The sequence below is a fragment of the Hyaena hyaena genome, unplaced genomic scaffold (genome assembly GCF_003009895.1).
Source record: "Hyaena hyaena isolate Hyena2069 unplaced genomic scaffold, ASM300989v1 scaffold_127, whole genome shotgun sequence".
Lineage (NCBI taxonomy): Eukaryota > Metazoa > Chordata > Mammalia > Carnivora > Hyaenidae > Hyaena > Hyaena hyaena.
This window is the reverse complement of record NW_024080758.1, coordinates 1,176,893-1,248,588: the sequence shown is the minus strand read 5'-3', so window position 1 is coordinate 1,248,588 and position 71,696 is coordinate 1,176,893. Positions and strand designations below refer to the sequence as shown.

General features: G+C 46.1%; 1 protein-coding gene and 1 long non-coding RNA gene across 3 annotated transcripts; both read right to left on the bottom strand.

Annotated features, from left to right (window-relative positions):
- Window positions 1-6,695: 6,695 nt before the first annotated feature.
- On the bottom strand, window positions 6,696-12,500 carry LOC120235262. 2 transcript variants are annotated; one of them, XR_005529354.1, is made up of 3 exons: window positions 12,440-12,500; window positions 8,305-8,473; window positions 6,696-6,852 (listed from the first exon to the last, which is right to left on the bottom strand). It is a non-coding gene; the product is annotated as an uncharacterized LOC120235262 (long non-coding RNA). The 2 variants fall into 2 exon arrangements; XR_005529355.1 differs by having other exon boundaries at window positions 8,346-8,473.
- A 34,743-nt stretch (window positions 12,501-47,243) lies between these two features.
- ZBTB18 (zinc finger and BTB domain containing 18) lies at window positions 47,244-56,105 on the bottom strand. Its single transcript, XM_039237486.1, has 2 exons — window positions 56,038-56,105; window positions 47,244-51,045 (listed from the first exon to the last, which is right to left on the bottom strand). The coding sequence occupies exon 2, from the start codon at window positions 51,029-51,031 to the stop codon at window positions 49,463-49,465; it is 1,569 nt and encodes a 522-aa protein (XP_039093417.1). The 5' UTR covers window positions 51,032-51,045; window positions 56,038-56,105; the 3' UTR covers window positions 47,244-49,462.
- Window positions 56,106-71,696: the final 15,591 nt, after the last annotated feature.

The window sequence follows — 71,696 nt, the reverse complement described above, 5'->3', positions numbered from 1 at the left end:
CTAGAAGGACACTTGTTAACTTTTTCTCCTCACCACCTGACCACAAAACAATGCAATGATGGGAAGGACTACATTCTTTGGACCAAGTTCACGTTACTCCGAGAGCAAGACCCCAGCGATACAATAAAAGGTTGTGCTTGAGTCTCTTCCTAAAGGCCTTCAGTCCTTGTCTCTGAATGAAGACTGGTCAGGTCGCACTCAGACACAGCCTGCTGGGTGCTGCCTGCTACCCAAGGAGAGCTCGGCAAAGGCAGGCACCTGCATGTTCCTCCAGTTTCCAGATTGTTCCAGGCAAGGGCCTTGAGTATGACTTTGCAACGAAAGACCAGCGCCTAGTTCCGTCCACATTTTCAGCTAGGACTTCCTCAAAAGAGAGCATCTGAAAAAACAAAGCCATTTCTACTCATAGGAAAATACATTCAACAGAAAAAAATAATTGTACTCTCCATCCACATAAGTATTCAATCTCCATCATGCACTCAACAAACTCTCAAGGCCACAGTGGCCTGTTGAGGACTCCTCAGCCATCTGCGTCTCATACTGCACATGAGCCCTTAGATTTATAATGTGACCACACCCTCCCACCGTGAGATTTTTAGAAAGGTGCAATGGAGACATTATATTCCGTCCAAAAGAAATACAATTCCAGGAAAAGATTTTTCTTTGTGACTTAAAACTCTCTTCTGATGAATCTTCCTTTTTACTTTTATTTCTAATAAGTAGTTCTGAGAAGAAAACTCGTAATGTTCTAATGTAGCCTTTTAAGCAATCCTAAGAGTTCTTGTGACGTTGTTGTAATTCTCATTATTATCATATACACATCCAAGGAACTGTGTTTCCTTGTTATTTACCTCTAGTAGCTTACAGTAGGTCATCTTTAAAACCACTGCTAGGTTTTGTGATCCCTCTGAATCAAAGTGCTTAGGATTTGGTCTCAACAAGCAGCAAATGACCTTTTTAAATACACCTAATTTACTGAGTCCATTAGGTTTATGATAATAAATAAAACCTCTGCAATGCTTCATAATAACAATAATGCCTTTCAAAGGATTCTGCACTTAATGGCCAATTTCAGAGCATTAAATGCTGTTAACAATCAATTTCCTGGATATTATTGTGCTTCAGTTTATAAATATCGAGTTATATAGGTCATAGCGTTACCTCTGTAGACCAGCTGCAGGATTTACATGGATATTCTGTAGAATAATTGCCGAACATTGTATCACGAGGATTTTTTTTTTTTAAAGTCTGATTCTCCGGCAGGTTCCTAGGGTTTTGCACTGACACTTTTCTTTAACTTTTTTTTCCCCCTCAGGATCAGGTAATTAAAAGGGTATTGATGCAAAGGGAAAGCGAGCACCACATGGCTTGGCAAAGTGTTTCCATAAAGTCCTGTTCTGTAGCTGTGGGTACAAACTCAAGCTGGTCATGTGCAGACCTCCAGCATGTTGAGCCCACTACCCCTCGGCACAGCCAAATGTTTCAGCAGCTGCCCTTTTGTCCTGTGTCTTAAATAAACAAAGAACAGATACAAATTAATGACCTAGATTTATGGCAAAACACACTGCCTTCCCAGAGCAAATAGCCTTAAAAGAACAGATGCTAAAATCACATTTCTTACTCACAGACCTCCAGAGAAGATACTTCTGTGAGCACGTTAGTTTATATTCTAGAGAAATTAATAATCGGCAGAAGCGTAATCGTGTGGTGCAATGTCACGCTCACCCCCGATCTCGCGAGCTCCCAGGCGTGGGCAGAGTGCACCCACAGTTTATTCTGTGGTCCTCTGCCCCATTTTGTTCTGGGATCTTAATAGCTTTATTTCACTTGTGCCTGTTATTTGACTTTTTGCTCAAACGTCATTTCCTTATGATTTTAGATAAAGATTGGGTTTGGCTCACATCATCGCTACTGCAGTTCCCGAAGAGTATCAGCAATGTCCGAAAAATCTCCTCCTTTGTTTTCCTCGGAACCCCAGGATGGAACTGGAGGAAAACGGGGTTGTTTCTGTCAAACTTGGTTCAAATTTTGCTTTCTGCTTTTTTTTTTTTTTTCCAACGTGGCTCTCATTTTAGCCAATGCCAGCAACACGTAACAAAACCCGATCGAAACAATGAAAATCTTGCTGCCGATTTTTCACCCAGAGTTCGTGATTCATGGCAAATGGGAATGAAGCTAAGTCACCTCCAGACAGGCATTAAAATGAAAAGGTACAGGATGTCATTGGCCACACGTTGCGCATTCTCTTCATCCCACGCTGTACAATATTTCCAATCTTATTCAATAATTTAATATACATTTTCTTGTCAAGCTTCTTGGCAGCCGGCTTCTCCAGCTTGCAAGATGGACCGAGAATATGCCACAGGTGGGCTGATTAGCGGGTGGCATTTCTGAATCCTAACAAGCTGTTAGCATTATGTCTGTTTGCTTAGGTACAGATGTGAAATGATTTGACAGTAGATTTCAAAAGTGTGTGAGTACATTTTTGTATGTCAGACTATGGAAATATGTGGATTTCTTTTTTAAATTTCGCACATGGATGGTATGTATTGTACTTATTAATTTCAGAAAGTATATGCCACTGACACGGCACAAAAATTAAAAAGCAGTCTCCACACTGTATGAAGCGAACAGATTGAACAAACATCCCACCCCCAGTTAATCAGAAAGTCTTATCTCGCGCTTCAGAAAAAGTCAGAGGTTGGAAGAGCTCAGCCAGGAAGTAACAGTCTTTGAAAAGTTTGTTTTAATTGGTTTTACAGTGTGATGGTGATTTTTAAAAGGAGAAAAAAATAAAAAAAAAAAAAAAGCAAAAAGGAAAACAACGACCGCACGCAACAAATGGCGTGTGGAAGAGTTGCCAGTCACATTAAGTGACATCTGCCCTTGTCTAAAATTTCAAAGGTGATCTCAGGATTTATAAAGGGAAGTCGGCTTGGCATATGAAAAGGAAATTTAAAATAAATCTTAGAAATTTACATTTCGGTATATGCTTAAGGCTACGACACAGACTGGCAACCAGAAAGATGCCCCAAAGTTAGGGAGAGAACTGGATGGCATGAAGAGGTGATTCCAGGGAAAGCTGGGTGGGGTACAGAGGAGACGTTCCTCCCAAGAATGGGTCAGTCAGGGCACAGGAGGGCTTCTGGGGGGACCTCACCTTCTGGCATGTGGGGACAATTTTGTTTCCAGGTAAGGGAGAAGGATGGCCCCACTCTTCCCCAGAGCCGGCCACCTGTCCCAGTGCTCAGAGGATCCTGTGTCCCTGAAAATAGCCACGCCTGTGCCTCAGGACGACTCCCCAGGGCTCGCAGAGGGAAGGTGTCTGCTGGGCCCCAAAAGCGCCTCCATCCCCCGCTCCAGCGCCCAGGGAGGACCTCAGAATCCACATAGCAGGTGCGCAGGGCAGTCCCACCGCCCACCGGGGGCTCCGTCGGGAGGGACACCACGGATCATAAGAGGTGGGAAGCCCCCAGAATCTGGGGCCGGATTTCCCCAGGGCTCCGAGGTGCAGGTGGAGGCTGCGGGTTGGAAGTGCGGCCCCCGCGTCCACACGGGCGTGAGGGGCCAGCAGCAAGCGCCCAGCAGCATCAAGGAGGCAGGATTCTGTTTCCATCATCATCACCTAAGAGCTCGCAAGGCTCCGGGTGCCTGGGACCCTGCGCGCGTTGACGCGTGGACTCTTGACTGCGGCCCAGGTCATGAGCTCACTGTCTGTGGGCTGGAGCCCCACGTTGGGATCCGCGCCGACAATGCAGAGCCTCCTTGGGGTCTCTCTCCCTCTCGCTCTCTGCCCTTCCCCCTCTCAAAATAAATCCATAAACTTAAAAAAAGAGCTCTCAAGGATCCTAACCAGCAGCTCATAGGACGCTCTGATGTTAAGATGGAGCACCATGGCGGAGGGGGGGTCTTGTCATGCCCTTACAAGCGGTGCTGCGAGGGGGGCGGAAACGCAGGGCCCCCAGGTGAGGAGCCGCGCGTGAAGCTGGGCGCGGCCACGCAGGCGCAGGGCTCGCAGAACCGCCGGGCACGACCCCGAGCCGGGCACCTGTCCGAGGAGGCACTGGCCGGGGCTCCGGAGAAACCTGGAGCCCCCAGGTGACTCCGAACGTGCTGGGCGGCGCCCTGGAGGAGGCGAGCCACGCAGACCGCAGACCCGGGGACCCCCCTTCCCGGACCAAGTGCAGAGGGGGCAGCGGTGGCCGCGAGACCCCGAACATCGAGGGCTCGGTGCAGCCGGGTCAGCATGAAGGGGCCCTGGAAAGGCAGCAATGCGGAGAGCAGTGCGGGGCTCCCCAAAAGAGGCCGGCTGGGGAGGGCTCTTGACGCCATTGCAGAGACGGAAAGTATGTTCCAGGGCTGTCGTGGGACCACCGCTATGTTGTCCTTATATTCCTGTGGGAGAGCCTTCAAAATTCCACAGGACGGTCTTCTGGGGGGACTTTTGGAGCGCGGCTCACTTAAAACCTGGGGCCTGCGGGGGAATAGGAAACCGGCCAGAAACGTGGGTTCAAGCACTTTGAGCACAAAGTGGCTCTTTTGGCTTTCGCTGCGGTTGCCCCCAGTGCATACGCCTCCTCCCCTGCCACTAGGAGTGTGCTCCCTACTTCCTTCCATTTCAACATCAACAGGTTTAAAACCTGACGGTCATCCCAGCTCCTAAGCCTTGGAGATGACGCTTCCTTGTCCTTTTTTGTATTATCTTTGGCTAGTAACCTAATGTCTTGCCATCTTCTTCCACCTCAACTAGACCCAGTGCTGAAAAATAATGAGTAAAAGGGTATAAGAAGGAGGCCCTTGAGAACCCACCCAAGCGAGGATCTGTGTTGTTACCCCTTGCCCCCCGATGCCTGGGGCTTTTAAGTACTTCGTAAAGATCTGTTGAATATTAAAAGGGATTTTCACACTATATGTTAACTAACTTGGATTGAAATTTTAAACAAATAATAAAATAAATGTTAAGAGACAAGATTTTCGAAAGACACCTTCATCAGAAAAAGAAAGCGAATAACAAAGGGGAAAAAATGTTTTCAGTTTGCCCTTCGGGATACAATAACGCCAGTTATTGCCTCCTCCGTCTTGCAACCTATTCCCAAAATAGCACGTGCAGGAAGAATGTGACCCCATCCTCCAAGGGCAGGGAGCCCACAGAAGACCTGTCTGTTCTGGGTCAGCATCTTGGGAGGGGGGTCAGACACAGAAACCCCACCGAGTGTTATTCCTGGGGGATGGGCTTTGATGCCCCCCACCATCCAGGGACTCGGAGGGAGAAGTCAGTGTCCACAAACATGGCCTGACCTCCTGCGTTTGTCCAGCTGCTGCGGGCCGTTTCGGCCTCCCCGTCGGAGCCCAGCTGCTTCATGCCGCCCGGGCGGGCCTGACATCACCCACCCTCACGGTCAGCCTCTGAGACCCGGCAAGCTTTCTGAGGGGCCTGAAACTCACTGCTCCCCACCCCCAGTCTCACTGGACACAGTGCCTTTAAAGAGCCCAAGTCATGAAGTCGACACCAGTCTGCATTTATTTTCCGCACAAGGGGGAAAAATCTCACACACCACTGGTGTGTCTTGCCGAAGACCGACATTCATTGGAGTGATGCGTTCGGGAAGATGATGGATTTGCTCTGATCCATCTCTGCTCTCAGCTTGCCTGGTCCCCCCTGTGACCAATGGCAGGCGTTTGTGAGACAGCTGGCGGGGTGAGGGGTGCAGGCTGGGACTGTGCTAGCGCTCGCTGGCCTCTGCACGGATCAAAGACTCATTAGCATCCCGCTCTCACCAAATCAACTTATTGGCTCAGACAATCTGTATTGCTTTAAACCTTTGGACAGCTATAAAATTTATTTGTCAACCGGGCAGGGTCAGGATTCGATTTTTGACAAGTCCCATCCAAAGACCAAGCCGTACATCTAGCATATGCCGTCGTTTTAGCGTGTTCGGTTTTTGGGGGGAGGGCAAATGCAAATTAATCATTATTTCCCAAAGTACAAAAATAATAACTTCGGGTTATAAAATATGACAAATAGGCCACAAGAAAATGCAGGAAATATCTCACCTGGAAGACTTGGTGACAAACCACTCAAAATACGACTCCATGGTTTATGACGTTTTGAGAATTTCCTGAAAGATTTATAAGATTGTAGAATTTACACTGAGGCGGTGCGTGTTTCCCTGGCTACTGAATATCATTGTTTGGGTGGCTCCATGAGCAAAATGAAAGTTGAGAACTCAGAACATGTTGAGTTCTAATTTTTTTTTAATTTCTTAATATTTATTTATTTTTGAGAGACAGACAGCGAGCGAGTGTGCGAGCAGGGGAGGGGTGGAGAGAGAGGGAGACACAGAAGCCGAAGCAGGTTCCAAGCTCCAAGCTGTCAGCACAGAGCCCGACGCGGGGCTCAAGCCCATGAACCGCAAGGTCATGACCTGAGCTGAAGTTGGACGCTCAACTGACTGAGCCCCCCAGGCCCCCAAGTTCTAATTTAGGTTTTGCCACTGACTTACTGTGTGTCTGATAGGAGTCATGTTAGTCTTCTGTCTCCTACCCTTGCTAGAAATAAGATGGGAATTGCAAGTGTCCCTTATTCATCCTTTGGGTAAACTGTGGAAAGAGTAATAAAAAAGATGAAAGAGCCTCTTTATGAATATAAACATCAAGCTACAAGGTAATGGGAATTGCTTTTATTTAGAAGGGAAGCCTCACTGTTGGTGTGGAAAATTTTACATTTGGTCTCTGTAAGTGCGCCCGCCCTGACGGCTCTCTGTGTGGGCTGTCCGGTCTGCTGGATTTAGCAGAGGCACCAACCTTTCTGCTGTTCGTTTTCCTTTTAAGAATCCTTCATTATGTTATTGCCTGGAGGGAAGAGAAGACAGCAGCCCGTTTTCCAGTCGGAGCCTGGTGCTACCCGTGTGGTTCTCAGGTACTCAGCACAGGGAACCACGCAGGCTTTGTGGCTCCCACCCTGCACTGAGTCCCCAGTGGTCACCATGTCGCCGTGGCTCCAGGGGAAGCAAAATAGGACTGCTGTCCCTGGGCTCAGGTCTATCTGTCCTGCTCTTGGAGATGTCAAACCTGTGGTGACCAGACTCTTGGTTCTGTGGTGTCATACATAGTAACTGGGGAGGAGGGAAGAATAATCTCAGTTAGATCCCAAAAGGAAATCAAGGAAGCTATAGAGACAAAGAAAGAAAGAAAGAAAGAAAGAAAGAAAGAAAGAAAGAAAGAAAGAAAGAAAGAAAGAAGGAAGGAAGGAAGGAGGGAGGGAAGGAGGGAAGGAGGGAAGGAAGGGAGAGAAAGAAAAAGAAAGAAAGAGGGAGCGAGGAAAAGAGAAAGAAAGACAGACTGTAAAGAGCCTCCCGTTGCACGGAGCACGAGCAGGAAACAGCTGTTGAGGGGAAGGATAATGGATGGCTGGTCCAGTGAGCAGCGCAGAGGAGGTGGCTCTGCGGTCCTGGGCAGGGGCGAGGATGCTCCTGCCAGAGAGAAGGGAGTGCATTAGGGCAATCAATCAAGTCAGGAATTCCAACCATTGGGTGTGCAGTGAGGATTTGCTTCTCAGTGGGCTGCATTTTCTCACTCATAATTCTCTTCAGTGGAAAAGAGAGAAAAGAGAAACTTTAGGGCCATTTATATTATGAGCCAATTGGGGGTCACATGGAATTAAACACTGCCCATTTTGAAGCCGACCTCTAATGAAGGACCTTCTGCCTTTTCCTCTTTGCTAAGCATGCAATTAGGCCCTGAGATTCCTGGCCGTACTGTATACGCCAGGTAGGGGGAAATAGTTGTTTATGGACTTAAAATGGACTTTAAGATGAGAGGTGTTCACTCTATGGTCCTTAGGTATTTTCTGAGCCTACATCCTTCAGAGCCTACATCCTACCATTTTGTACAGCAACTCCCTGCTTCTCCTTTTATGCAAATTAAATAGTATATCTACAGGCAGATTAGGATTTTTAATAGTTTAGAATCTTTTGTTTGAGTATATATAGAGTTTTCAGATGTCTTTCCATGTATTTGTACTTATTTACATGAGGTTAAGTGCCTTGGAGACTAATAAGCCAGCCCATTTCTTAAAAACAAAATATGTAGAAGGCTTTTGAGTGAATAGTGTGCTTTCCCTTCCAGATTGAGCATGTTGTTAGTGTTGGGTTACGCTCCCCCCCCCATCCTATACATTTTCCTAAAAATAGTGTACCAAGAGCAAAGATGGCTTTCCATCATCTGCCAGGAATCAGTTACAGTAGTGTTAGGATTTGAAACTAGAGTCAGCAGAAGAGAAATCCCAAGGAAAAGGGAAATCACCTTAGGGATGCAGGAAAGCATCCCCTAACTGGTGTCTCTACCTTCATCTCCTGCGCTGGGTATTTCACAGTTAATGGAGAAGGGGAAGGACCTGGAGACGACGCGGTGCTCTAGGAGGTGGGATGGAAGGCTTTGCTGGGCGCCACCGGATGACGGCATCTTCTTGATGCTGATAGAGAGAGAAGGGTCATAGTCGTGCCAGGACAGTAGCAGCGGGGGGAGCTGCCACCCACACTGGCACATGCCATTTGACTCGGTGCCTAAAGAAAACAAAACAGAGCCATAGGAAAACAGAAGAATTCCATTAGCCGGAGCACACATCCTCTGGGAGAGGTGAGCAGGCTTCCACCTGCCAAAGTTCGTGAGTAATGAACGCAGTCCCAGAAAATTCATGGCTTCCACAGTTTTCAACCACCCTACAAGGTTTTTTCTATGCCTATCAGCAATTTTAAATGTATGCCTCTCTGTTGCAGACTCCGCTGCCATGCTGAATTGGCAGCTTGGAAAGCCGAATCGCCTCTTTCCTGGAGGGGCTGCTTTCCTCCGAGAGAAGAGCTGCATTGAACATTTAGTACTGAAAAGGAGAGGAAAGAGGAAAAGGCATAGAGTAAATAAGGGCTGCGGAGATGCAAAGAGATCAAAATTAAAATGCTGAAGTTGGTCTAGTGCAGAGCAAAGGAGTAGCTAACAGGCGGTAAGAATCCTACCTGCCTTTTTCAGGAGAGTTTCTTGGCTTTTTTTTTTTTTTTTTTAATGTGGGAAAGAGAAGGCAAGACATATAAAGAAAAAATTGGGGTACCTGGGTGGCTCAGTCGGTTAAGCATCCGACTTCGGCTTAGGTCATGATCTCCCGGTTCATGGGTTCGAGCCCTGCGTAAGGCTCTGTGCTGACAGCCAGCTCGGGGCCTGGAGCCTGCTTCAGATTCTGTGTCTCCCTCTCTCTCTGTCCTCCCCTGCTCATGCTGCCTCCCTCTCTCTCAAAAATAAATAAAACATTAAAAATTTTTTAAAAATCTCCAAGCACAGAAGAGAGTGACCATGGCACTAAGAAAAAATGAGAAGTACATGGCAGTCAGAGATTTAAGTACAAGAAACATCATGAGAAGGGTAATCTAGATACCCAAATGCAGAAACATGAGGGTCAAGCAACAAAAGGAATTTAAATCTCAATGAATCGAAATCATTTGACTGATGGGGTCATCTTCCAGTTACCTGAACTTGTGGATTATTCAAGGTTAACCTGAAACCCCTCACATGTCCCCGGAAGCACAGTTGAGGGAGCACAGTTTCCTATTTCCTTAAAGACTGAAGAATTCTTGTTAACATCAAGTCTCCGGGAACTTTAGCTCTTAGGTCTGGCTACAAACCCCTTCTCTTTAGTGGAGTGTGGTGTTTAAGAGCACGGCGTTGGGAGTCACAACAACTTGGTTCAGAAGCTAGCCCTGCTCCTTACCAGATGTAGAACTAGTTATAGAACCGGTTATAGTTTGGGCAAGCTGCTTCAAACTCATCTGCATAATGGGGATAATAACGGTACCTTGGATTGCCGTGGGGATTACATGAGATAATCCATGTAAATCACTTAGCACAGTGTCTGGGACGCAATAAGCACTCAATAAATCTCAGTTGTTCCGTTGCTGTTGCTGTTATGATCTCTATTGTGCACAAGGAGACACAGAAGATCTACCCATTAACCCACAGGTGTTTCCCACATCCTTTACTGCTATGATAAACTTGTTTTCTTGGAAGGCTCTGTTGTGTCTGTCTTTCAAATGGAATATATTGGGAGGCCAAGAAGAGAGTGAGGATTTGATTGGTTGAGGACCACAGAGAAGTAAGCTTTGTTGATATTTCCGACATGATGAATTCTAGTGGTTTTAAGCCCAAAACTCCACTTGTAAGCTTTCTGCCATTGTCTTCATCATAACATGGGAAATCCACTATCACTTTCTCTTTCATGTGTCCTGGTCCTGAGGTTCTAGTTTTAGAGATAACTCTCCTTGCCAATCATCTCAAGCAGAGCATGAAATTCTCAGATTAATTTTATTTCTTTTTATTTTTTTTAAATTTTTAATGTTTTCTTTCTTTCAGAGACAGAGAGAGAGAGAGAGACAGTGTGAGCAGGGGAAAGTCAGAGAGAGAGGGAGACACAGAATCTGAGGCAGGCTCCAGGCTCTGAGCTGTCAGCACAGAGCCCCATGCAGGGCTTGAACCCACAAACCGTGAGATCATGACCTGAGCCAGTCAGACATGTAACCGACTGAGCCAGCCAGGCGCCCCTCAGATTAATTTTAAAACACTGCTTAGCCTCAGTTGCTTTCTTGAAATAATACGAGGTAAATCAATAAACACACTCTAAAACACACTGTTTAGGGGCACCGGGGTGGCTTAATCGGTGGGGCGTCCGACTTCAGCTCAGGTCCTGATCTCATAGTTCGTGAGTTCGAGCCCCACGTCGGGCTCTGTGCTGACAGCTCTCTCTCTGCCCCTCCCCTGCTCACACTCTGTCTCTGTCTCTCTCTCCCTCTCTTTCAAAAATAAACATTAAAAAGAATTAAAACACACAGCTTAAGTTTTGCAGACCACCAACTTGGGGGCAGCTGCAAGGAAGCTGATTTGCCCGGGACCCTAGACTCCCCTCTGGTCACCGAGCAGAGGCACCTGGGAACAGGGGTTTGCACGTGGGGAATCCACAGGGCCAAAAAACCCAGACAGTGACCACGAAGTTTACTGATAGAATCAGAGACTTGGGTAAACTCCGTGTCAGCATTCGCGGGTTAGGAAACGGACTTCGCAGCCAAAACAGAAGCTGGGGGAAATCTGCTGGATGAGTCTTGGAAAATACCGATGTTTGCAGACTCCATAGTATGTTTCTTTTAGAAAATGGTATTTAACAGCCCAGAGACTTCTCACGTGACGTGGGGATCATGCACCATCTGAGCCTTTTAGGTGCATCTTCCTTCCCCAGGACCAACGATGCTTAGCAGCAAGGAATTGACAAAAATCACAGCCCAAGATGGCGTGACAGCAGCTTGATTAATAATGATTATCACAACAGATGGAAATCTGTAGACAAAACTTTCCATAGAATGAGTCTACCACAAAATCTCATGGTGAGAAAGAAGGATGCTTAGCTGCCACAGAATTATTCCTTACTTAACAGAATAAAGTTGCTGAATTTCTACCCACCCCTTTTGAGAATTTTCACAAATTTCCAGTGACTTCCATTTGAGATTCAGACCCCTCGGTGACATACGAAGCAGGCCGCTTCCTCTGAGGTGGTGCGATACTGCACAGGGCAGCAGAGGGTGTGTTCCTCCCTAAATGCACGGGGCGCATGTGTCCCCAAGCAAAAGGGACCGCACAGGTGTGTCCTCCTGAGCAGCTCACCTTTACGAGGGAGCGCACACGCCAGGCCCTCTGTGGCAGAGAGGAAGCGAGTTTTACACCCGCCACCAGAATGTATTTTTTGATCATTTGGGTTGGTTTGCTTCCTCCCTGCTTTTTGTTGTTTAATCTCGTTTACAGTGCAAATAGCCTCAGCAGACGCGAGCCGTTAATTCTGGAAAGCAAAGCCACTGTCTCTTTTTATTCCCTCCCTCTCCTCACAGCCCGGCTGGGCATGGAGTAGAAAGAGCCTGCCCCTCCTCCTTTTATCACCCCTGGAAGGAGAAGGGGCCCCCTGTCCCCTCACGTGTGCTGGAGGACACAGGGCCCCGGAGGCCCGCGAGGGCGGAAGGGCCTCTGCACACTGGCTGCAAGACAGCGAGTGGCAGGAGCCAAGACCGCAAAGAGGCAAGGGAAGGCTCATCTCTCAGATCCAAAGAGCCTTCCAGTGCTGGGCAGAGATGCCAGCCGGTGCCCGAGTCTTCAAACACTGCTCTGCTCTCCCTCTCCCCTACCAAGAGGAGCCCCCCTCGAGCAATTTTCTTAATTACCCTGCTCTTCTGAGCAGCTAGAAAGCCCCCTCGGCCCAACAGTCCACAGATTGACCAGATTCCTGTGGCGTCCACTCTTCAGAGGAGTAATCATACTACCGAACGCTCGGGGTCTCAGGTGGAGACGGAGGGGCTGGATCCGCTTTCCCGTGCCCACCTCTGTGCCCGGCCAGCGCGCCCTTGGACGAGTCACTCACCCTTGCTCACGGGTTTCCAGACTGTAAACCGTGAGCGAGGAATTCGCAAGTCTGTTGTGAGAAGGCACGAGATAACAAAAGTGAAAGCACTTTGTAAACTCTAAGGGCTGTGCAAACACAAGGCCTTTGTCTACGCCGAGAATGCATGGCCGAGTTTCCTTGGCAGGGACCAATGGGATTGAGGAGCGAGCGAGGAGTGGAGGCGCCCCTCCGGCTCGGGCCGTCCCCTCTGTGACCCGTGTCTGCATCCCTGGCCCATCGGCTGTGAGACTGTCAAAGCCAACCCTGTGAAAACAGGGCGCTGTGTATTTCCCATTGTCTAGGCGACGACGGTATGGTCACGATTGTGTGTCGTTTGGGATCAGGCCCTTCCTCTGCCCCTGGCTGGGCCTCACTGGGCAAGGCATCCAGCCTCACCAAGCCTCCCTTCCCTCAACCGGAAATGGGGTGATGAGTGGCTTGTCCTTCACAAGGCTCTAGGGATGTTAAATGACAGAATGCATGTTAAGCATTCGCCCCAGTGCCCGGCACACAGTCAAGGTCAATATGTGCTCCTGCCATGTTGGGGTCCAGAGCACACTCCCCAGCTGTTCTCTTTGTGAACACGGTAGGTGTTGGTAGCATTCAGCCATTCATTTGAGCCACTTTTTCAAGCTTCCCAAGATCTAGTTTGAATGCTACCCCCAAGGAAACCTTTCCACAGAGCCCCTGGGTGGCTCAGTGGGTTAAGCGTCTGACTTCAGCTCAGGTCACGATCTCGTGGTTTGGGAGTTCGAGCCCCGCATCAGGCTCTGTGCTGGCAGCTCAGAGCCTGGAGCTGCTTCAGATTCTGCGTCTCCCTCTCTCTCTCTGCCCTTCCCCTGCTCACACTCTGTCCCTGTCTCTCAAAAAAACAAAAAACCTTTCCTAACACCGTCCCAACCCCGCTCCCCAGGTTAAACTAATCCAAGGGTCAGGGTCAGCACCAGCTCTGTGGACACAGGACATGTGCAGTCAAAAGGGCCCCGTGCTCACAGAGGCCCTCACCTGGTTTGATGCTCTGTGGCTGCTCTAGTAGAACAAGGGACTCTGCATTTTCATTTTGCCCTGCACCTTGTCAGTTATGTAGCTGGTTCTGGGTCTAATGCTTTGCCTCAATTCTGCCTTGTAAATTTTATAGTTTGTTGTTAACATGCTTTTTGGAATACACGGTCAGTCCTCATTATTCACGGATTCCGTATTGTGCTTTTTCTTGCTGACCTTACTGTTACAATGGTCACAGGCAGGGTGCTTGAGGTGCTGTACAGGGTTCCCAAGTGCAAGAAGGGGGTGGCGTGCTTCACAGAGAGAGTACGCATCAGACAGGCTTGGTGTGGGATGAGTTACAGCACGGCTGGCAGTGAGTGCAATGTTAACGAATCAATAATATATACTAAGTAAGGTGCCCTGAGAGAGAAACACACATAAAACAAGGTTATGTATTGATTGATGAATGAAAATCCTGTGACCAGAGACTCACAGGAACCTCACAGTGTAGGTTTCCAGGAGGAACAGCTCAGTACTCACCACGTTCAGTGTTTGTGCCCTAGTGATGGTGCGTAACCACTGCTGAGAACAAAGTTGCCTGTAATGCCCTTAAGGGCAACGTTTTGTTGTTTTTTATTTTTTAAGTTTATTCATTTTGAGAGGGACAGAGAGAGTGAGTAGGGGAGGGGCAGAGAGAGAGAGAGAAAGAGAGAGAGGGAGAATCCCAAGCAGGCTCTGCGCTGTGAGTGCAAAGCCCAACGAGGGACTTGAACTCACAAGATGCAAGATCATGACCTGAGCTGAAACCAAGGGTTGGACACTTAACCGACTGAGCCATCCAGGTGCCCCAGTGTCCATGTTTTATATGTGTTTTTGCATGTTCCTCAATGTCATGTCTGCCCCTCCACCCAGTCCCTAGGAAAGTGCCACAGACATGCTGGTACGCCAAAAAATTAACTACATGAAGTTATGATTCTGACTTTGAAGAAGCATTAACACCTGACTGTTGCTTCTCAGATTATACTGCTTGTTCCCTATAGAATCCAAGTCCCCTTGTGATATTGTTTATATGAAAAACTGTTCCACATAGAAAAAGTTGTAGATTACTGTCAATTTTTTCCAAGGTGAAATGAAAAGCAGAAAACAAAGTAATGAATGGTTGTGGACCCATATACCTAAATTCTTCATGATCCTCAGGCAAAGTGCTGAAGACCTAGATGTGACTTTTTAAAAGTTTATTTATTTATTTTGAGAGAGAGAGACAGAGCACATGAGCATGAGGGGCAGGGGAGAGAATCCCAAGCAGCCTTTGCACTGTCAGCACAGAGCCCAAGGTGGGGCTCAATCTCACAAACCATAAGATCATGACCTAAGCTGAAATCAAGAGTGATGCTTAGCCAACTGAGACGTGACATTTGTTAAGAAGAAAGATGTCACAGGGGCGCCTGGGTGGCTCAGTCGGTTAACCATCCAACTTTGGCTCTGGTCATGATCTCACGGTTTGTGGGTTCGAGCCCCGCCTTGGGCTTTGTGCTGACAGCCAGCTCAGAGCCTGGAGCCTGTTTCGGATTCTGTGTCTCCCTCTCTCTCTGACCCTCTCCTGCTCATGCTGTCTCTCTCTCTCTCTCTCTCAAAAATAAATAAAACATTAAAAGAAATTTTTTTAAAAAAGAAGAAAGAAGTCACAGAGTTCTAAAGGGATGTGTAGCAAACTGAGGGGTCTGTGTTTTGGGGAAAATTATTTTAGATACAGGAGAGATTTCTACGTTAAGTCCCTAATAACTGACCCATATATAAGAAGTAAGCTAGAATGCAGAGGCTGACACGAAGTGTCACCCATTCCTTGAGACAGGAAAGATTTCTAGAATCAGTGATTTACTCATCACCTGTTTAAAGCAGGCAGGGTACTGGATCCCAGGCTAGAAGTGCCCTAGAGTCTGCAAAATGCAAGAGTGGATGAAATAATTTGCCCAGTTATCAATAGGATGATGGTGATGTCCATTCTATCATAGATGAACCTGTCCCCAAACTGAAGAACATGCATTTTCTATTGGCTAAATCCAAAATCTTCTGTTGAGATCATGATCCTCCTGGGGAGGAAAAGAATTTGACTTAGTCACTTTATGCCTGGCATTTGAGGAATGGTGTGTACCAGAAGGGGTCAAAAGGAGTGAGCACCAGGCCCCAGGATGCAATCACCAGTTCTACTCCTTCCCATCATTCACTTCCATGCTTTCGGCTCTTGGCCCCTGGCTGCCTGCTCCACTCTTTGTCTTCCCTCTGCCTTTCCTTCCACAGAGGCGTGTCCCTAGCTAGATGGGGTGCTTCAAAGTGACTTCCTTCAAAAGTAATTGGTACAGACCACTAAGTAAACCAGTAAGCCTGGGGCAGTCCTGTCCACAAGAAAGGGGTGGTTCAGATTTGATGGGCAACCCATTAATGAAATAAGGGTAAAAGCATCTTGGGTAATGAAGAAACTATTGAGATGTCCTCACAGCCGGTGAGTAGACACTGTTAGACATTATGTCTTTCAAGAAGAAAAATTAAAAGATCTTCACCACCCTGGATGACCTGTTTCTTTGGCTTTGGCTCATAAATGGCAATAAGGTTACATGGATTTAAAGGCAAGTGAGAAAGAGGAGGGTCCAGCTGAAGAGCAGAGTGGTCCAAAAGGCTCAGAAGGAAGCCGTGGAAACACAAACAGCACCCTTGGGTCGGGGTATAGAGGGTGAGGTTGAACATGAGAGAAGAGGGAATGAAGCCTGAAGCTTTCAATCGAGTCACCTGATTAAAGCCCGTGAATTCAAGGAGAAGGAGTATGTGCCCAAGCAGGTAGTGGCGTCCACCTCGTTTCTTCCCGCAGGGCAATGATGTGCTTAGAACTGCAACTAGAAAATTCATGGCTCCTGGGTGGCTCAATCCATTAGGCGTCCAGCTCTTGCTTTTGGCTCAGATCATGATCTAGTGGTTTCATGAGTTCAAGCCCTGCATCAGGCTCGGCACTGGCCGTGTGGAGCCTGCTTTGGCTTCTCTGTCTCCTCTCTCTCTGAACCTTCTTGCACTGTCTCTGTCTCTCTCAAAATAAGTAAACTTTAAAAAAATAATAAAAAGAAAATGCATGAAGAGTGGTACATAGATGGTTGTAGGGAAGCAGGGAGCAGGCTTTGGTGACAGCAGACGTCAGGGAAAGAAGGACCTGGAGTGTAGTTCCAGTGTGAGTGGCTTGGAGAAGACAGGCTGTGGCCCTGGAAAGTGATTTGGGGGGGTGGGGCAGGGGGTGCACAGGGAGAATGGGGATTCAGAGATGGGGATCTTGAGCCCCAGTGACTAGGAAGCAGAAGTGTTTGGTGAGTGAGGTGGATAGAAAGTTTTGGCACTTGGTGTTTAAGATGCTGGAAGCAATTGAAAATTGGCAGAACCTACTATGACTTCACCCGAATTACATTTCAGATATTAATGCACCAACTGTTCCAACGTTGTTTCTTTGTTACCTACCAATACTTCTCCCAGGAAAGTGTGTCCGGACTTGATTTCTCAGACATGGGGCAGTCTAAGCAGACAGTTACACTGGGATGCTCCCCCCAAAAGACTCTGAGTGGAGGCTGTAACATCTTTAGACTTCAAGTTACCTGTGGAATTAGTAAAATCTGTATCTTATCCTTTTTGCCTCTCTCTTCCTCCCCCAGTCTCATCCCTTCAATTACACACACACACACACACACACACACACACACGCACACAGTATTGAGCTTCTAGCAGTCAACTGTTAGCATCTGTGAAAGATAGATGCAGAGGTGAATAAGATACAGTGTTATCTTAATTTTTTAATGTTCATTTATTTTTGAGAGGGAGAGCATGAGCAGGATAGGGGCAGAGAGAGAGGGAGACAGAGGATCTCAGTCAGCTTTGTGCTGACAGCTGCGAAGCCAATGTGGGGCTCAAATTCACAGATCCAGGTGTCTGACACTCTGCTATCTTCAAAGGAGGGTACAATCTGGTGACAGCGCTAATGGTTGGCTACGTTTGTGCTTGTTGAACACCCACTGCCCACTGAACACTGACTTAGGTGGTACTAATGGGCAATGTTGCCTACTGATTAGACGTGAATTTTACTAGGGGTTAATGGGTAGACCTATGGAGCCAGAGTAGCTAGACTCAAAGTCTTGTTCTACTGCTTATTCATTGTGAGAACTTCAATCAAATTACTAAGGGTTCTCTGGTGCCTCTGTTTTCCCACCTATAAAATGGGAGTAATAATAATTACTTCAGTGGGTTTTAAATAGATTAAGTAAGTCAATAAATATGGTCAACCATATGTGTTAGGAAGTGATGCGTGTTCCTAGCACACAATAAGCACTCATAACTATTAGCTGTTATTATCATACAGCGCCTTCATAAATATGATTTCATTTCTTCCTTGTATTAGTTCTGTAAAATTAGTGTTATTTTCTCCATTCATGAATGAGGACCTCAAGATTCAGGGAGAATAGCTGACTTTCGCCAGGTTGTTAAATGAAGGATCCGTGACATGAATGTGGTAGAGCCCAGTGCCCATTCAACAATATTACAATGACATGTTACTACAGGTAGACTGAATTAAAGAATGATGCTATAAATCTCAATCTGATCGAAAATCTCAAAACTGGAGACAATTTTAAAGGCTGATAATTAAATAATCAATAATGATTAGCGCTGCTAATATAATTCCCTAATTCAATCTTACTCCACAAATAACCTTTCGCCATTATTTGATTGTGATAATGAATTAAATTGACCAGGTATTTTCTTCTTTGATTTCATGAACTATCCCTGGGGATACAGCTTATTGAAAAATTAGTTTCTAATTTCCTATGGCTGAAACCAGTTTGTTAACATTACTAAATAAACCGATGGATTTTTCAATGTCAGGTGATAGTCAAGCATCTGAAGACTCTGTATGAGCATTAATGGAGAATATATATACACAGACATACCCGAGGTCAGTTAGGAGGCCGCACGGGTGCTCTGTGCCGCATGAAACGAATCACATCATAAAGGTTGGCTGCTTCCCATCCACCGAGCTGATGTGAAGAAGTCTAGGCCAGGCTGACTTTCCCTTGGGCTGTCTGTCCATAGCGCTTTCATATCCCTCCCTTAAGATACTTTTTAATCTGGCCAATGTCTAAAGACTAAGCTTGGATCAAGGTTTTGCTTAAGCCAGAGAAGTAAGATGTCTGCTTGGAGGCAAATAATCCACATAATCCAAAAAGAGAACATAACCTAAATCAAAGGGAGAAAGAGCATCAACCCTAGCCAGACAATGAAAGCCAGAGGTCAGTATAAAAACACTTGAGCCAACTACCAACAGAGAGATTACAGATGAAAGATGGGGGATAAATCTGAAGTCAAAAAGATTCAGAAGTGTTCAGAAACAGATTGCTGGGCCTGTTAAGGGGAAATCAGGGGCTCCTGGGTGGCTCAGTCGGTTGAGCGTCCGACTTCGGCTCAGGTCATGATCTCACGGTTCGTGGGTTCGAGCCTCCCATCAGGCTCTGTGCTGACAGCTCAGAGCCTGGAGCCTGCTTTGGATTCTGTGTCTCCTTCTCTCTCTGCCCCTCCCCCACTTGTACTCTCTCTCAAAAATGAATAAATGTTTAAAAAAAATTCTTAAAAGGAGGTGGGGAATCACTCCTTCCATACAGGAGAATTCCAGGCCCCTGCTTACTGGATGCCAGCCTGGATTTGGATAAGAGAGTAGCTATGCATAAGTGTGTCCTCTCTACACCAAACTGTAAGCCTCTTGAGAGCATGGCTTGAACCCTTGTCATTTTTCTACCTACCACAGAGTCTGTCACATGACAGACGCTTAGCAAATACTTGTTGAGTGGAATGAAGGAATCACAACTAGTTGAGGTTGCTGCTACAAGTACTTACCACCACGTCAACCACCAATAACATTTACCATTTTTATGACATTTATGATATACCCAAAATTGTGCTAAGCACTTGGCATGTAGATAGATAGATAGATAGATAGATAGATAGATAGATAGATGATAGATAGATGATAGATAGATAGATAGATAGATAGATGATAGATAGATGATAGATAGATAGATAGATAGATAGATGAGAGATGATAGATAGATAGATAGATAGATAGATAGATAGATAGATAGATGAGAGCTTTTTAAGTCTCACAAAAATAAGGCAGATGCTATTCTTAGCCCATGTTATAAATGAAGAAATTAAAGCTTAGAGAAGTTATCTTTTACACAACGGCATTACTTAACGAGTGGCAGAAACAGTGTACTAACCAGTCTATCTGACCCCTCAGTCCATGAGCGTGAACACTCAATAATACTACTTTGGAAGCCCAGCACTGTTGGAACCTGAACTGGATTCTAAAAGTTGTATAGAACTCCCTCCCATCTCCTTCCACTCCCACCACTCATACTGAGTTCAGAGCCCCTCTTCTGCACATTCTGGGCATATCTCTGCCAGCATACCCATTACATTGTCAAATAAGTACGTCTAAATGAGCATCTTGACCACAGGGACTCTTGTTCATTTATGATCCCCTCCCATAAATAGCACAATGCCTGGAATAGAGTAAATGTTAAATAAATGTTGGTGGAGTCGATTAATTATTGACTTCTGAATGACAATGGTCATTTAGAAGACTGTGTTTACTACAGACCACTCTGATTTTGACCCATGGAATCCCTCATGTCGGGACTGAAGAGTCTGACAGAAAAGACAAACAAGGCTGTTTCAGCACTGCTCAGGCTCCCTTTGGGGCTGGATTTATGGCTTCTTGAGTGGAATCCTGGCCCTCAACTTTGCTGAGCCATCAAGAGCAGTGATTTTCCACGTGAGGCGGTTGATTGTCCCACAAGCTTAGCTTTTTAAATGTTTATTTAGTTTTTAGAGACAGAGAAAGAGAGAGAGAGAGTGAGCAGAGGAGAAGGGGCAGAGAGAGAGGGAAAGAGAGAATCCCAAGTAGGCTCCACACTGTCAGCACAGAGCCCAACAGCAGGGCTCGAACCCATGAACCATGAAATCTTGACCTGAGCCAAAATCAAGAGTCAGACACTTAACCAACTGAGCCACCCAGGTGCCCCACAAGCTTACATTTTTAACTCAAAAGTGTCACCTGGCACAAGAATGAGAGATCTGTCATCAAGTGTTAATAGGACCCTTGAACCTCCAAGGAAGTGATGCAGGGGAGGCCAAGAAAACAAGGAGAATCCTGTTCTCAAATTTAAAATTAAAATAAAGGAAGAAATTTTCAACAACAAAACTCAAAACTTCTAGTAAAAAAAAAATAGCAATACTAATATGAGCATCCTAGAGTAGTGGTTAACAGCATGGGCTTTGCAGTTAAACAAATTTGTTTCAGATTCTGACTCCTCTCTTGTTACCTGTGTTATACAGGGCAACTTACTGATTCTAAGACTCGGTGTTCTTGTCTGTAAAATGGTGCCGATAATGTCTTAGATGGTAAGCATTAGATAATGCATGCAAAACGTTTTGAACGGCACCTATTATATAGCAAAGGCTCAATAAGACAGTTGTTATCAAACAGTTAATGTTTATGCATTTACTTAAATATTTATTCAGCACCTACTGCATGCCAGGTACTATCAACAGAGAATAAGACCTGTGCCCCATAGAGCTTCATGGTGAATAGTTTCCCCTTCATGGTGTCCATACCCCCACCATGCCCTTTGAGTGCCTTCCTGCTTTGAACTTGACCATGTGACTTGCTCTGACCAATGGGATATTAGCCAGCATGATCCAAGCAGAGGCTTGAAAAATGCTTATCCTTTGTCCTGTCTGACTACTCTTAAAACCCCTGTCACCACCACCATGTGACAAAGCCTAAGACAGCCCGTTGGATGGTGAGAGACACAAAGGCCTAGCTGCTGCTGTCTCCCTTGCCAACAGCCACCAAATTCTAAAGTGTAGGCAAAGCCGTCCTAGGATTATTGTCTCTAGCTGACCCATCAGCTGACTCCAAGTGCGTTAGACAACTCAGGAGAAATCCACTGATCAGGCCTGGACCAGAAAAGCTACCTAGCTATAGGCTAAGTAAGTGGTGTTTGATTCAAGCAAGTTTGGGGACGGTTTCTTATACAGCCAAAGCTAACTGATACAAGCTTATGGCCTAGCACGGGGTCAATTGACTTTTTCTGTGAAGGGTCAGATGGCAAAAATTTTGGCTTTGTAAGCCACACGGTCTTCACTGAAGCCAGTCAGCTCTGCTCTTGTAGCCCAAAAGGAGCCATAGACACTATAGAAATGAATAGTCATGTCTGGTTTGGCCTGAGGGCTGTTGCTTGCTGACTTCCGCTCTAATCCAAGAAACAGGCACAATTCAAATACTCCCGAAAAGAAACATGTACACACAGACTGTAATGGCTACTGTGCAGCCAAGACTCATGACACTGTTAGAAAGAATAATTGAAGAGCCTGTCCTAGGCTAGTAATTCATATACAGTGTCTTGGTTAGAATCCCCCAGAAGAACTCTGAGACAAGGATTTGAATGTATGCAGTGTGTTTGGGAGGTGACCTCAGGCTGCATGAGAGGAGAGTGAGGACCGAGAAGGTGGCCCATAAGGACCAAATTAGTGAATAGGTTATCCCATGGGCCAGTAAGGCTTAGTCTACTGGGGTCTTCCAGAGATGCGCTAGGTGACTGGGCAGTGAGGAAGCTGGGTTGGCTATTCTCCAGTTCCCATCTGCCGTTGTTGGTGGGTGGTTCCCGGAGGTGTTCATCCTCTGGGGTTCTGGCCTGCCCTCATCCCCCCGCAGCCAGTGAAAGTGCTGAGGCAGAGAGCAGCAGCCCCCAGTAAAAGGCTGAACCGGTAGTGAGGAGACCCAGGGATGTGGGTGGGCACTGACAGCATCTACAGGAGAAGCTTCCCCGTGGGAGTCGGGTCTGAGTTGAGTGTTGAGATGGAGGCTGGCTTACGGGCGGAGAAGCCGTGGCTGACATGTGGATGTGGAGGAGGTCACTTAGAGAGGAGGATATGTAGAGAAATGAAGAGAAGTCTAGAACTAAGTGTTTAGGAGAACTGACATCGAACGTAGGATGAGCCTAAAAAGAGACTATGTTCGTTTCTAGGGCTGTCATAACAAAGTACCCCAAATTCCATGGCTTAAAACAACAGAGATGTTTTTAGCCTCACTGTCCTGGAGGCCGGAGTCCAAAGTCAAGGTGTCAGCAGGGCATGCGTTCTCTGAAGGCTCGCAGGGAGAGTGCTTCCTTGCTTCTTCTGGAGAATCATGGCATCCAATGACAATCCTCTTGTGAATGTGCCCCTCCAGTCTCGGCCTCTGTGGTCACACAGCCATCTTGCCTCTGTGTCTGTGTCCAAATTTCCGCCAGTCTTTGGATCAGGGCCCACCCTAATGACCTCATGGTAACTTGGTTCCATGTGCAAAGACCCTATTTCCAAATAAGGTCACATTCCTAGGTACTGGGAGTTAGGACTTGAACATCCTTTGGTGAGAAGTAGTTCAACCCACAATGGAGATTGGGAAGGAGCAGCCCCAGGCAGGAGGAAAGCCAGGAGAGTGTACTACCATGGACATACCCACAGGAAAGCAGCACCTTGAGGAGGGCAGAGGGATCATCATAAATAAGAGGAAGACTGGATTTCACTGGATTGCAAGACATTCCCTGGATTTAGAAACATGGACATCATGGTTCTTGCCAAGAGCTGGTTCTGTGGAGAAATGGAAAATTAACAGCAGTGAATAAGACATGAGGAAATGGAGACCGTGAGTACTGAACTCTATCAAGATGCTGGGCAGCAAAAGGGAAGAAATGGAGGCCGTGGTTTATCGGGGTGATAGAGGATATATATTTTTTTAATATTTTATTTATTTCTAGGAGAGAGAGAGAGAGAGACAGTGTGAGCAGGGGAGGGTCAGAGAGAGAGGGAGACACAGACTCCGAAATAGGCTCCAGGCTCCGAGCTGGCAGTCAGCACAGAGCCCGACGCGGGGCCTGAACCCACGAACCGCGAGATCATGACCTAAGCGAAAGTCGGACCCAGGCGCCCCGATAGAGGATATGTTTAAGACGGCAGACTGAGCATATCAGTGTGAAGGACCTAGCTGTGAGGGACATGTGGAATACGGATGTGCCCATCATAGCGCAGGGTCCAGAGGGGACCAAAGAAGATGGGTTCCTAAGACGAGGCTTCTCTGTTGCAAGAGCAGGGAAGGAGGAAAGGAGGAGTGGAGGCCCCGGAATTATCCCCTTTATGCTTTATGCTCTCCTTCTTCCCCTCAAATGGGTCCATTTGTCGGTCTAGAACAATCCACCTGGGAACAACTACCTATTGCTCTGTCCCCTGGGAGACTCGTTGCTCCACGTGTTTCTAGTATTTCCCTTTCATTTGTGACCTTTTACTAATGTTTATCAATAAATGTCTTGTATCTACTAATGTCCTGTCTAAAAAGATTGTCCCGGGAGAAGGGAGTACAAGCGTGTACACATTATTTGGTAGATACCCATGTTATTCCATTGATCCCCAAATCAGTCCCCCCAGGAAAGCAGGACAGGATCATTACTCTCACTTTACACAAGAGGAAACTGAGACTCCAAGAAGCCAATGGTTTTAGACAAGATCATGTGGATTTAAACCCTTATCCTTGGATATCTTGCTGGGGCTTTTTCCATAGCAAAGAGTGGACTCCCTCAATGTGACATGAAGGGTAGTTTAGAAGTTACTTCAGAACAGGCATGCCGTGATTTCTAGGAGGAAATGGGACATATTTTTTTCAACACTGTAGAAATATTTATGGCCTTGCTTTCCAAGGAATACTGAAATGGGCTAGTGTCTTGTGAACTGCACTTTGTGCAGCCGAATGATCCAGATGAAATTATACAAGCACTGTTTTCCCATCATCGTAGAGCATTACCTACCCAGCAAACATTTACAGAGCTCCTACTGTGTGCCAGCACCATTCTCAATGACTTCAGCATCTAGGGAGGGACAGACACATATGCGGGTGGGCTACTCTGGCCTCTTTGAAACAGAGAACCCAAGGAATACCCCCGCTCATGTGTTTGAGAAATGATGATACTTCAAAGAAATTCATAGGACTCGGAGTCTCTCGAAAGAGAGGCAAAGGATAAGAGGGGATCCCAAATGGGAAGGAAGAGAGATCGGGCCAGGGAGGCAGTAATAACAACAATAACAAAATATATTTACGTGGCATTTACGGCTTATGAAAAACTTTCATATCATTTTTTTTTTCTTTCAACCTTCACAAAAGTCCTTTGGAAAGTAAACCACAAAGCACTTTCTCCCCACACAGGTAGCTCTGGGAAATGAGATTTCTCTTAGCAGCAACATATTCAAAATGAATAAAGCAAGAAATCCGCCCATATTATATTACATATTCATTAGACTTGTGAATCGTGTCTCACAGCTCTTGCCTAGTTTGGGGGGTGGGGGGGCTTTGCCACGTTTAGCCCAAGCAGCTCTCCCCACCGTCTTGTCTTAAAGATTCCTTAGTTCTGCCAACTAAACTCTGCAAGTTGGTTGAAGCCTTCCCCACGTTCTGCTTCCTCCACCGGCAAATGCGGGCTACGTGTCGTGACACCTTCCTGCTCTTCCCGATCACCAGTGTGGACACCGACATTCCACAGATGCTACGGGAAAACCCATTCAGGTGGAGTTCTAAGCAAGTCTCCTAATGGTGAAGCTCCTTTCTAAAGAAGTGGTTCATTCATTGATCCATTGCACAGTTCATTCATTGATCCATTCATCTGATAAATGCACCGAGGGGCACCTGGGTGGCTCAGTCAGTTAAGCTCAGGTCATGATCTTGCCGTTTGTGGGTCTGAGCCCTGCATCAGGCTCTGTGCTGACAGCTCAGAGCCTGGAGCCTGCTTTAGATTCTGAGTAACCCCTCTCTCTGCTCCTCCCCTGCTCATGCTCTGTCTCTCTCTGTCAATAATAAACAAAAGTTAAAAAAATATATTAAAAAATTTCATCGAATGCCCACTATATGCAAGATGCATGGGTACAGGATCTAAAACAGCAAGACATGGGCAAGATTCCACATGCCCTCAGAAGGAGAAGGTGGGCGTACACACAACTTCCATACAGGTCAGAGTGAAGTGAGAAAGGGGAGTGGGTTTGTGTGTTATTTGACTTCCTTGGCAATCATTTAGGAAGGTGTCAGTTATGGAAAACGAACTACCCAGGCTCTGTCCCATGTGTCACCTGATTTAATGCTCACAGCAAAAGGATGTCCATTTTACAGATGAGGAGAGCAAGGCTCCACTTACACCCTTCCATTCAGAAGGATTTCATGGGAGACATTTTCGTTTGTTTGGGGGCTTCTTCGTTTTGTTGCGTTTGCTGCTGCTGCTGCTGCTGCTGCTGTGGTTCAGGTTGGAAGATTGCCTCTGATTGTAGCATTTGAATCTGAGAGGATTCACAGAGCTTGACCTTTATGGACCCTGGCTCGCACGGGTTCCCTTCAAGGTCCTAAGAGGAGCCAAGAAACGCGCTCTCATTTTCATGTGTTTTTGCAAAATTTGCCAAAGGAGTTGATTCTAGCCTTCTTTGTCTTAAAGAGGCTGTCCCGTATTGTGTCCACATCAGGTCCCACACAATCTGGATTCCCCTCCCCTGAAAGACGGTGTGAAGGGCATGGGTAGCAGGTGCAGTGAAGTGGAGAAAGCCAGGCACACGGGGGAATGCGTGTGCCCATCCTTTTCGTACCAGACCAGTTTGAGGCAAGTCTAGAAAGGATGAGGTGATGACTTGCCCAACTCCTGGCCACAAACCCCAGGCTAATCTGCATCTGCCCCCTCCTGTCCTCCTCCGGCAGTGATGAAAGAAGGACCTCCCCTCCCCAGGCTCTGATCCCCTCCCCAGACACCTTCCCTGTGGGTCATCCTGTCCCTCCTGGGGCTTTCCCTGCTGCCATTGCGCTGGTCCCTTCCCCATATGACAGGGTCAGGATCCCCAGTTGGGGGAGGAAGGGAAGGGGGGAGGGAAGGAGGCAAGGAAGGAAAAAAAGAAAACTTCTTTTGAAGATTTTTCCTCCCCAGACTCCGTCCGTTCATTTTCTCCCATGTTCTTGGCTGAAGTGCTTGATGGAAGTCCTCTTCCCTACTGTTTCCTTTGACTCACCTTCTCACCCACCGCCGCAGTCTGGCTTCTCCCCCACCAGCACCAGCCCCTCGGGAACTCCCCGTGACAAGGTCACGGGAGCCCTTCCATCCTCATCTGCCTTGGCGTCCTAACTTTGGGCACCCGCTGCCCCGGCTTGGCCTCCAGCCTCGCCCCCTCCTGCTGTGTTACTGCACAGGCCCCTTCCGCGAACATCCTGAAGAGCCTGTCTTAGGCCCACTGCTTCTTCTGACCACAATGAGTACTTCTTGTGTGTCACAGACACCGATGTCACTGTGTCCAAAGCTGAGCTATCATCTCACAGCCTCACCCCCACCCAGTCCCAGACCTGCTTATCCTTGGCTCCTGGCCCAGGAAGTGGACCCCTCTCCACACAGCTGGCCCCAAGCCAGAAACCTGTGAAGCCACACGTAATTGCCCAGACCTGCCCACTCAGGGTCTCCAATAGCTCTCGAATCTACACACTCCCGCCCACCCTCAATGCCATGATCACTTCTTGCCTGGGCTCCTGGGATGCCCTTCTGACTAATCTTGCTGCCTCTCTTCTCCCTTCTCTCCACCGACTTGTCCAAACTGCAGACAGAATGGTCTCTCGGAAACTCCAGACTGGTCCCATTACTCTTCTGCTCACATCCTTTCGTGCCCCCCCCCGCCGCCCATGCCCGCTCTCGGCCAAGTCTGAACTCCCCGACGCACACACTCCCACTGTCACCTTGTCCTCATGGGCTGTGGCCTGACCCGATTGCTTACAGCTTCTTGCCTCTGGGTCTTTCTCTACCCCGCACTTGCTCCATTCCGGTCCTGGCCACACCCCACACTCACCCGTCTTTGTCTGGCTCCTCCCCACCCCCTACCCCCACTCCTTGCCTTGTTCAGATGACTTCAAGGGACTCTGGACAATTCAGTGACTTCCCGGGACTCCCGTAGGAGCTCAGGCTGTGCGGTTCCATAGTTCCCCGTGGTGGACCCCACCACACTGTGAGATCCCCTGGAGAAGGCACTAGAACTTTGTTGGCTCGTCCACAGTGGGGGTCCCAGTGCCTGGCTCGTGGAGGAGTGTGCGCTGAATAAGTAGCAAATAAAAGGTTGGAAGCGGCTACATGCCTGTGTGCACTGAACGCCAGCCAGCCCGGTGAGTTTGTTTTATTCTGTGAGTAAAGTGAAACCCCGGCCAGATTTGGAACAAAGGAGACAACTGACCCCACCTGGCTCTGGAAAGTTCACTCTGGGGTGCGGTGGTTGGTGGCTTGTAAAGACAAACGAGTCCAAGCAGGAAACCCGGTTAGCAGGCTCTTACAAATATCCAAGCAGGAGGCAACGAAGCCTGGCACAGGGCACAGGCAGCCCCAGGAGCGGCCACCATGCCCACCGGCACCTGCGGGAGCCCATGCCTTCTCCTCTGCCTCTCACCAAAAGCAACCTTCAGGGCACGCGGTGAATTTGAACATGATTTGTCATCAGCCGGCGTGGCCTGGCGGGGGTTCCTGTGTTCAGCAGTTTCACTAAGCCCGATGTCTCTGAAGCACTTATCCCTATTGGACAACGTATTACTGAAGAAAGCAGGAAGGGTGAAAATGGGAATGTTTTCACGGAGTTAAATCGGACCGTGCTGCACGCATAGGTAACAAGACCCAACACAGATCTCTGATGGCTACAGTATGGGTCACTCAAGGCCCAGCTTTGCAACTTACTGGCATCATGACCCCGGGCAGGTCATTTCACCTCTCTACACCTTAGTTTTCTCATCCGTGAATTGGGTGTGATAAAGGCAGTGATGACCAGGATTTTGATGAGCATCAGATGAAACGGTCCACATCTTTCCCTTGCCAGTCAGCACATTATGACCCTTAGTATGACTTTTCAACCTGTAGACTCTTCTGTCAAAGGCCATCCGATTCCCCTTTCTGGTCCTCAGGGTCCCCCATCCCCATAGGCCTCTTCTTAGTATTCTTTTGTGGATTTTTCTGTGTTTATTTATTTTTGAGAGAGAGAGACAGAGTGCAAGCGGGAGAGGGGCAAAGACAGAGAGGGAGGCACAGAATAGGAAGCAGCCTCCAGGCTCTGAGCTATCAGCACAGAGCCCGACATGGAGCTCAAACCTATGTCGTGAGATCATAACCTGAGCTGAAGTCAAATGCTTAACGGACTAAGTCACCCAGACACGCCTTACAGATTAAAAAAATTTTTTTCAATGTTTATTTATTTTGATAGAAAGAGAGAGAGAGAGTATGAAAAGAGGAGGGGCAGAGAGAGAGGGAGACACAGAGTCCTAAGCAGGCTCCGGGCTCTGAGCTGTCAGCACAGAGCCCAATGTGGGGCTTGAACTCATAGAACCACGAGATCATGACCTGAGCCAGGGTCAGGCACTTAACCAACTGAGCCACCCAGGCACCCCATTTGCTATTGATTTTTTAAGAAACCATATTCCTTCTTGAAAAGAAGTTTCCAGATGTAAACTGTCCCTGGAAATGGTCAGTAGTAGTTTTTCCCTTTCCTGTTTTTTTTTAATGCTTTTAAAATTGTAATAAAATGCAAACATAAAATCTACCATTCATGACATTTAGCACATTCACAATGGTGTACAGCCATCACCACTATTGTGTTCCAGAAGGTTTCGTCCCCCGGAAGGAAGGCCAGTCCCCATCCATCACCCCCACCCCGGCCCCTGGCACCCACTAATCTGCTTCTGTCTCTGTGGATTTGCCTACTCTGCACATTTCTTATTAAATGGATTGCTCCTCTTATTCCTAGGACAAAGTTTCATTTCCACTTGGAAAAGCTCAGTCAGGCCTCCCTGGGCCTCCTGGCTCTGCTGCTCTTGACTGTGTTGGGCATTTCGCATTTCTTCAACTTGGTTTCTTCCTCCAGAAAGCAAGGATGATGATCACAGGAGCCTCACCCAGCAAGATGACACCTGTCCAGTGCTCAGTAAGTGCGTGCCTGTCTGCAGTCCGCGATCATTAATGTGATTTTCAATGACACAAGTGATGCAGGCTTCTTGGGAAAGATTTGGAAAACAGAAATGTACGCGTAAGAAAAGAAAAGCTCCCGTGTCTCCCAGCTGCGTTGCTGGTTGAAGGTCAGGGACCATGTCTTACCCCAGTGCCAGCAGCAGCCTTGCAGCAGGTGTTGGGGACCAGAGGAGCTGAGCCTGCCTCTGTGCTGTCACTCTCCGGGTGACCTTGGGCAAGTCATTTACCTCCTGTGAACCCTGTTTCCTCATCCATCACGAGGGGAAAACATCTACTGCATAAGGTCAATGTGAAAGTCAAAAGGGATGTTCAATGCCAAGCGTGTGACTCCAAGAAGGGTCCCAGTGGCGAGGGCAGGAGCGGACCCCAGAGGAGGCAGCATGTGGGAATAAAAGCAGGCAATGCAAAGGTTGGGCAGAGCCCTGGGGAAGGCGGGGCCTGAAGGGCAGTTAGGATTTCCAGAGTCAGAGAGCGGGAAGGACTTTGCAGGCAGGGAGAAGGTGCCGAGCCTGGCAGGGCCATGGACTGATTTATGTCCCTCACTAACCTTCACATGCCGTCACTTCCTTCACAGGATCCCATCCACTGGCCACCAGGTCCCTGTCCGCCGGAGGTGCAGGTGTGGGAGCCTGAGTGAGCAACAGCAACGATAACAACAGCAGAGGACTTTCCGAGTCCTTCCTCACGTCATCCTCTGCTCCCAGAGAATGTCCGCCATGGTGGGTAATGGCCCCAGCGCTGAAGGGGACACGGCTTACCCTCCCTGAGCCTCAGCTCCTGAGCTTTGCAGACTCAGGAGCTAGACTCGGCTGAGAAAGGAGCAGCAAAGGAGGCAAACACACAGACTTTTGTGTTCAATTCAGAAAGACACTAGAAAGCAATGGGGGCGGTCTCCCTCAGCACTGGAACCCACTATGTGAAACTCAAACTCTCAGGTCAAAGCTACGTGCCTTTTTCAGAAAGCCAAAGCAAGGCCTCCACAGCTCAGAATACATCAAACTTCAATTAAATGTAAACTGATCCCTTAAGGCACAGCAGCAGGGCCAAAAAAGGCGAGGTGGCTCACCGGGTTTCGCCCACGTGGCACCAAAGCAAAGAGCACGTATAGTTGGCTGCGGGCATGCCGGAGTGTGGAAACTGCTGGGAACGACGGTACTTGGTTGCTCCATCAAATAGAGGTGACGGTGATCATTCTTAGCACTTCCATGGGCCACAGAACCCGGGGGCAGAGCCACCCCCTTTACCGTGCTGAGTAGCACTGAATGGCAGAAGGTACCTTGGACAAAACCAAGTCTTATCTCCCCACCACGAACCAGCTGTGTGACCTCAGCCCAGTCACTCAACTTCCCTGGATCTCAGTGCCCATGCTTGATAATGAGAGATTTGGCTGAGAAACTCTAAATTCCCTTCTGGCTCTAAATCCCTTTTCAGGGCCTTCTCACATCAACCTTTGGAATTGGCAAATGAGGTCAAAACTGTGGCTGCGTACTCTTCTAGATAGAGCAGCAAACAGCTTAGGCAGCAACGCTTCATGATGCCAGTTGGGGGTGTTCCTGAAATTGTGGAGGTAAATCAGGTGAGTGAAAACTCTATGGGGAAGGTTCTAGAATCACTTAAAATTTAAAGGATTGAGGAACCGAATTCTTTTGCAAAAGGAAGAACGTTTTGTAATGCACCAAATTCCCTTTCACCTGTTTCTTTTTAATGATTATTTATTTACTTTTGAGAGAGAGAAAAAGAGAGTGCATTCAGGGGAGGGGCAGAGAGAGAGAGGGAGAAAGAGAATCTCAAGCAGGCTCCCTGCTGCCAGTGTAGGGCCTGACATGGGACTTGAACTCACAAATGGTGAGATCATGACTTGAGTTGAAATTAAGAGTCAGCCACTTAACCCACTGAGCCACCCAGACACCCCTTTCATCTATGGTTTTAATTTAAAAATTTTTATGTAGGCTCTATGCCCAATGTGGGGCTTGAACTCATGACCTAAAGATCAGGAGTCCCACACTCAACAGACTGAGCCAGCCAGGTGCCCCTAATTTAAATTTTGGCAAGCACATTTAATAGGCTTTGGAGTCAGTAAAATTGTTGGAAACCATGATTATTGGAGAAGTTACTCTACACTTCAGGTTCCTTTTCTGTGAAATGGATGTTTATACCTATCTTGAAACCTTGTTCGAGGGGTGCCTGGGATGGGGATGGGTCAGTCAGTTAAGCATCTGACTCTTGACTCTCTGAGGTCCTCCAGGACAGGGACAATTTCTTCTTCTTTTTGATAAGCCCCATGGTGCCTTGAATGATGCTGATGGAATAAATGAATGTGCCAGTGAATGAAATTATTCCTTTGTTCTTCCTGAGGTTTCTACCTTCCCGGAGTTCACACCATCTCCCCTGGTTGAATCAATGCCACGTAACCTCTGCTGCAAGTCTTTGACACTGTCCCTTCATGGAGAGGGTTCCTGATGCACACAGGTCCCGTCAGGACACATTTACTTATATAAATGTCCCCTGAGTACCACGAGGCAGGCAGCCTAGACTAGGCAGAAAGCAGAGGCCTCTCCACGCACCAGGAGGACAGTATGTGGTAGACCCTTTCACTCTGTGCACAGCCAGGCCTAGACGACCATGCAGGTTTTTGTACTCTCATTCCTAAAACATGTCCCTTCTAAATAGGGTCACCTGGGTGGTTCAGTTGGTTAAGTGTCCAACTCTTGATTTCAGCTCACATCATGATGTCATGGTTCCTGAGTTCAAGCCCCACACTGGGCTCTGTGCTGACAGCATGGAGCCTGGTTGGGAATATCTGTCTCCCTCTCTCTCTCTGCCTCTCTCCCTCTCCCTCTCAAAAATAAATAAACTTAAAAACAAAAACAAAACATGACCCTAAGTAAATAAAAGGCTAGCGCTGCCCTCTTGGCCAACCAGATGAAGAGCAATGAGCAGAAAGGGGAAGGAGGTGGTGGCAAGAGATAGGCTGGGGACAAGGTTGTGGACAAGACCAGTAATCTGAGAGGCAGGAGAGGATGTGCTCTCTAAGGGGACACCTGCCACCTCCTGGGACTCTAATTTCTGGCTTAGACCTGGGGCATCTAATTCATGCTTCCCCTCACTCTACCTCTGGAGATTTCAAAGCCAGAGTGAAGCCATGAAATCGGCACGTCAGGAGAATCCACGAGCGGAGAGAAGGTCGGTGGCCCGGCGGAGTCCGCGAACTGCAGGAGGTGGGGTCACAGCTACGCTCAGCTTTGTGGGTCCTGTCGGGCCTGCCCCCACCTGCCCCCCAGTCTACATGTTTGTTGAGTGAGTGGATGCAGAAGTGCAGGAAGAAATGAGTGAACAGATGAAATGCAGCAGGAACTAAAGGAAACAAGTACTTCAGGTCCCTCTTCAAGGGACCATCCATGTCACAGCTTGTTTGTTTTCATGGTCTGGGCTCCTGGGGGAGTATTTGCAGAAGGTCCGGGACAGTGAGAGGGTAATCTGTGGGCAGGTCCTGGGAGGGAAGGGGCTTCAGGTGAGGGGACAGCTGGCCAGGAAGATGGGAGCGAGATGGGAAGTGGGAGGGGCTGAACCATGGAGGGGTGGGGTGGAGCCCCTGCAAGAGAGGAGACTGGTCAAGCAAGGGACCCTTTGCATGGTGACTTTTCCTTCTTCCTAGAGCCCTATGAAGTCACTATTGTATCTTTATTTCATTGAGGAGAAAACTGAGGTTCAGAGAAAATAAGAAACGCAGTCAAGGTCAAGAAGCTAGAAAGTGAAAAGCATTGGGATTTGAATCCAGGTTTAGCCAATTCCAAGGCCAACATTCTTTCCTTCTCCCGGGGCTGTCCCCTGGGAAAACTTACCATGCAGGGGAGATAGCATAACTATACACATTATCTATGATGATCCTCCGCCTGCGTCCTGCATCTGCCAGTCGATTCCCAAGTCCCGTTACCCACTTTCCTGTGTAGATCCGTGATCCATGTCTTTCTATCCCTGGCTGAGCCACTTCCTGAGTACAGTCCCCTCTCCCTCCCTCCTAAGCCACAGCAGTGGCCTCCCAACAGATCACAGCCCTGCTCCAGCCTCTCTGCCCACCTCTAGTCTGCTTCCACAAAACAACCCTGGGATTCCTTCTAAAATGCAATCTGAAATGTCACTGGCCTGCTCTAGGGCGAGGTCCCGATTCCCTAGGACCTGCCTTGCCTCTCAGCACAGAGCATCCGTTGTTGTTGTCTTGTATGGGATGAAAGCCCTCAAAAGGTATGTCTGCTTCCTAACACCCAGACCTTGTGAACTTGGCCTTAGCTGGAGGAAGGGTCTTTGCAGATGTAGCTAAGTTAAGGATCCTGAGATTCTGTCACTTGTGACTGGATGGGTCCTGGCAGGTGTAATGCTTCCATGGCCTTAAAGGTGCCATCTAGCCAGTCCTCAAGGCCCTTCTGAGGGGCAGTCGTGGGTTCTCTGCTGTAGAGAGGAAAAGCCAGCCCAAGGCGGAATCTGAACCCCATTCTCCCTGCCTTCAAAGCACAAACTCTTGTATCCTGGCTTCCCAGCTGCCTCTCACAAGGTGCACAGGAGGAAGGGAAGACCAAGAAAGGCTGGAAAAGAGGAACTTCCTTTGTCAGTCTCCAAAGTTCCTCAAATGCAGATCACAATGATTTGGGCAAACACACACACACACACACACACACTACATAAAAACAAAACAAAAAAGGCAACAGTAAGATCCATGGTACCTAAAATACTCCTATTTTTTTCTATACAGTTTGAGACACCCTGAATCAAGGAGGCTTATGCTTCTCTGCCTTGGCCTTGAAGACCGAACTCTAGCCAGTAGCTTCCTTCAAACCCTGAGTATTTTGCATCTTTAGCAATGGGACAGTAAGTACCTAAGGAGTGAGGAGCCATACGTCCAAACAGCCTGTGTCTGCCACTTAGAACTATCTGGCTGTGTCTCCTACCTCAGCCCATGGGCGCTAGTCTCTCTTTCGAACAGGCGGCCACATTTCCCAGCTGTGACCCTGGAGGCACCCAAGAGGGTTAACATAGCTTTGCTGGTAGTCAACACCCTGGTTCTGAGGACCTCACTCACATTAATCAGCATTGGCCTTCTGGGCCTCTCTCCCATTCTGGACTGTGATTCCTGTGTCCCCGGAGAGAGAACACACTCGTCTTGCCTGCTGTGAACACAGAGCTTACATGGCACAGTCTCCTTCTTATGTCCTCAACGGGAAGTGTCTTCTCTGTTCAGTATGGTCCATTGTCTGGTCCCCCCTGCCTCGCCCACGGGACCCCTGGATCGCAATCAAGTAGCTGGAAGATAAGGTCAGAATTGAATTCTGTGGTCTCACCGGAATGAGCCAGGGAAGGATTTCACTAAAAAGTACACGAACATGCTCCAAGATACATAACTCGAGGGAGATCGGATAAACTAAGTTAAGTGAAAATTAATTAACATCTTAACACTTTAGAAAACATACATGGTTTCACTTTACTATTTGGCTATGGGTTAGAAATGAATAACTGTTGATAGACAGCAAAGGGGGATGTATTTGTCTCACTTTCAGGTAAATAATATTTTTTCATAGTTTCCCTTTAATTTTGGTAGAGGAACATCGAGGATGGGGCCCCTACTGTTTTGTTAGCTCAGCACCTGGCTGGTTGCCAGGAAGTGTCTCCCCGCCCCCTGGGGACCACGCCCCTGCCCCCCCACTGGAGTGCGGTGGCGGGGGTGGGGGGGTGGCGGGGGTGGGGGGGTGGGGGGGCCTGGTCCCAGGTCAGAGACCTCAGGTTGGTACAATGGGTCGTGCCCTTGGGAGGTGGGCGCCCCATCCAGACGGCCCAACCAGAATTCTCCCGCAGGATTTGGGAGCTGTAACTGACAAGAGACATCGGCCTTGTCTGACGATGAAGACAAGGAAATGCAGGAGGAGCTGGCAGTCTGTCCCACCATGTGGCCTGAGAAATGGAAAATGCCATTCAGCGAACGGGAATCGGAGTCAGGGAGAGGAGAAGGAAGCCTGACAGCCTTTGAGCTCCTAATTCTAGCTGCTCCCAAGGCCTCCCATACTCCTCTTTCGGATTCCACTGAATCCGAGGAGCCTTATAATAAAATTCTTTTCTGGCTTAACTAGCTTAAGATGGATTTCTATTCCTTGCAACCAAAAGAATTTTAACTAATATAAGAATGTGGTCCTATTTCGGTCTTACTTACATGCTAATCTTTAATTCGGCAACCATTTTGCTTTGTGACTTCAGAATGAAAAAAATAAAAGGGGAAATATTTAAGTTAGACTCTTGTGCGAATGAGTCCACAATCATTCTCTTGAGCTGTGTTTCGCCCCCACCCCCAACACACACACACACACACACACACACACACACACACACACACACACAACACTTTGTTAGGGTTTTCTTTATTCTGGGATGGATTAGGTACATGCTGGATGTACATACAGGGGAAGATTAGGTCTGTGGTCTGACTGTGAATAATACAACATGGGATTTTTATGACAGTCCCTAAGAATTAAGTTTTCTTTAATTTCAGAGTCCATCTGTGAGTGTGGTGTGTTCCCTTGATGATCAGCATAACTCAAATGGTCTTTGATCTGTAGATCTATTGCCAATCCCAAGACATTCCAAACTCCACGAACCATGCCCACAGCAATGGTCTTTGGTATGCCCCTTCCGATGGAAGCTACCAGAATTAGCCTTTTCATACACGAGGCCCTGTCCCATGCTAGAAGGTGGCCGGGGAGCTGTCCAACCAAGCCTCCGTGAGGAGCTGAACGAGGGAAAAACCGCTTTGCGGGACTCACAGGGGTGATTCCTCAGGCAAGTGTCCCCTGCACAGGTTCACCACTAGTTACGAGGATGCACCACAGTACGGGTGATAGGGTCCCCATCACTTTCCCAAAAGTAGGATATATTGTAAACAGACCTCGGAATTATATGAGCTCTTGCCTAACTCTATCCAGAACCTCTCAGCCTTCTACTATTAGAAAACAGAAATGCACCCCAGACCCGCTGAGCTCGAAAAGACACAAGGAAGCACATATACTTGTAAACACAGTTAGATATTAAAAATCCAAAGGCGGGTGGAAATGCTCACCCCCTCTGCCTATGTCCTCCCTCATCTGAGTTAGCGTACCTTTCATGGCCATGAGAGAGTCACCATTTCTATTCTAACTGGAAAATATTTTCTTGTTACACGGCGCAAGCTCAGCGAGCATTGCAGTTAAACGGGGGGGGGGGGGGGGTGGAGCCCAAGAATTTAGTGCTGAAAAGAACCTCAGAGTCTCATGGCCCAAGAGGTTTATTTTAAAGACGAAGCAGGGAAGGGGGCGGTGGGGGAAGCCCAGAGAGATGAAGTCACTTGTTCAGACTGCACAGCCAGGTGGCTGAGGACGAGAAGGAGGCCTGCATGGCCCCCTGTCCTGGTTTTAGGCTCTCAGAAAGAAGGGCGGTGCACCATGCTTCCTGGGCCCCCTGAATCACCCTGCGCAGGGACAGCCCTGCACGTGTGGAGGCTGTAGATGGCCAAGAAATCAAGGCCACCGGCTCTTCTAAATTCTCCAGGGAGAAAGTTCCAAGGCGCTGGTGGCCGATGCGGCAGGAGTTTCAAAGGCCTGCAGCAAAAGCCCTGTTCGCAGGGCCTCGGCCCAGATGTCCTCATGTCCCCTCTGCAGACACAAGGCTCACGCTGCTGCAGTCCACCCCACGCAGCAGCAAAGCTGCATCAGGCTCCCGGAGCCCTGGGCACACGTTCAAAACATACCTAGGGTAGCCACCGATCTGTCTGCCCGCGGGAGACGGCTGCCCCTCTGCGGGGGCCCGGGAGCCGGCCCCAGGGCTCTGCCTTCTCCTCTCCCTGGTCGCTGGCTGTGGCACGGCACAAGGAAACAATGAACCGGCAGGGCAAACACAAGTCAAGCTGCCGAATAACCACACTCAGAAGACAAGGCTCAATTGCTCAGCAGCTTGAGTGGGACTGTGAGAAACCCGTGGGGGTTTTCACAGAGCAGGTGGGGTTCAGTGCAAACTCGGAGCGTCTTGCTAATCCTTAGCGATGGCACCTTTGTTCAGTTTCAGGAAATGCGGGGGGCAATTTTTTTTTCTCTCCTTTGGAAAAGAGACTGCGAAAACAATATCAATTTGTTTGAGCTCAAGATGGGAGGGGAACTGATGTCACGCCTTCTCAAGCTTCCCGAGGTCGAGGTCGGGATGCCGGTGGCGCCCAGAGCTCAGACTCACCTGCGCAGCATTGCGGGCTGTCAGTGAGTCCACACCCACACCTCCTCCGGAGAGGAGTCTGATTCTTCCAGACTCACACACACCTAAAGAAATAGTCATCCTTCCGCGTGAAGGACAGACACTGGGACAATAGACGTGGCCGGGCCGAGTGGACTGGGGAGCTTGTCTTTGGGAAGGCTGTAGCAGATTTCTCTACGTGGAGGACTTCTCTGTCCCTATTATCTCACTAGGCTGTTGGGTGTGTCAGCTGCTACCTGAACAGAGGTGGGAGTCCCGCAGAAGCTGGCTAAGAGAAGAAAACCGTTCTCACTTGGGTTCTATAAATTACTCATATTCTCACTTTGATATCAAGTACGGTATGTATTAGAGTGCATGGTTTTGGCTAGAACCAATTTGGAAGGCTGTCAAATTAAAAAAAAATTGGGAAAATAAATCCGAAGTAAAATTTATGACATGATTTCACTCCCATTACATTCCACTTAACAAATGCATATGTTTTACAATATCTTTAATAATAATTATTAAACATAGTAAAATACTTCCAAACTTGGCTCATTGCATAATTGTACTTCAAGTGAAAAAAAAATGATCCGAAGCCTTGTCAATATGCCACTTCTTCCTCCCCGCCCCCCCCCCCCGCTTTTAACAGAAGCAGCATCCAGTGGAATAATCCAAGCTGTGTTCAAGAAGTTGGCAAGTAGGTCCAATTAAATGTGGTTTTACTGTATTCTGGCGTTTGCATATCTAGTTTGCCAAGAAGTAATCTTTCACAAAAAAAAAAAAAAAAATCTGTACTGGCCCAGACATAGCCTGGATGGTGCAATGCATCACATAACTTTACCCCATGACTAAGATAATCTTTTTTTCTTCTTAAATAGCTGTGGAAAACGTATCATACATCCATCATATTTCTATATGAATCACAAAACACCATCCCTTATGGAGCCTCTTACATTTATACATGACAAACTGAAATTCATCTCAATAGCCCTGTTTATTTTAATTATTAAACGCGGAAGGGGTTTGCTCTTGGCCACCTGAGCTTGGTGCATTTATTCAGATGGACTCTGGTCGGATTATGTGAATGGGGCTGTAGATGACCTACTGACTATTGAATACCGCGTGTCAAAGCCGCAGTCATACACATTCACGGACCTCGGCACCTGAATCTCAGGGAGTAAGGTGCTTCTCTGAGGTTTGCAGATGAAATCCTGGGTCATTCTTTGCTGGGGCTTTGCACGCTTCTGATCCCTTACAGAGGAGCTGACTCTCACAGCCCCTTTCAGCTAACCAACGCTCTACGTGAACCATCAGCCGTATCCAAAGTCCAGATGGAAAGCTGTCAACAAAGAGACTCCTTCCGCTCTGCCTACTGCATGATTCATCCCTGGCATGAAGACAGGCCCGGAGATGGCCCCACCACCTTGACTCCCATAGGTGAGCCAGGAGCAGAGCACAGGTGCCCATTCCCTGGCTCAGCAGGGAGGGATCAGGTCAGAAAATGCCGCAAAACGCACAACCTGGCCTTTGTTAGAGCCATCGTGAGCTCATTAAAAACACATGCAGAAATGGTTAAACAAAATCCTCTAAACCTTTCACAAAATTGCCAGTCTATTAGAAGGACTGAGCTCACAGCAAACTCTCCTTTCCAATGTGTGCAATGGGGCAGCTAATGTCCTTTGGACTCTTGTGTATGGCACCGAGCGGTGGGGGGGAGGAGGGTGTGGGGAGGGGGGGCCTGTTTGTTTTTAGTTCTTGTTGTTTTTCAACTTTTTTTCTAACCCCAACTCTTAAATACGTCAACCAAAAGGATTATTTCACCAAACATGTCTTGTTAAAGTCATGGCCTTTAAAAAAAATCTATGAAAGTTATAAAATAAAAAGGAAGATTTGTGTCATTATACCAAGGGGAGACAAGAGGGAAAGAAAAAGAGATGAGTGTGGCAGGAATCCTTTTGTGAAGTGGCATTGCATCAAAGAGCCAAGGGGACACTCCGAAAGGGCTTTCCGACGCCTATATACGTGGGCAAGATGGACGTAAGTTTGTCCTGGGAAATAGCTACTCAAAGTTTCCTTTAAAGGAAGACAGCAGTTCTGCATTTCATCAAGGTGTGGACTTTGAACAAGTGCATCCTCCTCTAGCAGGATTTGCTTCTCATCGTGCCACAGCGTGGCTGTAAGCACACGAAACATAGCAAAGCATCAGTGATGGGAGGCCAGAAACTGAGAGGCTGCAAGCTCCGAGCTGGCATGTGCCACCTCCTCCTGGTGAGCTCGGAGGAACCCACTGAAGGCTCTGGGCCGATCACGTTAATCTGTGTGCTCCCCTGGGGAGTGGTACCTGTTCGCTATCGTGATATATATTCATCATGCTGGTGTTTATGTTATGACGCACGTGTAAACGTGAACCGGGGCTTCAGTCTCAGTCTCTTCAACATTAAGGGGGGAAAATATCTGTGTTCCAGTTAGGTTTTGGATTAGATCAGCATAGAGTTGAAATGCCTTTGAGAGATTTGGCAGAGGAACCAGCGGTGACACGTGAGTTACATGAGGTTTGTGTAGGTAAACGTGTGGACACCTACCAACCCACCTGAGAATGTGCAACGTTCCCATGTCTGTGGCGCTTCCCTGTTTGCACTGCACGTAGAGAGGTTGCTCGCCTCAGAACCTGCTTAAAACTGAAATAAAGTTGAGGCGGTAAGTGCTCCATGGATTAAAATCATAAAAATCCACCTTGAAAACAATCCACGTTGGTAAGACGGCAGGATGCTAAGGAGAAACTTGCTCTCAGTGTAAGAAATAATAATTGTCATAACAGTGATGTCACCTCAGATGACAAACTTGGCCCCTTGTCTCTGAGCCTAACGTTTTGCACATCTGTGGTCACGTTATTCTAAGGAAGAAGGTGAGGCGGGCATTATTACTCTGGTCTCACAAACGGAAAAATGAAGGTGTCAGGGCACGGTCCCTCCCACGTCATTGGTAGACCTTCCGCAACTTTCCCTTCAGTCTTCTGTTCAGCAGCTGATCCTGAGAGAAGGAGGTGAGAAACATTCCAAGAACTGAGGCCAATTTTCAGATTAAGCGGAAAACTATTCAGTTCTCCCACTTGGGCGGCAAAATGAGTTTCGAGGCTTCTGTCTGGCGGCCACCCGGCCATGCCGCCATGTTTCTTCTCTCCCTCTCGCATGGCCAGCGGCAGGTCTGTCAACCCTGCAGCCAGTAGCCCTGCAAGTAGCAAGGCGTCGTTGTGGTTGAACAAATAACATGTTTTGGAAACCCAAGCAACCCTTTTTGTGGCCGGGAGCAGAGAGGGAGAGCATTGTCAGTAGACTCCTGCCAGGGCTTCAGCTGCTGGAGAGCCTGAAGCTGAGGGCCCAAGACGTGTCCACCTGTGACGCCGGGAGAGAGTGTTCTGCTGTGATATTTTTAAAATAGTTGATAGGCTCCAAGCCAGGAAACAAAATCGTAGAATTCCAGTCTTGGGTTCAGTTTGTAAATATACACAGCAGACAATGGTGAGCACAGTGATGGCCAATATTTAATTCCGTGATGCAAGTGTTATCCCCGGGGCATCACCAGAATGTAGATTTCAGTTTCAGACTCCATCAAAGATGTGGCCAGAGCAAGGAATCCACCCTTCTTTGTGTGCTTCTAAAGAGAGGAAAACCCCGTGCCTGAAATGATAGCTGGCCAGTCAGTTGGCTTGGGGAATGTATGAAATGTTTGCAAAGTCCTTTGAGCCCCTCCCCATCCCCTATGCCTAGCTCTGCACCTGCCCCTCTACGCCCAGGATAAATAAACTGGAAATCGCTTTTGTTCCTTCAAGCTCTAAGTTTTTGTGATTTTAGATTGGTCTCTGTGGAGGCACGTGTGATAGAGCAGTCTGTAGGGAGGGTATCCAACACACAACATAAGTCTTCAAATGATGGAGAATAATTGGACCATTAGATTATTTTCAAATTCTGGCCATTAGATTGTTACAACCCGAATAACAAAATTAATTCAGCATTTCAAGAACATTCAGTCCGGAACGCAAATTTTAAAAATTCAGGATACAGATGTTAGCCCGGGATTGTTTTTGTTTATAATGCTTAAAAGTTCTGTTATTTTTGGAGAGAGGAAAAATTATATGTGTATTATTAATCAAGAATAACAATATGAGAATGGATTGCCTTCGAGGGCGTCATTTGACTGACTTTTAAACGGAAACACTTCAATCATCAAAATCCTTCCATGCTGGTCAAGCCTCCAAACCGCCTGTATTTTGACTAAAGTATTATTTTTACTGCAAGATAAGCACCTTTACGAAGCGAATGGAACAAAAATGATGACAAACCCTCCCTCCCTCCCCTTTTGCACATAAGTGATTCTAGTACTGCTCTGAGGCATCCCTCAAGTAAAATAACATATAAATAGAATGTGAGAAATCACCACATTTTCTAGACTCCACACTTAGTATGAAAAACAAAACTTCACTGTGCCCCAACATACCCTCTAATTTTGTTTTCTCTGAACCTCGGGGTTTCATGCAGTTCAATGTCATTTGTTGTAATAAATCTCGGGAAATACCTCAGTTCCTCTGTCGCTGAGCTCTGCCCTCCCCCTCCCCCTCCCCCGCATATAGTTTGCCGGTGCAGACTGGCAAAAAGGCCAATCTCGATGTAGCTTTCATTTCAAAGTTGTTCCCATTATTTCACAATGGTAGAAATTCAGACACAAAACCGATTGGGTTGGAAAATTCATGGGTTGCCGAGTGGTTTTGACACTCCTTGCATAAAATTTTACCCTCTTATAATTACTCAAGGGACATGGAGAAAACAGAGAGCAGACTACATAAAATATATGCATTTCAGTTTGGGTCTCAGCAGAAATTAGAACGTGAAGGGATATTCCATCTGTACCCGCCCCCCCATCCCCAGTTTCCTTGGGTTTGTTCAGTGGCAAAGTCGTGGGGAATTTGAGATCTTAAACAAATGTATCATGTCTGTGCTTTGGTTGTAAACCTGCATGATTGTCTCTGCCTGGCCCATCCTTAAGAGGCTCTTTTTCTCAAAGGCAGTTGGTTATAGAAATAACTAAAAATTTGATCTTCTTGGGATATGATTCTGTGCTCAAACTTCTTCTAGTTGGTGAGGACTTTAAGTTACGCAGAGTAACAGTATAAAGTAGAAGAAATGGATTTTTTTTTTTTTTTTTTACATTATGAACAAATAAATGGCACTAACTTTTGTGGCTGTGGCTCACAAGCAAGAAATACTTTTCTTCAATGTTTTAGTTATCCATTAGTATATCATTGTGCTTTTCTGAAAATTGTCCAAATAGACATCGTTAGGAAGCATTGTTTTCTGTCTAGTAAACAGGAAAGAGGCATTTCAATATTACCAAACAGCTTGTTTACACGATATGGTTCCAAGGAAGTGGGCCACAGCAAAGGTATATGTATAGTTTAAGTCTGCTTTTTAAAACAAATGTAAGAGATTCCCATGAAAAGCCTAAATGTTCTTCTTCCTTTGATCGAAGACCATTTCAGAGCATTAGACACACAAAAATGTTACAGTCTTTCCTAATCCTCTCAAAGGTAAAGTGTATACTGCACTGAGTAGTCTGTTTTAAATGAAGTAAATATACCCTTCTTTATATTTTCAGTAATAGATATTTTTTAATCATACACGGTTAAGATGCATTCCATTACGCACTGTCACGTGTCAGAATTAGTATGGGCCCGGCAGAGCACACATAAATAAACTTCTGCCATTCCCACAAGTTCAGTGCTGTGGTGGAAGCATTATGTACTGAAACGCCAGATTTAATCTACCCTCTCGATGTTTCCTAATATTCAGATGCATTTTCCACACACCACTTCCTATTAACTACAAATCTACCTCTTAGCAAACTTCAATATTTAGGCCAATAGGACTTCTTAAAATTCCTGTGTAGTCGTATTAAGCATGCATACTGACATTTAATAAAAAACGACTTGATTTAATGATTAACTACAGAGATTATAACACACTGTAAAATAAGTCATTTCCGTGAAGGGACTCTCTATGGGTGTCACACGGCCTCTCAAAGCCACTCTAAATATCCTCACTGAATCTGTTACGGACTAATGTGCCACATTTTAAAGCCAAATTGGGTTTTCACTCTTCTCTTGCCAAACAAACAGAGAGAATGCCTCCTATAGCAAAAAGCAGGCTCAACTACACATCCATTCCCGAAGATTAGAAAGAGGGCGAAAGTGTCTGGAAATTCAAGGAAATTTTTAGTTTTCAAAAAATTGTTTCGTAAAGTACCCTTCGGCCAAGGAAAATGCCATGTTCACATAAACGTAGCAAGTGTGATCAATAGCAAACTAGTAAATATTAAAATAGAATCCGAAAAGTTGACTGGTAAATTTGTCTCTCTCAACAAAAATCTGATTTCTTTCAAGTGCTTGACTATTTTCAGAAAAATCTACGCTCTGAGCCCAAGTTACCGGGATAATTAATTGAACGATTTAGTGTAGTAAGGTATTTGGGCTTAGAAGGTAAACTTTTCAAGCTTCTGTTTCGCTTCTATGACCTTACCTTTTCGTGTTACAATGTTTTAAATTTAAAGAGTTGAGCTTCATTTACAAGAAATTACAAAAAGAAATAATTTTTAAGGGATCAGTTTGCAAAAATACTAAAAGTTTAATTTCTAAAATGTCTGTGAAAATAAATGACTACTTCTGAAAACCTCCAATGACATCAATAAGCTTTGACTGCTTTAGTTAACCCTTCACAATATTAAGAAAATCTAAGGAGTGGGGAGGTTAGAAACATATTTCTTTCTAATCTAACTGAATTGACTTGAAATCAAAAGATAGGTAGTTCTACATTTGAGACCAAAGGATCACATACAAAGATATTTTTGCCATGTTTCTGTAGGCAAAAGGGAGAAAAATGTTAACATAAGGGACAAAATTTTGTCAGTGTAATAAACTTGGACTATAGCCAAAATGAAACTCCTGAAAAGCTATTTGTTTAAAAAAATAATAAAATTATTATTTTATTTTTTAAATGGTATGATCTCTAGCATTTTAAGGGCAAATGACTTTAAGGAAAAGGATTGAGCTCTTTGAGCTCTTCCACCCTGGATTTCAAAATTCACACTTACTTGATTCACTGTATCAACAATTTAAAACATTGTAACAAACAATTAAACAAAAATTTAGATTGGCATTTACAAATGAAATCTAAGATTATCTGAGTTTCCTCACCAGAGGTATAAAAGTTTCCCCAATTATATTAGAAACCAAAGAATGTTTTAAGTTTTCTAGGAATAAAATGTAGTCCTACAATACAGGAAATTTTGAGACCTTAAGACTTAAAAAAAATTCTTATCTGCGACAGTGGGGTTTGTAAAGTCTAATTCTTATATGCTTGTGTTTCGTTGAAACTTGGGAGACTCAAGATTTTTTAAGTAGCGTGACTTTTTGGGTAAAAAAACTCAACTGTTCTTTGATGATAGTTCAAAACAAAGGGTTTCCTGGGAAAATGAGTATTTCGGCCATTTTAACGTGCACTATCATGTAATTTTAACATGGTGTTCACCTTTTCCTAGGCTCTCAATAACCTGTTTAGAGGTAATCTTAACAAGTCTGTTAAAGAAAAATTCTACTTGATTCACCTACTCATCTGACAGCATAAGTAACCAGCAAGGAAATCCAAAACCAATATCCCTAACATTTTATACTTCTGGAATATTCCCTAGGGTGCAGCCTGCACACAATGCTAGGCCCACAGTGATCTAGGTAGGGTATGACTGACTACCTAAAAAACAGATGGTTTCAAAAGCAAACGAAATCGTGTAGTTAAAATATACTTAGGCATCAGCCAGATGTCAAAGGGGGAATCAATTTGAATGGTTTCCAATGTGATTACGTGACAAATTAATTTCCCTTTTTTTTTAAATGTAGCAAATGAACTACTGATTCCTCCACTTCTCTTAACAAACGTGGTGATTTATGTGATTAATATTCTGTCCTAGGTTTGCAAGAAATAACTTTTAAGAAGTTATTTCTTCTACATCACACGTCAAAATATTGTTTTTATAAGTATATCCAGCTAAGTTTAAGACAATGCTCCTCAGTTTAAATTAGATGCTCGTCAGGGAAACTAAATTATAACTCTCAACATCTCCAGAAAGTTTTGACGGACTGTGACCAGCTACTACAGGAACTGAAAAAACACAAAATCGGCCCCCCTCGTGCCCCTGTCCACCCCTCCCAGCCCCCAGCTCTTTTTAAAAATAAGCTTGTAACTGCTGAAGAAATAATTCTGTGGAGCTCAAATGTACATTCCTCTTTCACATGAAACAACATTTGGTTGGTTAAAACCAAGTGTGAGTTGCATGTAACAGAAATCCTGCTTTGACAAAAAAAAAAAGAAAGAAAGAAAGAAAAAAAAAAAAGAACGAATTGCAGGGATTCCAAATAGTAAATTATTGACTGCGCTCTATGATTAAAACAAATCTTTTTGGATTCTCATCCAAAGCCATCCGGAGCTCACGAGTCTATTTCCAAGCTCTGTTTTTCTATGGAAGTTAAGAATATTCCCATTCCTAGAGGCCTTATAAATGTATTCTATTGGACAGTAGTAATGTAACACTGTAACTTCATATGCATCTCTAAAGTTAGAAAGTACTGGCAGACACTGATCCGAGGGTTTGCAAAAAACTCTCTCAGGTCTGTGCCCGCCCTGCGCCCACTTAGGACCAAATGTGACAATTCTATGGTGCTGTCCGGGGCCCTAGGTGCTCTGTTCATTCACCAGCAGGGTTTCTCACCCTGATGCACCCGAGCAGACCATCACGAAGTCCGGACGATCACAGACATTAGGGCCCCGAGATCTCGTAATTGCATTTTCAAAGCAAAACTCCGAGAACTCAAAGTTGGGAACTTCAGAGCTCTCCCAGCAACAGAAAGGACTGGTGGAGCCAATCTCGAATGATCGAATGTCTGCTAATTTGATTGCCTAGACTTCCAAGTCGTTAGCCAAGCAATCTTCCAAATTGAGACGCTCGGTCTCCTTCGACCTTCCACTTACACCAGAACACGGAAGGGTAGGTTGGGCCGCTGACTCAGGGTAACATCACCCATGAGAACGACGTGGTGTGTATGGCTGAACACCTGTTACAGGCTGTATGATGAAAAGCCCATGCTGCCCCTTGAAGTTTTGGAGATTCACCAATCCTTGATGTAGGGTATAGAAAACGGGTCACATTTTAAAACTGTGCATTAGTACCTTAAATGCCCGGAAGCCAAGATGCCTGCACACCTCCGTCTGCATTAATGAGGCATCCTAGCAACTTCGTACGGCCCGGATAGAACAGATATTAAAAACGAGGATGCCACGTACGATGCGCACTTAGAATCTACGGGGTACATCAACACAATGAAAAGAACACACACGAAATTCTCAGTTCATATAATTTATTGCAGTTAGCACACAGTTTAAAAATTCACCAACACACCAATAGTACAAAACTAAACAGCATTATAAGTTATTCCCCCCTCAGGAAAATAAAACATACTATGATTGTCAAAGCTAGATGTCAGTCTAAGTTTTAGAACGAAGGAAGAATGTGAAACTAATAAAAGGGAAAAGCAATCACTCACAATGACCACAAAAAGAAATTCCAAAAGAAAGTCCGTTTTCTCAGACATTGATTGTCTCCTCTAAATTAATAAAAATTATTTTAACATAAACTGTATTTAACAAAAAAAAAAACTAGGAACTCTTCAAGTAACTAAAGATAATGCTCCAAGGCCATTTTCACAGCTTTTTTTGTTTGTTTGTTTGCTTTAAATGCCATTACAGCCAAATTAACACACATTTGACCAAATATTTCCAAAACAGTCCAGCAACACACAATGGAGTTTTCCATTCAGTATCTTAAGCACAAAAATAGGCTATGTTTACAGTAGTTAAGGCGATCAAATTTTAAACAAAAGCAATTTAAAAAAAAAAGGGAAAAACAGCAAACGTTTTCCATGCTACTCCCATAGACCTTATTTGTAAGTGCAAGACAGGAAAACAAACACTGTGCAAAATGCTTTTGCCCTGCGTGCTGGTCATTCAAACCCCACGTCGGGCCGCTGCAGCCTCAGCTGCACCATACACATAGTCTACTAACCCCCTTCCCCACCTTCCCCCCGTCAATCAAGGCAGGCCAGTCCTTTCAGCCCCGGGCTTTTTCAGTCCATAGAATCTTTTCATGAGTTGGGGTGGGGGTGGGGGGCAGGACGATGAAGGAGGGGAGGGAGGGAGGGTTAAGGGAGAAGGGGAGAAGAAAAGGGGAGACAAAAAAAAAAAAAAAAGAGAGAGAGAATGACCTATTGTCAATTTGTGCAGTAGTTATTCTAAAAATGCTCAACCGGGTAAATGTGTACCCCTAAACTTTGAGCTGGCATGGGTTCTGTGCAATCAGGAGTCTGTTATAAATGCACACTGCACATGCAAATCTTTAAGCCGTTTGTAAACATTTATATTTTCCTTGTTATGTAGCGAAGTTATCAATTTGCAGCGTAAGTTTTTATTCAGCTTAACAGTCTCAACTTAAAGACAGTGGGAAAGTCAATTTTTAAATTATATAAAATAAAAATAAAAACAGTGCATTTACGTTCTTCATAACACCAGGTTTTTTCCCCCCCAAACGGTGCTATTTTGTTTCTCTAAGGAAATTAAATAATTTTAAACTCACTCGTTAAAGTTATACAATGCAAACAAAGACAAAAAATATATTGAAACTCATGCATTTCTGTAGCGTTAATATTTACTTTTCAAGACTCAACTAAGAGCATCAACACAACCTGTCAAGTTCTTTGACACCCCACCCCCCCCGGCCCGTGTAATCAATTACAGTATACAAGAACAGTAATTCACATTTTTCAACACACAGTTCAACACTGCTGAAGCTGCAATATCCTTTTTCGTTCCAAGCAAACCTTCACAAAGACAGTGTCCCAGTGAGCCCAGTGTACTTCCCGCATTTCTCTCACTGGGAGCTGTCAGAAAAACCAGAAGTTGCCACAGAAAGTTTTAAGTCAACTGCTTGTTTAAAAATAGATAATCCAGCATCTCAGAAATCTCCCAATTTGGGTCTAAAAGCACTCAGGTTTCCAACAGCCGGAAAAGATTCATGCAATTTGTGACATGTAGTAGAGGCTAATCAAACTGGAGGGGGTCTCTACTCTGAAACAGAACAGAACAAAACAAAAACAAAGTGGAAAAAGAGAGAGAGAGAGAGAGAGCGAGAGAGAGAGAGAGAGCGCGCGCGAGAGCGAGCGAGCGCTCCGAAAACAATGCAGTGTCGACAGAATGAAGCCCCGTGAAAGCATCTGGTGATAGGATGACCTGTTTCAAAGGTTCCCATTGGCTTCCTCCCCCTGCCCCCCCGCGAAAGAAAAGGCCCTCTCTGGTCTCCGACTTGCTCCAGAGTCTCTTTTCCCAGGATGCTAAGTTAGCTAGAGTCTCATGCTACTCTAAAGTGCAAAACCGAGTCAACACCCCGACGGTTTAGTTCCAGGAAACAAGGCTGCTTTTAGACCGTACCACGACTAGATAGAGATCTATGTATATATATGTACGTGTCGATATATATATTATTTATATGGAGAGGGAGACATAGAAAATCATTTCCAGAGTTCTTGGGAGCTATCTTCTAAGGTCCAGTCTCTGACCGCGGGCAGGCTCAGGGCCTCGCTTTTGACAGACAAGGAGTTCACCAACTCACAGTGGAACTTGCGGATGTGTCTGTACAGGTCCCCCGACTGCGTGAACCTGCGCTCGCACCACTTGCAGGCGTGCGGCTTCTCGCGCGTGTGCACCACCGCGTGGCGGCTCAGGTTGTGCGAGTACTGGAAGCTCTTGCCGCACTGCGTGCACGTGTAGGGCTTCTCGCCCGAGTGGGTCCGCTCGTGGCGCTTGAGCGTGTACATGCACGAGAAGGTCTTGCCGCAGAGCGAGCACGTGGGCACGTTGACGTCGGCGGCCGGCTTGCCGCGCAGCCCGTCCTGCTCGCGGAAGTGCGTGCTCAGGTGGATCTGCAGGATGTGCGGGCTCGGGAAGACCTTGTTGCACAGCGGGCACATGAAGATCTGGCCGGCCGGGCTCAGGATGTTGGACACGTAGGGCAGCAGGCCGCCGTCCACGGCCGCCTCGGCCGGGCCGCGCTCGTGCTCCGGGCTCAGCATCTCGTCGTCGCTGGCCTTGTCGTCGCGCTCCAGCTCCCTCAACACCGAGTCCTCGCGCAGCGGGGCCAGGTGCGCCGGCTCGTACGGCCCGCGGGCGTTAGCGGCCCCGCTCTCTTTCGCGGCGCTACGCTCCATGTCATAGTCACTAGCGCCCACCTCGCCCTCCTCACACGGAGCCTCTTTCTCCACCTTCACCTGCACCAGGTTGCTTCTCAGCACGTCCTGTGAAGAGAAATAAGAGCTGTTCAGATTTTCAACTCCTGACAGGCCGGACTTGACAGACAGGTCCAGCACACAGTCAACATCCGCCGAGCCCCTCACGGAGGCCACAGACCTCTGCGACAAAGACTCTGCGGAGCTGCAGGGGCTGGCCACGGTCTTGCCGGCGGCCGCGTGGTGCGGCTCCGCGTCCCCGCCGGCCGCGGGCAGCCCCGCCGAGTCCGAGGGCAGGCGCATCCACATGGTGCCCGGCTCGGCCGCCAAGTCCCTTTTGCCGGGCAGGAGGGGCAGCTTGTCGTCCTCGCCGTCGTCCTCGTCGCTGGGCAGGTCGCCCGCCACGTGGCTGCTGCCGTCCGACAGGCTCTCGACCTTGTCCGAGCAGCTGGACGCGTCCTCCTCCTTCTTGGTGCTGTCCGCCTCGGTGGAGGCCTTCTCCTTCAGCTTCTTCTTGCACACTTTGACGATGTCGTACATGTGGAGGTAACTGGCAGCTGCGAGCACGTCCTCAATGGGCAAGTCTTTGAACTGGAGTTTCCCTTCGTACATGAATTCAAGCAGGAGCGCGAAAGCCGGGGCCGTCACAATGTCGCTGTTCAGATGAACAATGTCCCTTTTGTCCAGCTGGTCCTTGTAAAAGAGGTGGAAGTACATGCTGCACGAAGCCAGCACAGCTCGGTGCGCGCGGAACTGGGCATCTCCCACCAGGACGGTGCAGTCACAAAGGAAGCCCTGGTGCCGCTGCTCGCTCAGACACTGCAGCAAATGTCTACTGTGGTCCGGGAACTCCATGCTGTCTTCATAACCTGGGGAGAGACACAGTCGTCGTGAGAGCCTGCCTGGGAACAACTTGCCGCCGCTCGGGGGGCCCCGTACCAGAAAAAAAGAAAAAAAAAAAAAAAAGGAGGAGAAGAAGATAATGACAGTGATTTGGGGCTTGGGCCGCCCGAGGTGCCCATCCCTGCATTTTAATCAGGCTCCTGACCCAAGGACGACCAGAGCACACGCACCAAACCCGAGGGCGAGAAGAAGAAAGAAAAAAAAAGTACCCTTTCCCAACTTCCTTACCCCAGCCAAACAGTCCCCAGTGCATCCCCACCTTCCCGGAACTTTCGGGCAAGTTTTAAAAGCCTTCGATTCACTACAGGCTCTTACTGAGAATGAGAATTCACAGCTCTTTCAGGAGAAGTGAACCTACTCATCAAATCACGTCCTACGAAACCCACAACAGCTCGGAGAACGAACAAAGAGGAGTCCCAAACACATTCTGGAAGATTCAGAAAACTTGTTCAACCATCCTTTTTATTTCACTACTTTTTTGATTACATGACTGCGCTTAGAAGGCACGATTTTAACACACACACACACACACACACACACACTGGCTGAATCAAGGGGAAAAAATGAAATCGCATAATTAGCCCAGAAATTAGCAAACAACTCACTTTTAAAGTCAGAGTGTTACAGCAACAAAAGCCCTGTGTATAAAAACAGATGTTAATGCCTTAGGATTTGCAGGTAGAGCACACGAGCACGAGATCAGAAAGAACTACACCGACAGATGGAAAAGATCATCTTTACTATGAACAAATCCAAATATTTTTTAAGTGAATGGAGGAAAAAAGAAGTAGTATTTCTTTGTAAAAATCTCTACAGCTAGGATAGGAGGGAACCAGAAGTGCTTCCCTTAACTCTGAAAATTCTCACCTAAACTTTGATCCATTGCAGAGCAAATGAATTCCATATTAAAATGATTTCAGACTTTTAAATAAAAGCGTATTGTATTCAAATGCAACTCCAAAGCTTTACAGGTTCAACATCCTCCCCCCAAGCAAAAAAAAAAAAAAAAAAAAAAAAAAAAAAAAAAAAAAAAAACAAGCAAAAAAAAAAAAAAAAAAAAAAAAAAAAAGCCTTGCTAGAAAAAGAGAAACTATTTTTTTCTGACTCTGCCTTACCTCATTCAACAGAAAATACTTTGTTTCAACAAAACTTGATATATTTTGTTCTCCCACTAGCTTCTATTCTTTCAAATATGCACCAGCGCCCTTGTTTTCTGGTGGAGGGGGGTGAAATAGAGGGGGAGCAAACGCGAGGATGTACAAAGGGTCAAAATTCAACTGCAAAATTCAACTCCTTGAAGAAGAAGAAGAAGAAGAAGAAGAAGAAGAAGAAGAAGAAGAAGAAGAATCATCATCATCATCAAGAAAACCCGACTTCCCCTTTCCTGTGACCAGAAGCAAGGTTCCACACCAAGCAGCCCAGAAAGTGCATTTGGGGAACGGATGCGTGGTAACTTAACAGTCAGAAATTACCTCCCTGCTTTTTCTACACTTTGCCCAAGATGGGCTGAAACTTTCATCCTAGCCCCCAAATACGTTCCGCCCCACGCCCCTGCTAGAATAAACCAAGATTTACAATACAATCACTTTAAGTGCTCCACAGCTAACATCAATCCTAATCCTTGAGAGGGCTAAAAATAAAGATTGGAGGGCAGCTCACAAGGTAGCCGTGATCAAATTAGGAGGCTGAGGACAGAGAGGGACGAAGAAGGAAGCTTATAAACATCTGACCCAGCTGACTGTGGCCATATGGCAGCTGCTGCCCAGATAAAGAGATTAAGAATGGAGGGGTGCGATTACAGCTGTCTGGCCAATTCAGGCAGCTCAAATCTACAAGTTCTAAATTAGTCGCTAACACAAAAACTCCTGCAAATAATTATTGTTATGCTGAAATAAAAGATCTCTTAAATATATATTTGAAAGAGAAATGAGGAAACCAGTCAAACTATTCTCCTGGGGACAAAAGTTTTTTTTTTCTCCCCCCTTTTTAAAAAAAACCTTCGGTTTCAAAAGCACTTACAGCTGTATGTTTCAGTAGCGCTGGCTGAATGTTTTGAAGAATAAAGTTTCACAGTGGAATTAATTACACAACAATCTAGCTTCTTAACTAGAATAATCTGCTCATATAAGTTTGAATGCTGGATTCCAGACAGTTTACTATTTCTCTCCCCCGACTACCCCCCAAAAGCAAAAGGAGTCTAAACAGCAGTGAACAACAGAAAAAAAAAAAAAGCATTCTAATCCAAAGTGATCTCAAACAGCAACATTTCAATGCCTTCCTTAACATTTCAAAACTTGAAATATTTCTGTGCATAAAAGTTATTTACTTGCTCGAGCAAAAGGGATGAAAATGAAAACTAAACGAGCCCAAGACTTCCAACTCCAACAAGATGTTCACTTAATCCTCGATTTCATATATTATTCCTAAACTGGGTTAGAAAAGTAATGTGATTTTTTTTAATTAAATAAACAGAACACCAAAACAGAAATAGGCTCGATCTAATCTCTTGCTACTCCTACCTTTAGGACACATAAACCTGATTAAGTCCTTTCCTCTGAGTCTCGCTGGCTCCAGGTCTGTTACATCGGTGGAAAAAAAGCAGACTAAGAGAGACAGATGCAAAGTGGAGATGATGTTAGAGAGGAACGAGATACCTTCTCCACCACAGATCCGCACACACTAGCTCCCTGTCTGTGTGTTAGAATAAAAGGCTGAGGGATGGCAGGCTGTCAGCTGCTCTGACATCATGTTCAGATGGAAATGCTACCTCCAGCTGTGCTCCTTTTAATGCCATATGCTGCTCCTCTACACTCCTGCTACCAGCTTTTTCTTAGGAGAACTTTTCTCTTCTGTTAGTATAAACAAAATACTTCAAAGTCTCCCTTTCCCCCCCCCCCAAACTTTCTAACAGAAGAAATTGAAAAACTCAGCATATGGAGTTCTACTGTATTTATGGAATAGCAACACTTCTGTCTTAAGTTGGTGGACTGGCTTACATACTGACAGCACACTCAAGCCACGGTGCTATTCAGGAAATCCAGATTCACTTTTATTCAACTCCAACGTTTAGTTTCAAAGGCAGCTTAGGGATATTTTTAAACCAACCCAATTGACATCTCCAGTCCCATTTCAACATTATTACGATACTTTCATTTTTTTTTTTCCGCCCTGCCGAGATCATGGCATACGTGTCTCAGAAGGCTGCAGGACTCTACCTTCACCTTCTTCTTCCACTCTTATTTAACTGTTTATCTCCAGCTACCCTCTCGTGCAATTTCTCACACTTGCCGGTTCATGCAAATTTCAAGTCTCGGTATCAACAAGGTGAAACTGCACTTTCTGAAATCCTGGAAAGTACTTCGGTTCCATGAGACCAATTAATAAACGGACACAACTCGGTACTGCCGCTTCACGTGAACGCTGCACCTGCCTATCTGATCCGCCTCCCGGCTCAGAAAATGCAGAACTCTGTCTTCCCCTTGATCTGTGTCCCATAACAATGTCTTTTTGGGTCACTCTGTAATGTTTCATGATCACAAGGAAACCTTTCAGAAAGGAGGTGGGGGGGGTGGGGAGCAGGTCGAGTGAGTTTGGGAACTTTTTAGCTAGAGTCTGTGGCTCTTTGCTACCGGCTGATGAAAGAGTAAGGCCACCCGGGCCGGGCCGACGGGTGCCCTGCAAGGTGCTGCGACATCTGTGAATGTGAGACACATGTCCACGGACTCCGGGGAGGGTGAGGGGCAGAGAAGGCCTGAGGCGCGGCCCTGCCTGGCGCTCTGCACTCCGTTCTCATTAGGAAACCGCGGCAGAGTTAAAGAGTAACAACACCCCACGTCCTGTCCTTCTCGCTCTGCCAAAGTCACCAGCCTAACTTTCTCTAACTTCGCAGGGAATGACAGAAGGACGAACGCCGCTTCCAGGGGGCACCGGTCGCAGCTAGATTCCTTCTCAGCCGCACAACCTCTCCTCCACGAATGCCCTCGCCCCATTCCAATATATCAGACATTAATCACCCCATTTACCCAGTGGGGTGGGGGGTGAGTGACAGTTTAATGAGTCCCAAGCACCGCAAAGGGCCAGCGACTCCCACCCCACAAATCAACCCCTTCACGTCTTGCTACCGCGGGGTCCAGGGAGGTTTGGTGAGGTCGGGTTTTTGTTTTTCCAAGAGGTGGGGGCGAGGGTGCGGGGGGGGGGAGAAATGCAAATGTCCACATAGTTGGCCGTGCATAAAACACACGCGGAAAGAGGAAGGTTAAACCACAGGGAAGGAGGAGGAGGGCGCAGAGCCGGTGCAGCAGGAAAACACCTTCAACAACAGACGAGAAAACAGACCCGGGTCACGGCAACAACAAAAGAAAAGTCGTAAGAAGCAGCCCGCGGGAGGAGGGTGGCCGCCGCCGCTTCCCCGACGCCGCGGCGCGCGAGCCCCCGGGGCCTCCCGGCAACTGCACCGGCCCGGGAGGGGCCCCTCCCCCCGCCCCCGCCCCCCCGCGGGCGCCACTGCAGCTGCACCGGCCCCCGGAGCCGCGGCCGTCCCGGGCGCCGCTGCAGCTGCGGCGGCTCCCAGGCCCCCCTCCCCCCGCCCGCCGCCCTCCGCACCCGGGAGGCGCCGCCGCAGCTGCACCGGCCGGGAGCCCGCCCCGCGCCGCAGCTGCACCGGCCGGGGGTGGCGGGGGGGGGGGCGCGGAGCCGGCGGGCCCGCACCCCGCCCGACCCCGCAGCTGCGGCGGCCCCGTCCCCGCGCCCGGCCTCCCGCAGCTGCGCCGCCCCCCGCCGCCCCAGCCGCTCCAAGCACACAAACTAACTCCACTCGCGGGGGCGCCCCCGGCCCGGCCCGCCCCCCGCCCGCCCCGGGCCCGCCGGCCGGGGCCGCACAGCTGGCGCCCCCCGCCCGCCAGGGGGCCGCGCGCCGAGGGGGCGCCGGGTCAGGGGCCGGGGCGGGCGCCGGGACTCACACGGAGCGGCCCTAAGTCACCGCGTCCCCGCCGCCGCGTCCTCCGCCTCCTCCTCCTCCTCCTCCCGGCCGCCGCCGCCGCCGCCGCCGCCGCCGCCGGACTTGGTGGGCTTCCTCCTCCTCTTGCCCCCCTCCCTCCCGGCCCCCCCGACCCCCAATCCCGGCTCCGTCGCCCGCTCCCCCCTGCCCCCTCCCTCCCTCCCGCCCACCCCCGCTGGCAGCCGGAGGAGCGCGGCGGAGCGAAGAGGGCCCCACTCTCAACGGCTCCCCATGGCAGCAGCCCAGCGGCGGCCGCAGCCTGCCAGACACAGCGAGGGAGCGAGCGAGGGAGCGAGCGCGGAGCCGCCGGCCGGGGGGGGAGGGGGCGGGGGGCGGGGGGGCGGGCGGGGGAGGGGGAGGGGAGGGGGGCGGGAGGACGCACCACGCACGCACGCGGCGGCGCCGGCCAGATGTTCCCCCCGCCCAGCCTCGGCCCGCCCCGCTCCTCCCCCAGCCTCCCTCCCTCCCGGCTTGGGGCCTCTGCGATTGACCGTAAGCGGCTGGACCGGCGCTCCCTGCCCGCCCCCAGCGCGCAATCTTCTCCAATAGGAGGGCGACTTTGCAGGAGGGCGGAGGGAGTGGCGGGCAGCCGTCGGACTGACACGGGGCTCTAGCCAATGGGACAGGCGAGCTGGAGCTGCCGCTCGCGCGCGCCAATCGCGGGCAGAAGCTGTCGGAGTGGGCGGGGCCCGGGCGGGCGGGGGCCGGCAGCGAGGCGGCGCGGGGCGGAACCCTCGGGCGCAGCGGCGGTGGCGGCAGCGGCGCCCCTCTGGGTGACTTGGCCGTGAGAAAGTGAAAGGAGCCCGCGGGCGGCGGCGACAGCTGCGCTGGGAGGGGCTTGTCTCCGGGCTCCGAGGCCTCGCGCGCCCTGGGGGTGCGGAGCGAGCTTTTCCGCGTGCACCGTGACCACCATAAATACACTTTTAAACCTAGTGCAGCCGGTCCGCGCCGACGTGCGCGGCTTTCCTTTGGACGCAGGGTCCCCGGGGACGCCGAGGGCTGGAGCCCGGCCTGCGGCGGCGCCCGGTGCTCCCCGCGCCGCGGGCGCCGCCGCCCGGTCCTCGCCCCCGCCCCAGGCGCTGGGAGCCGGGCCGAGGCCCGCCGCGGCCGCGCCCGCTCCCCAGGTACGCGGCGGGGCGCAGGGGACGCGGCCGCGCGGGGGGCAGGTCCGGCCGCCGGCGGCGCCCTGCAGCCCCAGGGCACCCGCGTTGCCGCGAGTGCACACTCCCACGTGGCCACATTGCCCAGAATCACAGTAAAATTGGTAGTTGTGGGAGCCCTAGCCTGATTCCTTAATTGACACGTACCGAGCCACAACGTTCACCTACCGGGGGAAGAGGCTCGACTTGCCCTCCCTTCAAATGAACTTTTTTTTCCCCCCCCGATCGCTCTTCTTTACAAGTAAATTGGGTTCATCATGGCCACGAAGAAATGTAGAAACTTCTCAAGAAACTGGAAATCTGGTTGAGGAAGCGGGGATCACAAGTAAAGAGTTGAGCAGCAAGTCAAAAAAGGGTCTGAGAACGTAAGATAGAAAACTGCACCGCGAGGAAGTCAGTGCACTAGTAATTGTCAAGTGAAATGTGTTTATTCTTTGCTAACTGAAGCGGGACTGGCGAGCCTGTTGTTAACCAACCTGCCAGGAGACCTTTCAACTGGGCAAAATGCGCTTTCATTTTGTTACAGGTCAAATGGGTAAACGAAGTTGGAAGTGTTGTGTGGGCAAATCAGACATGTTGAATTACTGACGACGTAAAAACAGGAGCAAGTAGGTTGCCTGGAACTGAAAAACGGTTGGGATGTCCTGTTAGGAACGGTAGCCATGGTGTCTGCCCTTTCCTCAACTTTTTCATACTGCCCTCGGGATTGAGCACTGAGGCCAAGGCCATCCTGTGATAACTGGGTTTTTTTCAGAACGTGAAATAAGTCTTAATGTGTGCTTCTGGTGAATTTCCACCTCTTTTAATCTGTTGCTAACAAGGCCCAATTTCAGTTTGACTTGTTTCAAGTTAGGGGATTTGTAAATGTTCTTGATGGATGAAATATACCATATATATACTATCTATATATATGAAGTGGAAAGGAGCACACGCTTTGCCAACAAGTTCAGGGAAGAAAAAGGAAAAAGAAATGTTTGCCTTCTCAAAGCTGTTTTTCATCTATTTTGAACTTAAAAATAAGGAAAGTAACAGATATCTGGATGAGTAGATGTAATAGTGTCAGGATATTAAATAATGAATTCAAGAGTAAATTAGAACATACTATCCACCAAAAGCTTAGAAACTCAGTTCTGTGGCATATAGAGCAAATTCACAGCTATAACAAAAGGTTTTACTACCTATCTAAAAGTAGAGATGGGAGGGGACGAGGTGGGGCTGACACATTGAGGCATCAAAAGTTGTGAGCATTGTTATCTAGATCTAACGGCCATTACTAGAATTCATTTTGAGGGCTGAGTAGGGTAGCCAGAAAATATAGATCAAATGGATATTTAAAGAAGCAAGTATGTCGTCTCTCAATTATGTAAAAGATTTTATAAATTTATGAAAATGCATAGAATATTCATACATTGTCAGAATCAATGAACACATATCTGGAGTATTTATTGTGTTCAAGAAAGGCACTCTGATGAGATGAAAGACAACAAAAAAGCATGAGACAAGTTCTGTCCTTCCTGGGGTTTAAATTTAGCTGGGAAAGAGATGGTGTAATGTGTGAGTATCTGAAACAACAGACAGGCTAAATAACAATATAATAGAATATGAGTGTCAGAGCTAAATTTAATATTCGGTTGTTACAACCGTCATTATCCCTGGTCCCTGGTGAGGTTGTATTTTCTCTGCCTCTTTTTTTACATCAAAAAATTGTTTTTTACTGACTGTATTTTAAAGTATCATAAACTTACTATGAAAGTGATACTTTTAATCATCTTTGGAAAATCATCAGCATACAAATTCTAAGTAAAGCAAGATTGATGACAGAGGTATCCCAATACAGAATGACTGCACTTTTTACTGGGTGCCCATTAGGATCCAGTCTTAAGTCAGAATCAAATAGTCCCCTCAAGTAAGCTCCTAAAAGTGGGATCTGTTTACCTCTACCCAAGAGGCTTAGCAAATTACCAAGATAAAAAGCTACTTGACAGAGTTTGAAAGCCAAAAATTTTTCCCCTCTGTCACAGTGAGAAAAAAAATAAGTGCAAAAACTACAGTTTCTCAACCATTACCAGAATGTTCCATTGCTTTCTTCTGAAAACCCCCCAACCCTGCATAGTTCCAATTAATGCGTACTTTTATGTGAGTCCTGAAATGAAAAATGATACAAAGCCATCTAACCATTCATGGTTACATTTCTTGCCAGAGAACAAGTTTTATGCTGTTTTAATAATACATGGATTTCCAAAAATAGCAATTTAACACTATAAAATGTTGACAGACCAAATAAAACTTAATTTGATGGGCAACTCCATAAAATGAAGGTCTGACTTTTAAATGCAAACCACAGGTCAAATCTCTGGAAATAAAAATCAGCATCTTTGTTACTCTTTGTGCAATAGGTCATATTGAAAAAGTTGTCTCATGCAATTAAGTTTTGAGTGTTAAATTTTTATAAACTTCATGTCCAATTGTGGTTTTTTTCCTTAAAAAGTTAGGGAGGCAAGCATTAATAATGAAAGACCAGATATTCCCAAAGTGCAATATTTTACATATGATAACTATGGAATATAACAAAATGTGGGTAGAGGCTAACCTGATTTTGAATCTGGAGAGGGAAAGTATACTAAGGAGCATACTCTAAAATGTGTTAAAGCTTCTATTAAGCCCAGATTCTTTCAATGTCACAGCACACATAAAATTCTATTAACTTTTTTAGATTCTCCCTCTCTCATTCTCTTTCAGCTTTTAGAAATGAACAGGTTGAAATGGCCTAAAGGTAAAAGAGACACAGAAACACAGCTGAGACATTAGTAAAAAAAAAAAAAAAAAAAAAGGAAATGAACAAAATGAACAAATTGTTGGAACACACACTGCAATGATGACATGAACAGGGAGCATATTTCCTAANCCCTCTCTCATTCTCTTTCAGCTTTTAGAAATGAACAGGTTGAAATGGCCAAAAGGTAAAAAAGAAAAAGAAACACAGAAAAAAAATTAATAAAAAAAAAAAAAAAAAAAAAAAAAAAAAAGGAAATGAACAAATTGTTGGAACACACACTGCAATGATGACATGAACAGGGAGCATATTTCCTAAAGCACGGTTTTTAAAAATATATGTTTATAATCCTGCAAAACACGTTATATACCAAATCATTCCCTGGGTTATAAATTCTATAATACTTGAATCTATTTACTGAATTCCTTAACTCTGATAAGCCATAAGTAAGAGATCATTCATCCTGATTCTCAGCCCTGAAGACAGAAATAATGTTTTCCTAAACTCTTGATGAGAGATCCTGAGTAGATTTATACAGGGCGCTGGGGATACACCCCCTATGCTAAAAGCAGAAAGAGCCTACACCAGTAATTCAAACCTGTTTGATGGTTAAAAGCAGAAGAAGAGCAAAAGATACAGTCTTCCCCGCATAATCTCCCCTGTGTAACCAGTTTTCAGTTGCTTGCTGTAAAATCAGTGCTTTTACGTGACCTTCAGAAATCCAGAAACAGCATCGTGGGTGAAGGAGGCTGATGGATTAGGGTTGCTCGACATCAAGACTGGCCACCCACACCTCCATTCTTTCTGTCCCTCTCTCCCCCCACCGCTACCCTTTCCTAAACAAAATAAATTGATGTGGACACGTCTAGCAGCCTTGAAAATCACACGGAAACTCCAAAATCCAGATGTGGATGTGTTCTGTTGTTGTGGAGGCTGTGTTAGTTTGGGTAATTGAAAGATACATTCATGGGGTGCCTGGGTGGCTCAGTCGCTTAAGCGTCTGACTTTGGCTCAGGTCATGATCTCACAGTTCATGGGTTCAAGCCCCACATTGGGCTCTGTGCTGATTGCCAGCTCAGATCCTGGAGCCTGTTTCAGATTCTGTGTCTCCCTCTCCCTCTGACCCTCCCCTGCTCATGCTCTCTCTCTCAGAAATAAATAAAACATTAAAAAAAATTTTTTTTAAAGAAAGACATGTTCATTTGACCTGTGGGGTTTTTTAGATCTAATTTTTAAAAATAATCTGATGGAGCATATAACTTTTCCAGAGGAATAGCTTCTATAATGGAAAGATTTGATATGAACCTGTGGTATTCATGCTCTGCTTTTTAATAACATAAATCTTTAAGTTTTGATTGTTCTAAAATTCTGTAAAATATATAGTAAATAGAGGTAGTTTGTTTTGTTCAAAATGAAAGAATAAAGCTTCTAAATATGTAAATGCTAATATTCCTAATTATATTCAGCTGCTTAAATTGGGACTTGTAGAAATTCAGTGCAAATGAACCTAGCTAGAGAAGCTGAAATAAAGAGAATTAGATTACCAGGAGGTATTGATGCTGTACTCCTACTACGTGTCAAGTGTGGTGCTTCTGGCCAAAAGGAACGTCTCTCTGTCCACATTCCAATGCAGAGAGACAAGTTTTTCCTTCCTTTCATGCTTATTCAGTCCTCAAATGCAGCCATTTCTTGGACTTTAAAATGGACAGAAAGGACAATGGTGCATCCCCAAATTTTTGACTGAGAATTTACAACACATTAGAGAAATATGGGGTTGTCTTCTCATGGTCCTTTTACAATTTCCACCACGTGCTAGGTGCCCACAATATACAAAATAGTATCATCCCTCCCTTCAGAATCCTGTTATGTATAAATGCCATTGGTGGACACGCTGGACAAAGACACCATTTCATTTTTTGTTCAGTGGCTACTGAATACATATCAATCCTAATTATTATAATAATATAAGATTGTCTTAATAAAAATCTTTGCTTATTATACAGAAAGTCTGTAAATGCAATGCAAAAGTCTTGATACATACCAAATTCAAACTATTCCTGGTAATAAGAGCAGACAGAAGGTAAAATCTCACTCCAGAAATTTACTTCGCCCTTAGCGATAACATGCGACTCAGGAAGTTACTTCCCTCACAAAGAACTAGCATTTATGCTTAAGACTAAAATGATTATTTTTAAAGTACTCATTTTACAATGCAAATGTGTATCTAAATTAAACTCAGTAAAAATAAGCATTTTAACTTGAAGCCGCAGTAATCACTTTATGGGAGACAATAGGAAAAATGGGTCTTGAATATGAACTCAGGGGAAACAGATTTCAAATCTCTTCTGTGTGTCTTGAGGCTCTCTTTGTTCCCTGGCTCTGTACCTTAATGTATTGGCACATGATTAATTGAGAACCCATTGCTCTGAAGTTGTACAAAACTGAGGCTATTCAGCAAGGTCATAGCCAAATAAATAAATAAATAAATAAATAAATAAATAAATAAATTTTAAGAAATATGGGTGGTGGTGGTGTGAGTAAAAAAAAAACAAAAAAAAAAAACACCACCACCAAAAAAGAAACTGACCACTAGTCCACATGGCCAAGCTATGCCTTAGCACTAGGAATATGGGACAGGTGCAGGAAGGCAGGCTCCCTTAGAACAGCGGCGGGAGTCTTTGTAACAAAGGCACATATGCAGCAGAGCATTTTAGATACAAGTGATAGAGAAGAGCAGCATGGGGTTAACAGCTTCATAGGGGGAGGTAGTGCTGTAAAGAACATGGAGAAGACAGTGACAGTCTAGAAGGATAATCGACGAGGAGAAAAGACCCCGATGGGAAGTGGTCTGTGAGGCCTTGGTTGGGGGACGTGGTCCTGGCCGGAGGTTGTGGCGGCGGCGGCAAGGGAGATAAGACAGAGATGTCGGGGTGTCTGGGAAGCTCCGTAGGTTAAGCGTCTGACTCTTGGTTTCAGCTCAGGTCATGATCTTAGTGTTTCAGGGGTTGGAGCCCAGAGTGTGGCTCTGGGCTGACAGCGTGGAGCCTGCTTGGGATTCTCTCTTCCTCTCTCTTGCCCCTCCGAGACTCGCTCTGTGTCTGTCTCTCTCAAATAAATAAGTAAACTTAAAAAAAACCCCACAGAGGTGTTAATATTCCTTTTTGGCTCTGCTGGTCCCTTGCCATTATTTTTTGTCAAGTCATATCTTGCTCTTTGTCCTTAAATAACGCTTTATGAATTAGCTAGCCCCAAATACTTGATATTTAACGCTTCCTACCCGTTATCAGGGCAACTGTGTATGAATGTGTGTGCAGGCAAGTACACATGTGTGCACGTGCCTATGTCATTAGTTTAGCTGGTTTTCTGATAAGACCTGCTTGATAAGAACTTTCTTAACATAGAGTCAGAGCTTCATAGCACACTTACTACATAGTTTTAGGGTGACCTTCCTGTTGGAAAAACGGTGCGGATCTATTGACATTTTGTTGAGGAATATGAACTATTTATCAACCTACCTAATCACATTTTAGAAATTCATTCGTTTAACAGTCACTAAACATCTACCACCCATAGGGCCTGGTGCTAGGCTCATTGGCCTCCATATACACCATCTGGCCTGCCTTGTGACCAGATGCATTCATTAGCATTGTAAAGAAAGAAGATTAAACTACCAGAATCAAGTGAACAAGGAAAATTCCCATGATCTAAGATATTGACTCTAGTTTTTGTTTGCTAATCTCCCTTGATAGGGTAGGAGCTCCCTCATTTGAGGACTTTCTCAATGACCTAAACAGCTGTACCCTTAGCACCTAGAATGGTGTTGGACACAGAATACACACTCCAGAAAGATCTATAAGCAGGGAGGAAGGAGAGAGATGAAAACCATTTATACTTTTCTATTTTTCCAGCTGGAGGGAACAGCGGAGCTTTACATGTTCAGCTCCTCCCTTCAAACTCAGGAAAATGTCAGAAGTATAGCGTATTCTATGGACCACCAGAGACCTGTCCATTTACTTTCTTTGGAGTGCTCTGACCCAAGGTAGAAATAACCCAGAGGGATGTGGTAGTCTTTACTTCTGGTAGAGCCACAGCAATTCCTACAGAATATAAAGAGTATTTCATCTCTGAGGCATTTTAGAAATTAGTTATTACTCAAAACCTCTTGTAGGGACGCTGTGGGGCTCAGTCGGTTAAGCGTCCGGCTTCGGCTCAGGTCATGATCTCGCAGTTCGTGGGTTCAAGCCCCGCGTCGGGCTCTCTGCTGACAGCTCAGAGCCTGGAGCCTGTTTCAGATTCTTTGTCTCCCTCTCTCTCTGACCCTCCCCTGCTCACTCTGTCTCTCTCTCTCTCTCAGAAATAAATAAAAAAAACATTAAAAAAATTTTTAATAAAAAAAAAACCTCTTCTAGGCAAACGATTTGTTGTTATTTGTGTTACAGGGAGAAGACTGTTTATATGGAATGGCTAAGTAGCTTGTTTAAGGCTCGATATTAAGATTGGTGAGTTGTAGAGCTAGTTAGTCATTGATTCATTAAGTCATCGCTCTTTAAGTATTTAGGCCACTCTGAAACTAAAAAGAAAAAAAGAAGCTCCATTGCTTTTAAACAAATTAAAATCTGCTAAGCTTTGAAAAAATACAAGCCCTTAGGTCTTGATACTTAAGGACAGAGTCCAGGATCTCAACTGAACCACACAGACAAGCTAAAAATATAGTGAAAAGAATGATCCTTCACTTTTCAAGTGTAGCTTCTACTGGAGACAGATGTCATTGGTGTATATAAATGAAGGAGCCTCCCAGCGAGAGGTGTTTTCCTTTCCTGGAGACCCTACTAACACAGTAGGGTTCTAATAGCAGTAAATCTGGTTCAGAGGAATCTATAAAACTGTGTTTGGGTGCATCCTGTGACCATGAAAGATAAAAGATTATATTTTCATTTGCATGGTTTGCTGGGTTTTATTTGGCAGATACAATAACACAGGCTACGCGGAGCCCATAAAACAAAGTGAGAACAGCAGCTTATTTGGTGGCAGAATGTACTGGTTACGGCTAAAGGGCTTCCATAATTTATCTCAAACCCTTATGCCTGCATTTATTGTTGTTTAAATGAAAATCAAACTCTCACGGCCGGCCGTAAGGAGGGATCTGGTCAGAAATTGGATTGAGATCCTTTCTTCTCACACAGCTTCCGAGATTATCAATCCGTGATGCTGAAAACGACTACAGAAATAGCCAAGAAGAAGCAATCTTACCTAAGCACACTAGTACCTCTTGTCTCCAATCCTTGCTTCTCTAAACGGCCCTAGAATTCCCGCAGACTGAGCTGAGTGAGGACTCCCCGCCCTGTGCGCTCTTCTGACTCGGAACTCCTAGTTAGACTCAGAACAATCCTCAGCCCTGGTGAAAAGACCACGTTCAGCATTCAGATGATGTTCAATATGAATAATACTTGGAGGTGGTGGTGGGTGGTGGGAAGAGGCACTTCTAAAGCAAGGTCCGGCGTGTGATATTGGCCCAAACCATTTCATACAAGTATGGTGTATTTTAATATTATCAACAGCCTTTATTTTATACCATTTATCTAAAAGACAATGTCTACATTCATGATTTTTCATCGCTTTATTCTTGTTATGTTGCAAGAGTAAAAACGTTGGCTCTCAACTGTGAATGCTTCAGCCTGGATTTTTCTGTGCTAGGGGTAGAGTTTTATTTTTTTTTTTTTTTATCTTTTTTCTTTTAAGAATCAGACTGGAAATATAGTTTGTTAACGAGAAGCCGGTACCATATTGTCAAATGTACATCTGGATAAGGTTTAAAAATATCAGTGATTATCACACCAATTTAGTGGAAATAGAACCACATGATAGGCATATAAAATAACATTATAGTTTTATTTTCTGCAGATTTTTCAGAGATAACATATATAATATTGATATGTAAACATATATTTTATAATGTTAATGAAAATTGCATACCATTCAATGAGATAGTAATGTTCACCTTTCATTACAAATATTACAACTTGTAATATTTGTAATGAAAGTAGTGATAAAAATCGAAGAATAGGGGCGCCTGGGTGGCTCAGTCGGTTGAATGGTTGAGCGTGTGACTCTTGATTTTGGCTCAGATCGTGATCCCAGGGTCGGCTGCACACTGAGCATGGACCTGCTTGGGTTTCCCTCTCTCTCTCTCTCCCTCTACCCTTCTCCCTTGCTTGCACTCTTGATCTCTAAAATAAAACACGAAAATAATAAAAAATAAAAGAGTAAATTAATCCAATTATTTTTAAATGAGCAGCATACCCTCAACATACAAGTTAGATAGGTATGAAAATACATGAAAACATATGGTCCGAATTTTACCACCCATGAGCAAGTAGTTAATTTTTAAAACTGAGTTATCCCTCTTGGTTTCAGAAACTATTATTTTCAGGTGAATCAATATGCACACTAAAGCAATTAGCTCTAACTTTCCAAATCTGAAAGTTTTATGCCATGGAGGCTGTTACTATATACACACATGAACCAACTTAAAGAGGAAAGACACATTTTTTAAGTTATTTTAAGCCACTGCTAAATGCAAGTAAATAATTCATTTTCCAAATCATGAGATAACTGACAGACTTCATCTTGCTTTGGTAGTAAACCCAGTGTGTGCAGTGTGTGTGTCCGTGTGTGTGTGTGCATATGCGTGTGCGTGTGCGCCTGTGTGTGTGTGGTGTGTGTGTGTACACGTCACTTCAATTGCATAGTCCTCAAGTTTAATAGGAAACAACTACAAGGAAAAAAAATCGAGGAAAGTTAAAAAACAAATAGGATATTATACATTTTCATTTCAAACAAAAATGTTACCATGCTGAATCATTACGCTTTGTGCCTTTGCCCTTCCGAGAAGATGTTTCCCAGCTAGTCCACGGACACCTTTTGGTCAGTTGTCGATGGCCTTCCTGTGGCTGCGGGAAAATCTGGCAAGTGGAAAGAAAAAAAACATGGTAAACTAATACTGATTCGAAGAATTTCAGAAAGAGAGAAGATCAGAAAAAGGGGGGAGAAAAAAAGAAAGAAGAATGAAGAAAGCCAAATAATAAAATTAGGTGAAGTTTTAGGAATGAAACAATTACACAAGTTTTTCCCCAGTACAGAATTTTTTAAATTGGAAATAATCTGCCCTAATATTTTCATTTAAAATCTCCCTTTGCTAGATTAAAAACAAGGCACCCTAATGCCTTGTAAGCATGAATATTCAAATTCCAGAATCTTAATAGCTTTGGGGCCATGCTACTGTTTGGGGCTGCCTCTGCTAACAGCTGTGAAGACTTCCGAAACAAGAGAGAAGTAAGAAAACAAAACCCCCCAAAAAGGTAATTTTATTTTTTCCTTTCAAAGACATTCTCCCATGAAGACGCATCACTTTCTGAACTGCCTGTTATCAAGGCCAATAGTTGTTACTTTGGTCAGAGTGAATATCCAGATTCTGTTATCATAAACGAGTGAATGGAATGACTGAGTTTACCGCGCCCTCCCCCACCTCCTTGCTATTGCCCTCAAACCTCACCTCGGTCACAAATAATTTGTAAGCTTTTTTTTTTTTTTTTTTACTTTAGGGTTCTTAAAGCATATTATTAGTAGTAGTGGTATATTAGTATTGCAATCTCCTATAGCCCTTATTTTCACTCAAAATTACAATACAGGGGACTATGGCCAATGCTATGCAGATGGCCAAATAGATAATAAAGGCTCAGTTCATGAATAATATCCACTCAGAAAGAGGACAAAAGCAACAGGAAAAAAGAGCCCAAATTGGACAAAATGTGCATGCTATATTTAAAAAAAAACACACACGCAATCATTGTCAGAGATCATTAAGGGTGCCCTGTAGTTTTAATGATATGCCAGTGGCACCAATTTGATGTCACTGTTTGCTCTTATAGTCAATAAAAAAAGTCATAACTGCCATCAAATTCAAATTTAATTTATTTTCTACACAGCCCTTTCTGTTTTCCTTGTTTTTTTTCTTTTATAACATTAACACTTTTTTTGTTAAAAAATGTGTGAAAGATTAATTTGTAGAACGAGGGGGCTGTGGGTGCACAGCGCAGGACAGATGGCGTGGGTGGGACATGGCAGTTTTCGTCTGCGGCATCATTTTGTTGTTGCTGTTGCAAGTGAGCAAAATAAAGCTCTGCTAGCGCGACCATCTCTCTGGGGCCCCTCGGATAAGGTGTGTGGCTTGTCTTTATGTGGACCCTACTGCCTGGGGACACAGCCACCCCCTGTCCCGCAGCCAGCCCGTTCACGAGCATTGTTAGCCCAAGGGCACTTGGATTTTAATTTTTTTTTAAGTTTATTTGTTTATTTTGAGAGAGAGACAGAGAGCACAAGCAGGGGAAGGGCAGAGAGAGAGAAAAAAGGAAAGGGAGAGAATCCCAAGCAGACTCTCTACTTTCAGCTCGGAGCCCCACTCGGGGCTCAAACTCAAAACCTGAAAGATCGTGACCTGAGCCGAAACCAAAAGTCGGCTGCTTGACCAACTGAGCCACCGCAGGCGCTCCGGCACTAGAATTTTAAAATTGCATTTACATAGAATTCCACCCAACTTTTGTAAACGGCAGAATGAAATATACTCCTTCTCGGTAAGCTATTTTGAAATGAATTTATGATCTGTCCTCTCTGAGACCCTGTATTGTAAACCCAAAGGCATGGAACGATAGATGCAAAAACAGAATGAGTTTTTGCTTTTTTTTTTTTTATCTAATATTTTTTGTTTATTTCTAGGGGGGAGAGAGAGAGAGAGAGCGAGAGAGCGAGAGCGAGCGTGAGCAGGGGAGGGTCAGAGAGAGAGGGAGACACAGACTGAAACAGGCTCCAGGCTCTGAGCTGGCAGTCAGCACAGAGCCCGACGCGGGGCTCGAACCCACGAACCGCGAGATCATGACCTAAGCGAAAGTCGGACGCTTAACCGACTAAGCCACCCAGGCGCCCCGAGTTTTTGCTTTTAAAGGAGGGGATTTTTTGAGTTTCGCACCAGTCAAAAATTCTACTCACATCAAGAGGGAGGGAGGAAGAAATAATACAGGTTTATATTCGAAGTTCAGTTTTTGCCTTGGAACAGCCCTAATTCACACATAAGTATTGTAGGAGTTCGCTATTGTAAAGGTTCTTAGTGAAGAATAAAGCAATTACCGCAGAAAATCACTGTCATATGGCACACACAGACATTCGAGAAAAAGTGAAACTTTGAGAAGGAGGAAAAGGGGAATTCAGGACAGCATGTGGGAGGGAAGATTCGAGTTCTTTTTATGCACAAAGAGATCCATTAACAATATCTTTATCAGTTTCCCTTCTTCCTCGTTAGCGGAACCAACTTGCAGTGCCCAGAATATGAGAACGTGATTGCAAATAAATGATTTGGGAGGAGGGGGAAGTAACTAAGCGGGCATTTGACAGTGGTTGGTGGTTGATTCACGGCAGGACAGATCTGCCTGAGGAAAGATCTCCACAAAACCTGTGCCTCGGATCCGTGTTTCTGTCATCCAAAGGCAAGATGGCCCCTAAAAGAAGATTGGTGGCCACTGAGTCCCATGCATAACTCCCCTGCAGTCCTGAGGACGCCTCAGGCTTGAGATCAGTGTCTTCTGGGAAACAGAGTGTCTGGTATTCAAGTTATTTCTTATTACTCTGTATTTTCCCGGAGAGGGACTGCCCCACACGCATGGGTTTGGGTGATAGCTCGTGTAGGGACTTGGGCTGCCACGAGCTGTGTAATTGTACCCAAGCCAGAACCTCACTTTCCACCTCTGTAAAAACAGGGGTGACCAGAGGAGCCTCACCTTCATCACAGAATTGGCGGGAATGAAAAAGTAGCCCTTTGTAAAGCCTGGTCCTTTGCAAAGCAGTCCGCGGTGGGTGGTTCGTTAGCCCTAGATTCCTGGCAGTCGCTTTTTTGACGTCCCCAACATCTGAAGCCCAAAGGCCCTCAAACCCCCAAATCTTTGGTAGGGCAGTTTACTTAGGAGGGCATTACAGATGTCATGGGATGTGGAGGGGAATCTGGTGTATGTATCATATGCCTGGACACCGAAAAGACACAGGATAAAGAAAGGTGTAGACCCCATATCTTATCAAAAGGGAGTTCTCACTTGATATTTATTCTACCAGAGTTTATCCATCATTCCCTGTAGAAATGGAGAACAGCAGGTTCTTACCATTCCCTCAAGCACACCCAGGCATCAACAGACTCAGAACAGAGACTAGCTACCCATAAATCAATACCACAATCACAATCCTAGCCTTATGTTGAAACAATTGCAGCCCCTCTTATTTATACTCAGGTGTGCATGGAATTACTTATTTCTGTGCATTTTGATACACGAAATGTAAAGTATCTTTACTCTTCCTTTGTTGTCTGATGCGGTCTATTTGTGCCCCAAACACAGGAGAATATTTAATTCACTGACTCCAGAGGATTTCCGATAGGCTGAGAGTGGGATGGAAATGGTAAGCTAAATGCAGTGCATTTTTTAATATAAACAAACATTTGCATGTATGTACACAGATGTCCGTCCAAAATTGCATTCTGTATGAGTCCATTTTTCCCTCACAGCAAGAAAGTTTGTGCTTGTTTTATGTGGTAGAGGCTCCAGAAGCCATCCTTACGGCTGTTTTCCCTTTCTTCATTAGTAATATAACCCGATTTTTACTAGGTACATGGCTGCTCAAAATAAAAATGACATTTCCCAGCTTCCTTTGCAGCTACATTTACCTCGATGATCAATTTTGGACAATGAAATATAAGTGGAAGTGTTTTGCGGCAGTTTATAGGAAGCCCCCCTTAAAAAGATTATTAATATGCCTTGTGAATCCTTTCTTCTTTGCCCTTTTCTACTGCCTGGAATACGGATGTGATGGCTGGAGCTTGGACTGACATCATGGACCAGGAGAATGAGAGCCACACAATAGGGAGGGTGGAGAAGTGCCTGATAAGAAGCTTCTGAATTTAATGACTCCCTAAAGTAACCGTGCCAGCCCAGGGTTGCCTGCTTCTCGACTTTGTTTCTGTAAGAGAAAATCCCGTCTATTTGTTTAATGCCTGGTCATTTAGAGTTTTTTCACATACAGCTGAACCAAATTCTAACTGATGCTTTTACATGCCTTTCCCTAAAGCTCAGTGGACAGTAGGGTATATGTTACCACTGAAGTTTGCACCTTTAGGTGAAGTACAATATCATGTCAGTATGCCAATTTAACAAAGGCTGTATTTAATTTTTTTAACGTTTATTTATTTTCGAGAGACAGAGAGTAACAGAGCATGAGCAGGGGAGGGGCAGAGAGAGAGGGAGACACAGAATCCGAAGCAGGCTCCAGGCTCTGAGCTGCCAGCACAGAGTATATTTAAATATTAGATTCCAATATACTTATAAGAACACAGATTTCGTATATGTAAAAAAATATTAGGATAAATAATGCTAGCTGTTAGAAGAAACACCCTCTCCCCCAGTGGCTTAATAAAAGGTGTATATCGGACCTAAGAGTCTGATGTGGCTGGCTTGCTAGGGATGGAGGAAAACTACGGGTACCTTGGTTTCATGCAGCTATTTAGAGACCAAGGCTCGCTGTATGTCAGCCATCAGAGACTTGGACCATTTTCTATCTATGTCACCCAAGCCTCAGCAGAATAGAGAGAGTACCTAG

Coding starts and splice junctions, on each gene's coding strand:
- ZBTB18 (XM_039237486.1), bottom strand. CDS start 51,031: ATGGAGTTCCCGGACCACAGTAGACATTTGCTGCAGTGTCTGAGCGAG.